The sequence below is a fragment of the Falco peregrinus genome, chromosome 5 (genome assembly GCF_023634155.1).
Source record: "Falco peregrinus isolate bFalPer1 chromosome 5, bFalPer1.pri, whole genome shotgun sequence".
NCBI classification, from domain to species: Eukaryota; Metazoa; Chordata; class Aves; order Falconiformes; family Falconidae; genus Falco; species Falco peregrinus.
Window position 1 is genome coordinate 1,164,094 of NC_073725.1, and position 70,636 is coordinate 1,234,729.

Sequence of the window (70,636 nt, forward strand, 5' to 3'; positions counted from 1 at the left end):
AACTCTTGTCTGGCACCTTCCCCGGTGGAGTTGTGCATAGGGTGTTTTTGGAAAATTTGTCACCAGGCGAGTCCAAAATTCAGCAGTTCCCCATCTCAGCCCAGAAAGCAGGAAGAACAACTTTTGCGGTGCCTTTCAGCTGCCTACCAGAGCACTGTAAAAAGGACCAACAGAACTCTTGTCTGGCACCTTCCCCGGTGGAGTTGTGCATGGGGTGTGTTTGGAACACTTTGTCACCGGCCGACTCCAAAATTCAGCGGTTCCCCATCTCAGCCCAGAAAGCAGGAAGAACAACTTTTGTGGTGCCTTTCAGCTGCCTACCGGAGCAATGTAAAAACAATGAAGAGAACTCTTGTCTGGCACCTTCCCCGGTGGAGTTGTGCATGGGGTGTGTTTGGAACATTTTGTCACCGGCCGAGTCCAAAATTCAGCAGTTCCCCATCTCAGCCCAGAAAGCAGGAAGAACAACTTTTGCGGTGCCTTTCAGCTGCCTACCAGAGCACTGTAAAAAGGACCAACAGAACTCTTGTCTGGCACCTTCCCCGGTGGAGTTGTGCATGGGGTGTGTTTGGAACATTTTGTCACCGGCCGACTCCAAAATTCAGCGGTTCCCCATCTCAGCCCAGAAAGCAGGAAGAACAACTTTTGTGGTGCCTTTCAGCTGCCTACCGGAGCAATGTAAAAACTACCAAGAGAACTCTTGTCTGGCACCTTCCCCGGTGGAGTTGTGCATGGGGTGTGTTTGGAACATATTGTCACCGGCCGAGTCCAAAATTCAGCCGTTCCCCATCTCAGCCCAGAAAGCAGGTAGAACAACATTTGTGGTGCCTTTCAGCTGCCTACCGGAGCAATGTAAAAACAATGAAGAGAACTCTTGTCTGGCACCTTCCCCGGTGGAGTTGTGCATGGGGTGTGTTTGGAACATTTTGTCACCGGCCGAGTCCAAAATTCAGCGGTTCCCCATCTCAGCCCGGAAAGCAGGTAGAACAAGTTTTCTCCTGCCTTTCAGCTGTTTACCAAAGCAATGTAAAAACTACCAACAGAACTCCTTTCTGACACCTTCCCCGGTGGAGTTGTGCATGGGGTGTGTTTGGAACATTTTGTCACCGGCCGAGTCCAAAATTCAGCGGTTCCCCATCTCAGCCCAGAAAGCAGGTAGAACAATTTTTTTTATGCCTTTCAGCTGCCTACCAAGGTAGTATAAAAACTACCAAAAGAACTCCTTTCTGGCACCTTCCCCGGTGGAGTTGTGCATGGGGTGTGTTTGGAACATTTTCTCACCGGCCGACTCCAAAATTCAGCCGTTCCCCATCTCAGCCCAGAAAGCAGGTAGAACAACTTTTTTTATGCTTTTCAGCTGCCTACCAAGGTAGTATAAAAACTACCAACAGAACTCCTTTCTGACACCTTCCCCGGTGGAGTTGTGCATGGGGTGTGTTTGGCACATTTTGTCACCGGCCGAGTCCAAAATTCAGAGGTTCCCCATCTCAGCCCAGAAAGCAGGAAGAACAACATTTGTGGTGCCTTTCAGCTGCCTACCAAAGCAATGTAAAAACTACCAACAGAACTCTTGTCTGGCACCTTCCCCGGTGGAGTTGTGCATGGGGTGTGTTTGGAACACTTTGTCACCGGCCGACTCCAAAATTCAGCGGTTCCCCATCTCAGCCCAGAAAGCAGGAAGAACAACATTTGTGGTGCCTTTCAGCTGCCTACAGGAGCAATGTAAAAACTACCAAGAGAACTCTTGTCTGGCACCTTCCCCGGTGGAGTTGTGCATGGGGTGTGTTTGGAACACTTTGTCACCATCCGAGTCCAAAATTCAGGGATTCCCCATCTCAGCCCAGAAAGCAGGAAGAACAACTTTTGTGGTGCCTTTCAGCTGCCTACCAAAGCAATGTAAAAACTACCAACAGAACTCTTGTCTGGCACCTTCCCCGGTGCAGTTGTGCATGGGGTGTGTTTGGAACATTTTGTCACCAGCCGACTCCAAAATTCAGCAGTTCCCCATCTCAACCCAGAAAGCAGGTAGAACAACTTTTGTGGTGCCTTTCAGCTGCCTACCGGAGCAATGTAAAAACTACCAACAGAACTCTTGTCTGGCACCTTCCCCGGTGGAGTTGTGCATGGGGTGTGTTTGGAACATATTGTCACCAGCCGACTCCAAAATTCAGCCGTTCCCCATCTCAGCCCAGAAAGCAGGTAGAACAACATTTGTGGTGCCTTTCAGCTGCCTACCGGAGCAATGTAAAAACAATGAAGAGAACTCTTGTCTGGCTCCTTCCCCGGTGGAGTTGTGCATGGGGTGTGTTTGGAACATTTTGTCACCGGCCGAGTCCAAAATTCAGAGGTTCCCCATCAGAGCCCAGAAAGCAGGTAGAACAACTATTGTGGTGCCTTTCAGCTGCCTACCGGAGCAATGTAAAAACAATGAAGAGAACTCTTGTCTGGCACCTTCCCCGGTGGAGTTGTGCATGGGGTGTGTTTGGAACATATTGTCACCGGCCGAGTCCAAAATTCAGCCGTTCCCCATCTCAGCCCAGAAAGCAGGTAGAACAACTTTTTTTGTGCTTTTCAGCTGCCTACCAAGGTAGTGTAAAAACTACCAACAGAACTCTTTTCTGGCACCTTCCCCGGTGGAGTTGTGCATGGGGTGTTTTTGGAAAATTTGTCACCAGGCGAGTCCAAAATTCAGCAGTTCCCCATCTCAGCCCAGAAAGCAGGAAGAACAACTTTTGTGGTGCCTTTCAGCTGCCTACCGGAGCATTGTAAAAACTACCAAGAGAACTCTTTTCTGGCACCTTCCCCGGTGGAGTTGTGCATGGGGTGTGTTTGGAATATTTTGTCACCAGCCGAGTCCAAAATTCAGCAGTACCCCATCTCAGCCCAGAAAGCAGGAAGAACAACATTTGTGGTGCCTTTCAGCTGCCTACCGGAGCAATGTAAAAACTACCAAGAGAACTCTTGTCTGGCACCTTCCCCGGTGGAGTTGTGCATGGGGTGTGTTTGGAACATATTGTCACCGGCCGACTCCAAAATTCAGCGGTTCCCCATCTCAGCCTAGAAAGCAGGTAGAACAACTTTTTTTGTGCTTTTCAGCTGCCTACCAAGGTAGTGTAAAAACTACCAACAGAACTCCTTTCTGGCACCTTCCCCGGTGGAGTTGTGCATGGGGTGTGTTTGGCACATTTTGTCACCGGCCGAGTCCAAAATTCAGCGGTTCCCCATCTCAGCCCAGAAAGCAGGAAGAACAACTTTTGTGGTGCCTTTCAGCTGCCTACCGGAGCAATGTAAAAACTACCAAGAGAACTCTTGTCTGGCACCTTCCCCGGTGGAGTTGTGCATGGGGTGTGTTTGGAACATTTTTTCACCGGCCGACTCCAAAATTCAGCGGTTCCCCATCTCAGCCCAGAAAGCAGGTAGAACAACATTTGTGGTGCCTTTCAGCTGCCTACCGGAGCAATGTAAAAACAATGAAGAGAACTCTTGTCTGGCACCTTCCCCGGTGGAGTTGTGCATGGGGTGTGTTTGGAACATTTTGTCACCGGCCGAGTCCAAAATTCAGCGGTTCCCCATCTCAGCCCGGAAAGCAGGTAGAACAAGTTTTCTCCTGCCTTTCAGCTGTTTACCAGAGCAATGTAAACAGTATCAAGAAAACTTCTTTCTGGCACCTTCCCTAGTGGAGTTGTGCATGGGGTGTGTTTGGAACATATTTTCTACCGGCCGAGTCCAAAATTCAGCAGTTCCCCATCTCAGCCCAGAAAGCAGGTAGAACAACTATTGTGGTGCCTTTCAGCTGCCTACCGGAGCAATGTAAAAACTACCAAGAGAACTCTTGTCTGGCACCTTCCCCGGTGGAGTTGTGCATGGGGTGTGTTTGGAACATTTTGTCACCGGCCGACTCCAAAATTCAGAGGTTCCCCATCACAGCCCAGAAAGCAGGTAGGACAAGTTTTGTGGTGCCTTTCAGCTGTCTACCGGAGCATTGTAAAAACTACCAACAGAACTCTTGTCTGGCACCTTCCCCGGTGGAGTTGTGCATAGGGTGTTTTTGGAAAATTTGTCACCAGGCGAGTCCAAAATTCAGCAGTTCCCCATCTCAGCCCAGAAAGCAGGAAGAACAACTTTTGCGGTGCCTTTCAGCTGCCTACCAGAGCACTGTAAAAAGGACCAACAGAACTCTTGTCTGGCACCTTCCCCGGTGGAGTTGTGCATGGGGTGTGTTTGGAACACTTTGTCACCGGCCGACTCCAAAATTCAGCGGTTCCCCATCTCAGCCCAGAAAGCAGGAAGAACAACTTTTGTGGTGCCTTTCAGCTGCCTACCGGAGCAATGTAAAAACAATGAAGAGAACTCTTGTCTGGCACCTTCCCCGGTGGAGTTGTGCATGGGGTGTGTTTGGAACATTTTGTCACCGGCCGAGTCCAAAATTCAGCAGTTCCCCATCTCAGCCCAGAAAGCAGGAAGAACAACTTTTGCGGTGCCTTTCAGCTGCCTACCAGAGCACTGTAAAAAGGACCAACAGAACTCTTGTCTGGCACCTTCCCCGGTGGAGTTGTGCATGGGGTGTGTTTGGAACATTTTGTCACCGGCCGACTCCAAAATTCAGCGGTTCCCCATCTCAGCCCAGAAAGCAGGAAGAACAACTTTTGTGGTGCCTTTCAGCTGCCTACCGGAGCAATGTAAAAACTACCAAGAGAACTCTTGTCTGGCACCTTCCCCGGTGGAGTTGTGCATGGGGTGTGTTTGGAACATATTGTCACCGGCCGAGTCCAAAATTCAGCCGTTCCCCATCTCAGCCCAGAAAGCAGGTAGAACAACATTTGTGGTGCCTTTCAGCTGCCTACCGGAGCAATGTAAAAACAATGAAGAGAACTCTTGTCTGGCACCTTCCCCGGTGGAGTTGTGCATGGGGTGTGTTTGGAACATTTTGTCACCGGCCGAGTCCAAAATTCAGCGGTTCCCCATCTCAGCCCGGAAAGCAGGTAGAACAAGTTTTCTCCTGCCTTTCAGCTGTTTACCAAAGCAATGTAAAAACTACCAACAGAACTCCTTTCTGACACCTTCCCCGGTGGAGTTGTGCATGGGGTGTGTTTGGAACATTTTGTCACCGGCCGAGTCCAAAATTCAGCGGTTCCCCATCTCAGCCCAGAAAGCAGGTAGAACAATTTTTTTTATGCCTTTCAGCTGCCTACCAAGGTAGTATAAAAACTACCAAAAGAACTCCTTTCTGGCACCTTCCCCGGTGGAGTTGTGCATGGGGTGTGTTTGGAACATTTTCTCACCGGCCGACTCCAAAATTCAGCCGTTCCCCATCTCAGCCCAGAAAGCAGGTAGAACAACTTTTTTTGTGCTTTTCAGCTGCCTACCAAGGTAGTGTAAAAACTACCAACAGAACTCCTTTCTGACACCTTCCCCGGTGGAGTTGTGCATGGGGTGTGTTTGGCACATTTTGTCACCGGCCGAGTCCAAAATTCAGAGGTTCCCCATCTCAGCCCAGAAAGCAGGAAGAACAACATTTGTGGTGCCTTTCAGCTGCCTACAGGAGCAATGTAAAAACTACCAACAGAACTCTTGTCTGGCACCTTCCCCGGTGGAGTTGTGCATGGGGTGTGTTTGGAACACTTTGTCACCGGCCGACTCCAAAATTCAGCGGTTCCCCATCTCAGCCCAGAAAGCAGGAAGAACAACATTTGTGGTGCCTTTCAGCTGCCTACAGGAGCAATGTAAAAACTACCAAGAGAACTCTTGTCTGGCACCTTCCCCGGTGGAGTTGTGCATGGGGTGTGTTTGGAACACTTTGTCACCATCCGAGTCCAAAATTCAGGGATTCCCCATCTCAGCCCAGAAAGCAGGAAGAACAACTTTTGTGGTGCCTTTCAGCTGCCTACCAAAGCAATGTAAAAACTACCAACAGAACTCTTGTCTGGCACCTTCCCCGGTGCAGTTGTGCATGGGGTGTGTTTGGAACATTTTGTCACCAGCCGACTCCAAAATTCAGCAGTTCCCCATCTCAACCCAGAAAGCAGGTAGAACAACTTTTGTGGTGCCTTTCAGCTGCCTACCGGAGCAATGTAAAAACTACCAACAGAACTCTTGTCTGGCACCTTCCCCGGTGGAGTTGTGCATGGGGTGTGTTTGGAACATATTGTCACCAGCCGACTCCAAAATTCAGCCGTTCCCCATCTCAGCCCAGAAAGCAGGTAGAACAACATTTGTGGTGCCTTTCAGCTGCCTACCGGAGCAATGTAAAAACAATGAAGAGAACTCTTGTCTGGCTCCTTCCCCGGTGGAGTTGTGCATGGGGTGTGTTTGGAACATTTTGTCACCGGCCGAGTCCAAAATTCAGAGGTTCCCCATCAGAGCCCAGAAAGCAGGTAGAACAACTATTGTGGTGCCTTTCAGCTGCCTACCGGAGCAATGTAAAAACAATGAAGAGAACTCTTGTCTGGCACCTTCCCCGGTGGAGTTGTGCATGGGGTGTGTTTGGAACATATTGTCACCGGCCGAGTCCAAAATTCAGCCGTTCCCCATCTCAGCCCAGAAAGCAGGAAGAACAACTTTTGTGGTGCCTTTCAGCTGCCTACCGGAGCAATGTAAACACTACCAACAGAACTCTTGTCTGGCACCTTCCCCGGTGGAGTTGTGCATGGGGTGTGTTTGGAACACTTTGTCACCGGCCGACTCCAAAATTCAGCGGTTCCCCATCTCAGCCCAGAAAGCAGGAAGAACAACATTTGTGGTGCCTTTCAGCTGCCTACAGGAGCAATGTAAAAACTACCAAGAGAACTCTTGTCTGGCACCTTCCCCGGTGGAGTTGTGCATGGGGTGTGTTTGGAACACTTTGTCACCATCTGAGTCCAAAATTCAGGGATTCCCCATCTCAGCCCAGAAAGCAGGAAGAACAACTTTTGTGGTGCCTTTCAGCTGCCTACCAAAGCAATGTAAAAACTACCAACAGAACTCTTGTCTGGCACCTTCCCCGGTGCAGTTGTGCATGGGGTGTGTTTGGAACATTTTGTCACCAGCCGACTCCAAAATTCAGCAGTTCCCCATCTCAACCCAGAAAGCAGGTAGAACAACTTTTGTGGTGCCTTTCAGCTGCCTACCGGAGCAATGTAAAAACTACCAAGAGAACTCTTGTCTGGCACCTTCCCCGGTGGAGTTGTGCATGGGGTGTGTTTGGAACATATTGTCACCGGCCGAGTCCAAAATTCAGCCGTTCCCCATCTCAGCCCAGAAAGCAGGTAGAACAACATTTGTGGTGCCTTTCAGCTGCCTACCGGAGCAATGTAAAAACAATGAAGAGAACTCTTGTCTGGCACCTTCCCCGGTGGAGTTGTGCATGGGGTGTGTTTGGAACATTTTGTCACCGGCCGAGTCCAAAATTCAGCGGTTCCCCATCTCAGCCCGGAAAGCAGGTAGAACAAGTTTTCTCCTGCCTTTCAGCTGTTTACCAGAGCAATGTAAACAGTATCAAGAAAACTTCTTTCTGGCACCTTCCCTAGTGGAGTTGTGCATGGGGTGTGTTTGGAACATATTGTCTACCGGCCGAGTCCAAAATTCAGCAGTTCCCCATCTCAGCCCAGAAAGCAGGTAGAACAACTATTGTGGTGCCTTTCAGCTGCCTACCGGAGCAATGTAAAAACTACCAAGAGAACTCTTGTCTGGCACCTTCCCCGGTGGAGTTGTGCATGGGGTGTGTTTGGAACATTTTGTCACCGGCCGACTCCAAAATTCAGAGGTTCCCCATCACAGCCCAGAAAGCAGGTAGGACAAGTTTTGTGGTGCCTTTCAGCTGTCTACCGGAGCATTGTAAAAACTACCAACAGAACTCTTGTCTGGCACCTTCCCCGGTGGAGTTGTGCATAGGGTGTTTTTGGAAAATTTGTCACCAGGCGAGTCCAAAATTCAGCAGTTCCCCATCTCAGCCCAGAAAGCAGGAAGAACAACTTTTGCGGTGCCTTTCAGCTGCCTACCAGAGCACTGTAAAAAGGACCAACAGAACTCTTGTCTGGCACCTTCCCCGGTGGAGTTGTGCATGGGGTGTGTTTGGAACACTTTGTCACCGGCCGACTCCAAAATTCAGCGGTTCCCCATCTCAGCCCAGAAAGCAGGTAGAACAACTTTTGTTGTGCCTTTCAGCTGCCTACCGGAGCAATGTAAAAACAATGAAGAGAACTCTTGTCTGGCACCTTCCCCGGTGGAGTTGTGCATGGGGTGTGTTTGGAACATTTTGTCACCGGCCGAGTCCAAAATTCAGCAGTTCCCCATCTCAGCCCAGAAAGCAGGAAGAACAACTTTTGCGGTGCCTTTCAGCTGCCTACCAGAGCACTGTAAAAAGGACCAACAGAACTCTTGTCTGGCACCTTCCCCGGTGGAGTTGTGCATGGGGTGTGTTTGGAACATTTTGTCACCGGCCGACTCCAAAATTCAGCGGTTCCCCATCTCAGCCCAGAAAGCAGGAAGAACAACTTTTGTGGTGCCTTTCAGCTGCCTACCGGAGCAATGTAAACACTACCAAGAGAACTCTTGTCTGGCACCTTCCCCGGTGGAGTTGTGCATGGGGTGTGTTTGGAACATATTGTCACCGGCCGAGTCCAAAATTCAGCCGTTCCCCATCTCAGCCCAGAAAGCAGGTAGAACAACATTTGTGGTGCCTTTCAGCTGCCTACCGGAGCAATGTAAAAACAATGAAGAGAACTCTTGTCTGGCACCTTCCCCGGTGGAGTTGTGCATGGGGTGTGTTTGGAACATTTTGTCACCGGCCGAGTCCAAAATTCAGCAGTTCCCCATCTCAGCCCAGAAAGCAGGAAGAACAACTTTTGCGGTGCCTTTCAGCTGCCTACCAGAGCACTGTAAAAAGGACCAACAGAACTCTTGTCTGGCACCTTCCCCGGTGGAGTTGTGCATGGGGTGTGTTTGGAACATTTTCTCACCGGCCGACTCCAAAATTCAGCGGTTCCCCATCTCAGCCCAGAAAGCAGGAAGAACAACTTTTGTGGTGCCTTTCAGCTGCCTACCGGAGCAATGTAAAAACTACCAAGAGAACTCTTGTCTGGCACCTTCCCCGGTGGAGTTGTGCATGGGGTGTGTTTGGAACATATTGTCACCGGCCGAGTCCAAAATTCAGCCGTTCCCCATCTCAGCCCAGAAAGCAGGTAGAACAACATTTGTGGTGCCTTTCAGCTGCCTACCGGAGCAATGTAAAAACAATGAAGAGAACTCTTGTCTGGCACCTTCCCCGGTGGAGTTGTGCATGGGGTGTGTTTGGAACATTTTGTCACCGGCCGAGTCCAAAATTCAGCGGTTCCCCATCTCAGCCCGGAAAGCAGGTAGAACAAGTTTTCTCCTGCCTTTCAGCTGTTTACCAGAGCAATGTAAACAGTATCAAGAAAACTTCTTTCTGGCACCTTCCCTAGTGGAGTTGTGCATGGGGTGTGTTTGGAACATATTTTCTACCGGCCGAGTCCAAAATTCAGCAGTTCCCCATCTCAGCCCAGAAAGCAGGTAGAACAACTATTGTGGTGCCTTTCAGCTGCCTACCGGAGCAATGTAAAAACTACCAAGAGAACTCTTGTCTGGCACCTTCCCCGGTGGAGTTGTGCATGGGGTGTGTTTGGAACATTTTGTCACCGGCCGACTCCAAAATTCAGAGGTTCCCCATCACAGCCCAGAAAGCAGGTAGGACAAGTTTTGTGGTGCCTTTCAGCTGTCTACCGGAGCATTGTAAAAACTACCAACAGAACTCTTGTCTGGCACCTTCCCCGGTGGAGTTGTGCATAGGGTGTTTTTGGAAAATTTGTCACCAGGCGAGTCCAAAATTCAGCAGTTCCCCATCTCAGCCCAGAAAGCAGGAAGAACAACTTTTGCGGTGCCTTTCAGCTGCCTACCAGAGCACTGTAAAAAGGACCAACAGAACTCTTGTCTGGCACCTTCCCCGGTGGAGTTGTGCATGGGGTGTGTTTGGAACACTTTGTCACCGGCCGACTCCAAAATTCAGCGGTTCCCCATCTCAGCCCAGAAAGCAGGAAGAACAACTTTTGTGGTGCCTTTCAGCTGCCTACCGGAGCAATGTAAAAACAATGAAGAGAACTCTTGTCTGGCACCTTCCCCGGTGGAGTTGTGCATGGGGTGTGTTTGGAACATTTTGTCACCGGCCGAGTCCAAAATTCAGCAGTTCCCCATCTCAGCCCAGAAAGCAGGAAGAACAACTTTTGCGGTGCCTTTCAGCTGCCTACCAGAGCACTGTAAAAAGGACCAACAGAACTCTTGTCTGGCACCTTCCCCGGTGGAGTTGTGCATGGGGTGTGTTTGGAACATTTTGTCACCGGCCGACTCCAAAATTCAGCGGTTCCCCATCTCAGCCCAGAAAGCAGGAAGAACAACTTTTGTGGTGCCTTTCAGCTGCCTACCGGAGCAATGTAAAAACTACCAAGAGAACTCTTGTCTGGCACCTTCCCCGGTGGAGTTGTGCATGGGGTGTGTTTGGAACATATTGTCACCGGCCGAGTCCAAAATTCAGCCGTTCCCCATCTCAGCCCAGAAAGCAGGTAGAACAACATTTGTGGTGCCTTTCAGCTGCCTACCGGAGCAATGTAAAAACAATGAAGAGAACTCTTGTCTGGCACCTTCCCCGGTGGAGTTGTGCATGGGGTGTGTTTGGAACATTTTGTCACCGGCCGAGTCCAAAATTCAGCGGTTCCCCATCTCAGCCCGGAAAGCAGGTAGAACAAGTTTTCTCCTGCCTTTCAGCTGTTTACCAAAGCAATGTAAAAACTACCAACAGAACTCCTTTCTGACACCTTCCCCGGTGGAGTTGTGCATGGGGTGTGTTTGGAACATTTTGTCACCGGCCGAGTCCAAAATTCAGCGGTTCCCCATCTCAGCCCAGAAAGCAGGTAGAACAATTTTTTTTATGCCTTTCAGCTGCCTACCAAGGTAGTATAAAAACTACCAAAAGAACTCCTTTCTGGCACCTTCCCCGGTGGAGTTGTGCATGGGGTGTGTTTGGAACATTTTCTCACCGGCCGACTCCAAAATTCAGCCGTTCCCCATCTCAGCCCAGAAAGCAGGTAGAACAACTTTTTTTGTGCTTTTCAGCTGCCTACCAAGGTAGTGTAAAAACTACCAACAGAACTCCTTTCTGACACCTTCCCCGGTGGAGTTGTGCATGGGGTGTGTTTGGCACATTTTGTCACCGGCCGAGTCCAAAATTCAGAGGTTCCCCATCTCAGCCCAGAAAGCAGGAAGAACAACTTTTGTGGTGCCTTTCAGCTGCCTACAGGAGCAATGTAAAAACTACCAACAGAACTCTTGTCTGGCACCTTCCCCGGTGGAGTTGTGCATGGGGTGTGTTTGGAACATATTGTCACCGGCCGAGTCCAAAATTCAGCCGTTCCCCATCTCAGCCCAGAAAGCAGGTAGAACAACATTTGTGGTGCCTTTCAGCTGCCTACCGGAGCAATGTAAAAACAATGAAGAGAACTCTTGTCTGGCACCTTCCCCGGTGGAGTTGTGCATGGGGTGTGTTTGGAACATTTTGTCACCGGCCGAGTCCAAAATTCAGCGGTTCCCCATCTCAGCCCGGAAAGCAGGTAGAACAAGTTTTCTCCTGCCTTTCAGCTGTTTACCAGAGCAATGTAAACAGTATCAAGAAAACTTCTTTCTGGCACCTTCCCTAGTGGAGTTGTGCATGGGGTGTGTTTGGAACATATTTTCTACCGGCCGAGTCCAAAATTCAGCAGTTCCCCATCTCAGCCCAGAAAGCAGGTAGAACAACTATTGTGGTGCCTTTCAGCTGCCTACCGGAGCAATGTAAAAACTACCAAGAGAACTCTTGTCTGGCACCTTCCCCGGTGGAGTTGTGCATGGGGTGTGTTTGGAACATTTTGTCACCGGCCGACTCCAAAATTCAGAGGTTCCCCATCACAGCCCAGAAAGCAGGTAGGACAAGTTTTGTGGTGCCTTTCAGCTGTCTACCGGAGCATTGTAAAAACTACCAACAGAACTCTTGTCTGGCACCTTCCCCGGTGGAGTTGTGCATAGGGTGTTTTTGGAAAATTTGTCACCAGGCGAGTCCAAAATTCAGCAGTTCCCCATCTCAGCCCAGAAAGCAGGAAGAACAACTTTTGCGGTGCCTTTCAGCTGCCTACCAGAGCACTGTAAAAAGGACCAACAGAACTCTTGTCTGGCACCTTCCCCGGTGGAGTTGTGCATGGGGTGTGTTTGGAACACTTTGTCACCGGCCGACTCCAAAATTCAGCGGTTCCCCATCTCAGCCCAGAAAGCAGGAAGAACAACTTTTGTGGTGCCTTTCAGCTGCCTACCGGAGCAATGTAAAAACAATGAAGAGAACTCTTGTCTGGCACCTTCCCCGGTGGAGTTGTGCATGGGGTGTGTTTGGAACATTTTGTCACCGGCCGAGTCCAAAATTCAGCAGTTCCCCATCTCAGCCCAGAAAGCAGGAAGAACAACTTTTGCGGTGCCTTTCAGCTGCCTACCAGAGCACTGTAAAAAGGACCAACAGAACTCTTGTCTGGCACCTTCCCCGGTGGAGTTGTGCATGGGGTGTGTTTGGAACATTTTGTCACCGGCCGACTCCAAAATTCAGCGGTTCCCCATCTCAGCCCAGAAAGCAGGAAGAACAACTTTTGTGGTGCCTTTCAGCTGCCTACCGGAGCAATGTAAAAACTACCAAGAGAACTCTTGTCTGGCACCTTCCCCGGTGGAGTTGTGCATGGGGTGTGTTTGGAACATTTTGTCACCGGCCGAGTCCAAAATTCAGCGGTTCCCCATCTCAGCCCGGAAAGCAGGTAGAACAAGTTTTCTCCTGCCTTTCAGCTGTTTACCAAAGCAATGTAAAAACTACCAACAGAACTCCTTTCTGACACCTTCCCCGGTGGAGTTGTGCATGGGGTGTGTTTGGAACATTTTGTCACCGGCCGAGTCCAAAATTCAGCGGTTCCCCATCTCAGCCCAGAAAGCAGGTAGAACAATTTTTTTTATGCCTTTCAGCTGCCTACCAAGGTAGTATAAAAACTACCAAAAGAACTCCTTTCTGGCACCTTCCCCGGTGGAGTTGTGCATGGGGTGTGTTTGGAACATTTTCTCACCGGCCGACTCCAAAATTCAGCCGTTCCCCATCTCAGCCCAGAAAGCAGGTAGAACAACTTTTTTTGTGCTTTTCAGCTGCCTACCAAGGTAGTGTAAAAACTACCAACAGAACTCCTTTCTGACACCTTCCCCGGTGGAGTTGTGCATGGGGTGTGTTTGGCACATTTTGTCACCGGCCGAGTCCAAAATTCAGAGGTTCCCCATCTCAGCCCAGAAAGCAGGAAGAACAACATTTGTGGTGCCTTTCAGCTGCCTACAGGAGCAATGTAAAAACTACCAACAGAACTCTTGTCTGGCACCTTCCCCGGTGGAGTTGTGCATGGGGTGTGTTTGGAACACTTTGTCACCGGCCGACTCCAAAATTCAGCGGTTCCCCATCTCAGCCCAGAAAGCAGGAAGAACAACATTTGTGGTGCCTTTCAGCTGCCTACAGGAGCAATGTAAAAACTACCAAGAGAACTCTTGTCTGGCACCTTCCCCGGTGGAGTTGTGCATGGGGTGTGTTTGGAACACTTTGTCACCATCCGAGTCCAAAATTCAGGGATTCCCCATCTCAGCCCAGAAAGCAGGAAGAACAACTTTTGTGGTGCCTTTCAGCTGCCTACCAAAGCAATGTAAAAACTACCAACAGAACTCTTGTCTGGCACCTTCCCCGGTGCAGTTGTGCATGGGGTGTGTTTGGAACATATTGTCACCGGCCGACTCCAAAATTCAGCAGTTCCCCATCTCAACCCAGAAAGCAGGTAGAACAACTTTTGTGGTGCCTTTCAGCTGCCTACCGGAGCAATGTAAAAACTACCAACAGAACTCTTGTCTGGCACCTTCCCCGGTGGAGTTGTGCATGGGGTGTGTTTGGAACATATTGTCACCAGCCGACTCCAAAATTCAGCCGTTCCCCATCTCAGCCCAGAAAGCAGGTAGAACAACATTTGTGGTGCCTTTCAGCTGCCTACCGGAGCAATGTAAAAACAATGAAGAGAACTCTTGTCTGGCTCCTTCCCCGGTGGAGTTGTGCATGGGGTGTGTTTGGAACATTTTGTCACCGGCCGAGTCCAAAATTCAGAGGTTCCCCATCAGAGCCCAGAAAGCAGGAAGAACAACTTTTGTGGTGCCTTTCAGCTGCCTACCGGAGCAATGTAAAAACAATGAAGAGAACTCTTGTCTGGCACCTTCCCCGGTGGAGTTGTGCATGGGGTGTGTTTGGAACATTTTGTCACCGGCCTAGTCCAAAATTCAGCAGTTCCCCATCTCAGCCCAGAAAGCAGGAAGAACAACTTTTGCGGTGCCTTTCAGCTGCCTACCAGAGCACTGTAAAAAGGACCAACAGAACTCTTGTCTGGCACCTTCCCCGGTGGAGTTGTGCATGGGGTGTGTTTGGAACATTTTGTCACCGGCCGAGTCCAAAATTCAGCCGTTCCCCATCTCAGCCCAGAAAGCAGGTAGAACAACATTTGTGGTGCCTTTCAGCTGCCTACCGGAGCAATGTAAAAACAATGAAGAGAACTCTTGTCTGGCACCTTCCCCGGTGGAGTTGTGCATGGGGTGTGTTTGGAACATTTTGTCACCGGCCGAGTCCAAAATTCAGCGGTTCCCCATCTCAGCCCGGAAAGCAGGTAGAACAAGTTTTCTCCTGCCTTTCAGCTGTTTACCAAAGCAATGTAAAAACTACCAACAGAACTCCTTTCTGACACCTTCCCCGGTGGAGTTGTGCATGGGGTGTGTTTGGAACATTTTGTCACCGGCCGAGTCCAAAATTCAGCGGTTCCCCATCTCAGCCCAGAAAGCAGGTAGAACAATTTTTTTTATGCCTTTCAGCTGCCTACCAAGGTAGTATAAAAACTACCAAAAGAACTCCTTTCTGGCACCTTCCCCGGTGGAGTTGTGCATGGGGTGTGTTTGGAACATTTTCTCACCGGCCGACTCCAAAATTCAGCCGTTCCCCATCTCAGCCCAGAAAGCAGGTAGAACAACTTTTTTTGTGCTTTTCAGCTGCCTACCAAGGTAGTGTAAAAACTACCAACAGAACTCCTTTCTGACACCTTCCCCGGTGGAGTTGTGCATGGGGTGTGTTTGGCACATTTTGTCACCGGCCGAGTCCAAAATTCAGAGGTTCCCCATCTCAGCCCAGAAAGCAGGAAGAACAACATTTGTGGTGCCTTTCAGCTGCCTACAGGAGCAATGTAAAAACTACCAACAGAACTCTTGTCTGGCACCTTCCCCGGTGGAGTTGTGCATGGGGTGTGTTTGGAACACTTTGTCACCGGCCGACTCCAAAATTCAGCGGTTCCCCATCTCAGCCCAGAAAGCAGGAAGAACAACATTTGTGGTGCCTTTCAGCTGCCTACAGGAGCAATGTAAAAACTACCAAGAGAACTCTTGTCTGGCACCTTCCCCGGTGGAGTTGTGCATGGGGTGTGTTTGGAACACTTTGTCACCATCCGAGTCCAAAATTCAGGGATTCCCCATCTCAGCCCAGAAAGCAGGAAGAACAACTTTTGTGGTGCCTTTCAGCTGCCTACCAAAGCAATGTAAAAACTACCAACAGAACTCTTGTCTGGCACCTTCCCCGGTGCAGTTGTGCATGGGGTGTGTTTGGAACATTTTGTCACCAGCCGACTCCAAAATTCAGCAGTTCCCCATCTCAACCCAGAAAGCAGGTAGAACAACTTTTGTGGTGCCTTTCAGCTGCCTACCGGAGCAATGTAAAAACTACCAACAGAACTCTTGTCTGGCACCTTCCCCGGTGGAGTTGTGCATGGGGTGTGTTTGGAACATATTGTCACCAGCCGACTCCAAAATTCAGCCGTTCCCCATCTCAGCCCAGAAAGCAGGTAGAACAACATTTGTGGTGCCTTTCAGCTGCCTACCGGAGCAATGTAAAAACAATGAAGAGAACTCTTGTCTGGCTCCTTCCCCGGTGGAGTTGTGCATGGGGTGTGTTTGGAACATTTTGTCACCGGCCGAGTCCAAAATTCAGAGGTTCCCCATCAGAGCCCAGAAAGCAGGAAGAACAACTTTTGTGGTGCCTTTCAGCTGCCTACCGGAGCAATGTAAAAACAATGAAGAGAACTCTTGTCTGGCACCTTCCCCGGTGGAGTTGTGCATGGGGTGTGTTTGGAACATTTTGTCACCGGCCTAGTCCAAAATTCAGCAGTTCCCCATCTCAGCCCAGAAAGCAGGAAGAACAACTTTTGCGGTGCCTTTCAGCTGCCTACCAGAGCACTGTAAAAAGGACCAACAGAACTCTTGTCTGGCACCTTCCCCGGTGGAGTTGTGCATGGGGTGTGTTTGGAACATTTTGTCACCGGCCGACTCCAAAATTCAGCGGTTCCCCATCTCAGCCCAGAAAGCAGGAAGAACAACTTTTGTGGTGCCTTTCAGCTGCCTACCGGAGCAATGTAAAAACTACCAAGAGAACTCTTGTCTGGCACCTTCCCCGGTGGAGTTGTGCATGGGGTGTGTTTGGAACATATTGTCACCGGCCGAGTCCAAAATTCAGCCGTTCCCCATCTCAGCCCAGAAAGCAGGTAGAACAACATTTGTGGTGCCTTTCAGCTGCCTACCGGAGCAATGTAAAAACTACCAAGAGAACTCTTGTCTGGCACCTTCCCCGGTGGAGTTGTGCATGGGGTGTGTTTGGAACATTTTGTCACCGGCCGAGTCCAAAATTCAGCGGTTCCCCATCTCAGCCCGGAAAGCAGGTAGAACAAGTTTTCTCCTGCCTTTCAGCTGTTTACCAAAGCAATGTAAAAACTACCAACAGAACTCCTTTCTGACACCTTCCCCGGTGGAGTTGTGCATGGGGTGTGTTTGGAACATTTTGTCACCGGCCGAGTCCAAAATTCAGCGGTTCCCCATCTCAGCCCAGAAAGCAGGTAGAACAATTTTTTTTATGCCTTTCAGCTGCCTACCAAGGTAGTATAAAAACTACCAAAAGAACTCCTTTCTGGCACCTTCCCCGGTGGAGTTGTGCATGGGGTGTGTTTGGAACATTTTTTCACCGGCCGACTCCAAAATTCAGCGGTTCCCCATCTCAGCCCAGAAAGCAGGTAGAACAACATTTGTGGTGCCTTTCAGCTGCCTACCGGAGCAATGTAAAAACAATGAAGAGAACTCTTGTCTGGCACCTTCCCCGGTGGAGTTGTGCATGGGGTGTGTTTGGAACATTTTGTCACCGGCCGAGTCCAAAATTCAGCGGTTCCCCATCTCAGCCCGGAAAGCAGGTAGAACAAGTTTTCTCCTGCCTTTCAGCTGTTTACCAGAGCAATGTAAACAGTATCAAGAAAACTTCTTTCTGGCACCTTCCCTAGTGGAGTTGTGCATGGGGTGTGTTTGGAACATATTTTCTACCGGCCGAGTCCAAAATTCAGCAGTTCCCCATCTCAGCCCAGAAAGCAGGTAGAACAACTATTGTGGTGCCTTTCAGCTGCCTACCGGAGCAATGTAAAAACTACCAAGAGAACTCTTGTCTGGCACCTTCCCCGGTGGAGTTGTGCATGGGGTGTGTTTGGAACATTTTGTCACCGGCCGACTCCAAAATTCAGAGGTTCCCCATCACAGCCCAGAAAGCAGGTAGGACAAGTTTTGTGGTGCCTTTCAGCTGTCTACCGGAGCATTGTAAAAACTACCAACAGAACTCTTGTCTGGCACCTTCCCCGGTGGAGTTGTGCATAGGGTGTTTTTGGAAAATTTGTCACCAGGTGAGTCCAAAATTCAGCAGTTCCCCATCTCAGCCCAGAAAGCAGGAAGAACAACTTTTGCGGTGCCTTTCAGCTGCCTACCAGAGCACTGTAAAAAGGACCAACAGAACTCTTGTCTGGCACCTTCCCCGGTGGAGTTGTGCATGGGGTGTGTTTGGAACACTTTGTCACCGGCCGACTCCAAAATTCAGCGGTTCCCCATCTCAGCCCAGAAAGCAGGAAGAACAACTTTTGTGGTGCCTTTCAGCTGCCTACCGGAGCAATGTAAAAACAATGAAGAGAACTCTTGTCTGGCACCTTCCCCGGTGGAGTTGTGCATGGGGTGTGTTTGGAACATTTTGTCACCGGCCGAGTCCAAAATTCAGCAGTTCCCCATCTCAGCCCAGAAAGCAGGAAGAACAACTTTTGCGGTGCCTTTCAGCTGCCTACCAGAGCACTGTAAAAAGGACCAACAGAACTCTTGTCTGGCACCTTCCCCGGTGGAGTTGTGCATGGGGTGTGTTTGGAACATTTTGTCACCGGCCGACTCCAAAATTCAGCGGTTCCCCATCTCAGCCCAGAAAGCAGGAAGAACAACTTTTGTGGTGCCTTTCAGCTGCCTACCGGAGCAATGTAAAAACTACCAAGAGAACTCTTGTCTGGCACCTTCCCCGGTGGAGTTGTGCATGGGGTGTGTTTGGAACATATTGTCACCGGCCGAGTCCAAAATTCAGCCGTTCCCCATCTCAGCCCAGAAAGCAGGTAGAACAACATTTGTGGTGCCTTTCAGCTGCCTACCGGAGCAATGTAAAAACAATGAAGAGAACTCTTGTCTGGCACCTTCCCCGGTGGAGTTGTGCATGGGGTGTGTTTGGAACATTTTGTCACCGGCCGAGTCCAAAATTCAGCGGTTCCCCATCTCAGCCCGGAAAGCAGGTAGAACAAGTTTTCTCCTGCCTTTCAGCTGTTTACCAAAGCAATGTAAAAACTACCAACAGAACTCCTTTCTGACACCTTCCCCGGTGGAGTTGTGCATGGGGTGTGTTTGGAACATTTTGTCACCGGCCGAGTCCAAAATTCAGCGGTTCCCCATCTCAGCCCAGAAAGCAGGTAGAACAATTTTTTTTATGCCTTTCAGCTGCCTACCAAGGTAGTATAAAAACTACCAAAAGAACTCCTTTCTGGCACCTTCCCCGGTGGAGTTGTGCATGGGGTGTGTTTGGAACATTTTCTCACCGGCCGACTCCAAAATTCAGCCGTTCCCCATCTCAGCCCAGAAAGCAGGTAGAACAACTTTTTTTGTGCTTTTCAGCTGCCTACCAAGGTAGTGTAAAAACTACCAACAGAACTCCTTTCTGACACCTTCCCCGGTGGAGTTGTGCATGGGGTGTGTTTGGCACATTTTGTCACCGGCCGAGTCCAAAATTCAGAGGTTCCCCATCTCAGCCCAGAAAGCAGGAAGAACAACATTTGTGGTGCCTTTCAGCTGCCTACAGGAGCAATGTAAAAACTACCAACAGAACTCTTGTCTGGCACCTTCCCCGGTGGAGTTGTGCATGGGGTGTGTTTGGAACACTTTGTCACCGGCCGACTCCAAAATTCAGCGGTTCCCCATCTCAGCCCAGAAAGCAGGAAGAACAACATTTGTGGTGCCTTTCAGCTGCCTACAGGAGCAATGTAAAAACTACCAAGAGAACTCTTGTCTGGCACCTTCCCCGGTGGAGTTGTGCATGGGGTGTGTTTGGAACACTTTGTCACCATCCGAGTCCAAAATTCAGGGATTCCCCATCTCAGCCCAGAAAGCAGGAAGAACAACTTTTGTGGTGCCTTTCAGCTGCCTACCAAAGCAATGTAAAAACTACCAACAGAACTCTTGTCTGGCACCTTCCCCGGTGCAGTTGTGCATGGGGTGTGTTTGGAACATTTTGTCACCAGCCGACTCCAAAATTCAGCAGTTCCCCATCTCAACCCAGAAAGCAGGTAGAACAACTTTTGTGGTGCCTTTCAGCTGCCTACCGGAGCAATGTAAAAACTACCAACAGAACTCTTGTCTGGCACCTTCCCCGGTGGAGTTGTGCATGGGGTGTGTTTGGAACATATTGTCACCAGCCGACTCCAAAATTCAGCGGTTCCCCATCTCAGCCCAGAAAGCAGGTAGAACAACATTTGTGGTGCCTTTCAGCTGCCTACCGGAGCAATGTAAAAACAATGAAGAGAACTCTTGTCTGGCTCCTTCCCCGGTGGAGTTGTGCATGGGGTGTGTTTGGAACATTTTGTCACCGGCCGAGTCCAAAATTCAGAGGTTCCCCATCAGAGCCCAGAAAGCAGGAAGAACAACTTTTGTGGTGCCTTTCAGCTGCCTACCGGAGCAATGTAAAAACAATGAAGAGAACTCTTGTCTGGCACCTTCCCCGGTGGAGTTGTGCATGGGGTGTGTTTGGAACATTTTGTCACCGGCCTAGTCCAAAATTCAGCAGTTCCCCATCTCAGCCCAGAAAGCAGGAAGAACAACTTTTGCGGTGCCTTTCAGCTGCCTACCAGAGCACTGTAAAAAGGACCAACAGAACTCTTGTCTGGCACCTTCCCCGGTGGAGTTGTGCATGGGGTGTGTTTGGAACATTTTGTCACCGGCCGACTCCAAAATTCAGCGGTTCCCCATCTCAGCCCAGAAAGCAGGAAGAACAACTTTTGTGGTGCCTTTCAGCTGCCTACCGGAGCAATGTAAAAACTACCAAGAGAACTCTTGTCTGGCACCTTCCCCGGTGGAGTTGTGCATGGGGTGTGTTTGGAACATATTGTCACCGGCCGAGTCCAAAATTCAGCCGTTCCCCATCTCAGCCCAGAAAGCAGGTAGAACAACATTTGTGGTGCCTTTCAGCTGCCTACCGGAGCAATGTAAAAACTACCAAGAGAACTCTTGTCTGGCACCTTCCCCGGTGGAGTTGTGCATGGGGTGTGTTTGGAACATTTTGTCACCGGCCGAGTCCAAAATTCAGCGGTTCCCCATCTCAGCCCGGAAAGCAGGTAGAACAAGTTTTCTCCTGCCTTTCAGCTGTTTACCAAAGCAATGTAAAAACTACCAACAGAACTCCTTTCTGACACCTTCCCCGGTGGAGTTGTGCATGGGGTGTGTTTGGAACATTTTGTCACCGGCCGAGTCCAAAATTCAGCGGTTCCCCATCTCAGCCCAGAAAGCAGGTAGAACAATTTTTTTTATGCCTTTCAGCTGCCTACCAAGGTAGTATAAAAACTACCAAAAGAACTCCTTTCTGGCACCTTCCCCGGTGGAGTTGTGCATGGGGTGTGTTTGGAACATTTTTTCACCGGCCGACTCCAAAATTCAGCGGTTCCCCATCTCAGCCCAGAAAGCAGGTAGAACAACATTTGTGGTGCCTTTCAGCTGCCTACCGGAGCAATGTAAAAACAATGAAGAGAACTCTTGTCTGGCACCTTCCCCGGTGGAGTTGTGCATGGGGTGTGTTTGGAACATTTTGTCACCGGCCGAGTCCAAAATTCAGCGGTTCCCCATCTCAGCCCGGAAAGCAGGTAGAACAAGTTTTCTCCTGCCTTTCAGCTGTTTACCAGAGCAATGTAAACAGTATCAAGAAAACTTCTTTCTGGCACCTTCCCTAGTGGAGTTGTGCATGGGGTGTGTTTGGAACATATTTTCTACCGGCCGAGTCCAAAATACAGCAGTTCCCCATCTCAGCCCAGAAAGCAGGTAGAACAACTATTGTGGTGCCTTTCAGCTGCCTACCGGAGCAATGTAAAAACTACCAAGAGAACTCTTGTCTGGCACCTTCCCCGGTGGAGTTGTGCATGGGGTGTGTTTGGAACATTTTGTCACCGGCCGACTCCAAAATTCAGAGGTTCCCCATCACAGCCCAGAAAGCAGGTAGGACAAGTTTTGTGGTGCCTTTCAGCTGTCTACCGGAGCATTGTAAAAACTACCAACAGAACTCTTGTCTGGCACCTTCCCCGGTGGAGTTGTGCATAGGGTGTTTTTGGAAAATTTGTCACCAGGTGAGTCCAAAATTCAGCAGTTCCCCATCTCAGCCCAGAAAGCAGGAAGAACAACTTTTGCGGTGCCTTTCAGCTGCCTACCAGAGCACTGTAAAAAGGACCAACAGAACTCTTGTCTGGCACCTTCCCCGGTGGAGTTGTGCATGGGGTGTGTTTGGAACACTTTGTCACCGGCCGACTCCAAAATTCAGCGGTTCCCCATCTCAGCCCAGAAAGCAGGAAGAACAACTTTTGTGGTGCCTTTCAGCTGCCTACCGGAGCAATGTAAAAACAATGAAGAGAACTCTTGTCTGGCTCCTTCCCCGGTGGAGTTGTGCATGGGGTGTGTTTGGAACATTTTGTCACCGGCCGAGTCCAAAATTCAGAGGTTCCCCATCAGAGCCCAGAAAGCAGGTAGAACAACTATTGTGGTGCCTTTCAGCTGCCTACCGGAGCAATGTAAAAACAATGAAGAGAACTCTTGTCTGGCACCTTCCCCGGTGGAGTTGTGCATGGGGTGTGTTTGGAACATATTGTCACCGGCCGAGTCCAAAATTCAGCCGTTCCCCATCTCAGCCCAGAAAGCAGGTAGAACAACTTTTTTTGTGCTTTTCAGCTGCCTACCAAGGTAGTGTAAAAACTACCAACAGAACTCTTTTCTGGCACCTTCCCCGGTGCAGTTGTGCATGGGGTGTTTTTGGAAAATTTGTCACCAGGCGAGTCCAAAATTCAGCAGTTCCCCATCTCAGCCCAGAAAGCAGGAAGAACAACTTTTGTGGTGCCTTTCAGCTGCCTACCGGAGCATTGTAAAAACTACCAAGAGAACTCTTTTCTGGCACCTTCCCCGGTGGAGTTGTGCATGGGGTGTGTTTGGAATATTTTGTCACCAGCCGAGTCCAAAATTCAGCAGTACCCCATCTCAGCCCAGAAAGCAGGAAGAACAACATTTGTGGTGCCTTTCAGCTGCCTACCGGAGCAATGTAAAAACTACCAAGAGAACTCTTGTCTGGCACCTTCCCCGGTGGAGTTGTGCATGGGGTGTGTTTGGAACATATTGTCACCGGCCGACTCCAAAATTCAGCGGTTCCCCATCTCAGCCCAGAAAGCAGGTAGAACAACTTTTTTTGTGCTTTTCAGCTGCCTACCAAGGTAGTGTAAAAACTACCAACAGAACTCCTTTCTGGCACCTTCCCCGGTGGAGTTGTGCATGGGGTGTGTTTGGCACATTTTGTCACCGGCCGAGTCCAAAATTCAGCGGTTCCCCATCTCAGCCCAGAAAGCAGGAAGAACAACTTTTGTGGTGCCTTTCAGCTGCCTACCGGAGCAATGTAAAAACTACCAAGAGAACTCTTGTCTGGCACCTTCCCCGGTGGAGTTGTGCATGGGGTGTGTTTGGAACATTTTTTCACCGGCCGACTCCAAAATTCAGCGGTTCCCCATCTCAGCCCAGAAAGCAGGTAGAACAACTATTGTGGTGCCTTTCAGCTGCCTACCGGAGCAATGTAAAAACTACCAAGAGAACTCTTGTCTGGCACCTTCCCCGGTGGAGTTGTGCATGGGGTGTGTTTGGAACATTTTGTCACCGGCCGACTCCAAAATTCAGAGGTTCCCCATCACAGCCCAGAAAGCAGGTAGGACAAGTTTTGTGGTGCCTTTTAGCTGCGTACCGGAGCAATGTCAAAACTACCAGGAGAACTCGTTCCTGGCACCTTTCCCGATGGAGTTGTGCTTGGGGTGTGTTTGGAACATTTTGTCACCAGCCGAGTCCAATATGCCGCGGTTCCCCATCTCAGCCCAGAAAGCAGGTCAAACAAGTTTTGTGGTGTCTTTCAGGTGCCTACCAGGTTAGTGTAAAAACTATCACCAGAACTCCTTTCTGGCACTTTCCCTAGTGGAGTTGTGCACGGGGTGTGTTTGGAATATTTAGTCACCGGCCGAGTCCAAAATTCAGCGGTTCCCCATCTCAGCCCAGAAAGCAGGAAGAACAACTTTTGTGGTGCCTTTCAGCTGCCTACCGGAGCAATGTAAAAACTACCAACAGAACTCTTGTCTGGCACCTTCCCCGGTGGAGTTGTGCATGGGGTGTGTTTGGAACATTTTGTCACCTGCCGAGTCCAAAATTCAGCGGTTCCCCATCTCAGCCCAGGAAGCAGGTAGAACAACTTTTGTGGTGCCTTTCAGCTGCCTACCGGAGCAATGTAAAAACTACCAAAAGAACTCTTGTCTGGCACCTTCCCCGGTGGAGTTGTGCATGGGGTGTGTTTGGAACATATTGTCACCGGCCGAGTCCAAAATTCAGCGGTTCCCCATCTCAGCCCAGAAAGCAGGAAGAACAACTTTTGTGGTGCCTTTCAGCTGCCTACCGGAGCAATGTAAAAACTACCAGGAGAACTCTTGTCTGGCACCTTCCCCGGTGGAGTTGTGCATGGGGTGTGTTTGGAACATTTTGTCACCGGCCGACTCCAAAATTCTGCGGTTCCCCATCTCAGCCCAGAAAGCAGGTAGAACAACTTTTGCGGTGTCTTTCAGGTGCCTACCAAGGTAGTGTAAAAACTACCAACAGAACTCTTTTCTGGCACGTTCCCCCGTGGAGTTGTGCATGGGGTGTGTTTGGAACATTTTGTCACCTGCTGAGTCCAAAATTCAGCGGTTCCCCATCTCAGCCCAGGAAGCAGGTAGAACAACTTTTGCGGTGTCTTTCAGGTGCCTACCAAGGTAGTGTAAAAATTATCAACAGAACTCCTTTCTGGCACCTTCCCCGGTGGAGTTGTGCATGGGGTGTGTTTGGAACATTTTGTCACCGGCCGAGTCCAAAATTCAGCAGTTCCCCATCTCAGCCCAGAAAGCAGGTAGAACAACTTTTTGTGGTGCCTTTCAGCTGCCTACCAAAGCAATGTAAAAACTACCAAAAGAACTCTTGTCTGGCACCTTCCCCGGTGGAGTTGTGCATGGGGTGTGTTTGGAACATATTGTCACCGGCCGACTCCAAAATTCAGCAGTTCCCCATCTCAGCCCAGAAAGCAGGAAGAACAACTTTTGTGGTGCCTTTCAGCTGCCTACCGGAGCAATGTAAAAACTACCAGGAGAACTCTTGTCTGGCACCTTCCCCGGTGGAGTTGTGCATGGGGTGTGTTTGGAACATTTTGTCATCGGCCGACTCCAAAATTCTGCTGTTCCCCATCTCAGCCCAGAAAGCAGGTAGAACAACTTTTGCGGTGTCTTTCAGGTGCCTACCAAGGTAGTGTAAAAACTACCAACAGAACTCTTTTCTGGCACGTTCCCCCGTGGAGTTGTGCATGGGGTGTGTTTGGAACATTTTGTCACCTGCTGAGTCCAAAATTCAGCGGTTCCCCATCTCAGCCCAGAAAGCAGGTAGAACAAGTTTTCTCCTGACTTTCAGCTGCCTACCAGAGCAATGTAAACACTATCAAGAAAACTTCTTTCTGGCACTTTCCCTAGTGGAGTTGTGCATGGGGTGTGTTTGGAATATTTAGTCACCGGCCGAGTCCAAAATTCAGCAGTTCCCCATCTCAGCCCAGAAAGCAGGTAGAACAACTATTGTGGTGCCTTTCAGCTGCCTACCGGAGCAATGTAAAAACTACCAAGAGAACTCTTGTCTGGCACCTTCCCCGGTGGAGTTGTGCATGGGGTGTGTTTGGAACATTTTGTCACCGGCCGAGTCCAAAATTCAGAGGTTCCCCATCACAGCCCAGAAAGCAGGTAGGAGAAGTTTTGTGGTGCCTTTCAGCTGTCTACCGGAGCATTGTAAAAACTACCAACAGAACTCTTGTCTGGCACCTTCCCCGGTGGAGTTGTGCATAGGGTGTTTTTGGAAAATTTGTCACCAGGCGAGTCCAAAATTCAGCAGTTCCCCATCTCAGCCCAGAAAGCAGGAAGAACAACTTTTGCGGTGCCTTTCAGCTGCCTACCAGAGCACTGTAAAAAGGACCAACAGAACTCTTGTCTGGCACCTTCCCCGGTGGAGTTGTGCATGGGGTGTGTTTGGAACACTTTGTCACCGGCCGACTCCAAAATTCAGCGGTTCCCCATCTCAGCCCAGAAAGCAGGAAGAACAACTTTTGTGGTGCCTTTCAGCTGCCTACCGGAGCAATGTAAAAACAATGAAGAGAACTCTTGTCTGGCACCTTCCCCGGTGGAGTTGTGCATGGGGTGTGTTTGGAACATTTTGTCACCGGCCGAGTCCAAAATTCAGCAGTTCCCCATCTCAGCCCAGAAAGCAGGAAGAACAACTTTTGCGGTGCCTTTCAGCTGCCTACCAGAGCACTGTAAAAAGGACCAACAGAACTCTTGTCTGGCACCTTCCCCGGTGGAGTTGTGCATGGGGTGTGTTTGGAACATTTTGTCACCGGCCGACTCCAAAATTCAGCGGTTCCCCATCTCAGCCCAGAAAGCAGGAAGAACAACTTTTGTGGTGCCTTTCAGCTGCCTACCGGAGCAATGTAAACACTACCAACAGAACTCTTGTCTGGCACCTTCCCCGGTGGAGTTGTGCATGGGGTGTGTTTGGAACACTTTGTCACCGGCCGACTCCAAAATTCAGCGGTTCCCCATCTCAGCCCAGAAAGCAGGAAGAACAACATTTGTGGTGCCTTTCAGCTGCCTACAGGAGCAATGTAAAAACTACCAAGAGAACTCTTGTCTGGCACCTTCCCCGGTGGAGTTGTGCATGGGGTGTGTTTGGAACACTTTGTCACCATCTGAGTCCAAAATTCAGGGATTCCCCATCTCAGCCCAGAAAGCAGGAAGAACAACTTTTGTGGTGCCTTTCAGCTGCCTACCAAAGCAATGTAAAAACTACCAACAGAACTCTTGTCTGGCACCTTCCCCGGTGCAGTTGTGCATGGGGTGTGTTTGGAACATTTTGTCACCAGCCGACTCCAAAATTCAGCAGTTCCCCATCTCAACCCAGAAAGCAGGTAGAACAACTTTTGTGGTGCCTTTCAGCTGCCTACCGGAGCAATGTAAAAACTACCAAGAGAACTCTTGTCTGGCACCTTCCCCGGTGGAGTTGTGCATGGGGTGTGTTTGGAACATATTGTCACCGGCCGAGTCCAAAATTCAGCCGTTCCCCATCTCAGCCCAGAAAGCAGGTAGAACAACATTTGTGGTGCCTTTCAGCTGCCTACCGGAGCAATGTAAAAACAATGAAGAGAACTCTTGTCTGGCACCTTCCCCGGTGGAGTTGTGCATGGGGTGTGTTTGGAACATTTTGTCACCGGCCGAGTCCAAAATTCAGCGGTTCCCCATCTCAGCCCGGAAAGCAGGTAGAACAAGTTTTCTCCTGCCTTTCAGCTGTTTACCAGAGCAATGTAAACAGTATCAAGAAAACTTCTTTCTGGCACCTTCCCTAGTGGAGTTGTGCATGGGGTGTGTTTGGAACATATTGTCTACCGGCCGAGTCCAAAATTCAGCAGTTCCCCATCTCAGCCCAGAAAGCAGGTAGAACAACTATTGTGGTGCCTTTCAGCTGCCTACCGGAGCAATGTAAAAACTACCAAGAGAACTCTTGTCTGGCACCTTCCCCGGTGGAGTTGTGCATGGGGTGTGTTTGGAACATTTTGTCACCGGCCGACTCCAAAATTCAGAGGTTCCCCATCACAGCCCAGAAAGCAGGTAGGACAAGTTTTGTGGTGCCTTTCAGCTGTCTACCGGAGCATTGTAAAAACTACCAACAGAACTCTTGTCTGGCACCTTCCCCGGTGGAGTTGTGCATAGGGTGTTTTTGGAAAATTTGTCACCAGGCGAGTCCAAAATTCAGCAGTTCCCCATCTCAGCCCAGAAAGCAGGAAGAACAACTTTTGCGGTGCCTTTCAGCTGCCTACCAGAGCACTGTAAAAAGGACCAACAGAACTCTTGTCTGGCACCTTCCCCGGTGGAGTTGTGCATGGGGTGTGTTTGGAACACTTTGTCACCGGCCGACTCCAAAATTCAGCGGTTCCCCATCTCAGCCCAGAAAGCAGGTAGAACAACTTTTGTGGTGCCTTTCAGCTGCCTACCGGAGCAATGTAAAAACAATGAAGAGAACTCTTGTCTGGCACCTTCCCCGGTGGAGTTGTGCATGGGGTGTGTTTGGAACATTTTGTCACCGGCCGAGTCCAAAATTCAGCAGTTCCCCATCTCAGCCCAGAAAGCAGGAAGAACAACTTTTGCGGTGCCTTTCAGCTGCCTACCAGAGCACTGTAAAAAGGACCAACAGAACTCTTGTCTGGCACCTTCCCCGGTGGAGTTGTGCATGGGGTGTGTTTGGAACATTTTGTCACCGGCCGACTCCAAAATTCAGCGGTTCCCCATCTCAGCCCAGAAAGCAGGAAGAACAACTTTTGTGGTGCCTTTCAGCTGCCTACCGGAGCAATGTAAACACTACCAAGAGAACTCTTGTCTGGCACCTTCCCCGGTGGAGTTGTGCATGGGGTGTGTTTGGAACATATTGTCACCGGCCGAGTCCAAAATTCAGCCGTTCCCCATCTCAGCCCAGAAAGCAGGTAGAACAACATTTGTGGTGCCTTTCAGCTGCCTACCGGAGCAATGTAAAAACAATGAAGAGAACTCTTGTCTGGCACCTTCCCCGGTGGAGTTGTGCATGGGGTGTGTTTGGAACATTTTGTCACCGGCCGAGTCCAAAATTCAGCAGTTCCCCATCTCAGCCCAGAAAGCAGGAAGAACAACTTTTGCGGTGCCTTTCAGCTGCCTACCAGAGCACTGTAAAAAGGACCAACAGAACTCTTGTCTGGCACCTTCCCCGGTGGAGTTGTGCATGGGGTGTGTTTGGAACATTTTCTCACCGGCCGACTCCAAAATTCAGCGGTTCCCCATCTCAGCCCAGAAAGCAGGAAGAACAACTTTTGTGGTGCCTTTCAGCTGCCTACCGGAGCAATGTAAAAACTACCAAGAGAACTCTTGTCTGGCACCTTCCCCGGTGGAGTTGTGCATGGGGTGTGTTTGGAACATATTGTCACCGGCCGAGTCCAAAATTCAGCCGTTCCCCATCTCAGCCCAGAAAGCAGGTAGAACAACATTTGTGGTGCCTTTCAGCTGCCTACCGGAGCAATGTAAAAACAATGAAGAGAACTCTTGTCTGGCACCTTCCCCGGTGGAGTTGTGCATGGGGTGTGTTTGGAACATTTTGTCACCGGCCGAGTCCAAAATTCAGCGGTTCCCCATCTCAGCCCGGAAAGCAGGTAGAACAAGTTTTCTCCTGCCTTTCAGCTGTTTACCAGAGCAATGTAAACAGTATCAAGAAAACTTCTTTCTGGCACCTTCCCTAGTGGAGTTGTGCATGGGGTGTGTTTGGAACATATTTTCTACCGGCCGAGTCCAAAATTCAGCAGTTCCCCATCTCAGCCCAGAAAGCAGGTAGAACAACTATTGTGGTGCCTTTCAGCTGCCTACCGGAGCAATGTAAAAACTACCAAGAGAACTCTTGTCTGGCACCTTCCCCGGTGGAGTTGTGCATGGGGTGTGTTTGGAACATTTTGTCACCGGCCGACTCCAAAATTCAGAGGTTCCCCATCACAGCCCAGAAAGCAGGTAGGACAAGTTTTGTGGTGCCTTTCAGCTGTCTACCGGAGCATTGTAAAAACTACCAACAGAACTCTTGTCTGGCACCTTCCCCGGTGGAGTTGTGCATAGGGTGTTTTTGGAAAATTTGTCACCAGGCGAGTCCAAAATTCAGCAGTTCCCCATCTCAGCCCAGAAAGCAGGAAGAACAACTTTTGCGGTGCCTTTCAGCTGCCTACCAGAGCACTGTAAAAAGGACCAACAGAACTCTTGTCTGGCACCTTCCCCGGTGGAGTTGTGCATGGGGTGTGTTTGGAACACTTTGTCACCGGCCGACTCCAAAATTCAGCGGTTCCCCATCTCAGCCCAGAAAGCAGGAAGAACAACTTTTGTGGTGCCTTTCAGCTGCCTACCGGAGCAATGTAAAAACAATGAAGAGAACTCTTGTCTGGCACCTTCCCCGGTGGAGTTGTGCATGGGGTGTGTTTGGAACATTTTGTCACCGGCCTAGTCCAAAATTCAGCAGTTCCCCATCTCAGCCCAGAAAGCAGGAAGAACAACTTTTGCGGTGCCTTTCAGCTGCCTACCAGAGCACTGTAAAAAGGACCAACAGAACTCTTGTCTGGCACCTTCCCCGGTGGAGTTGTGCATGGGGTGTGTTTGGAACATTTTGTCACCGGCCGACTCCAAAATTCAGCGGTTCCCCATCTCAGCCCAGAAAGCAGGTAGAACAACTTTTTTTGTGCTTTTCAGCTGCCTACCAAGGTAGTGTAAAAACTACCAACAGAACTCCTTTCTGACACCTTCCCCGGTGGAGTTGTGCATGGGGTGTGTTTGGCACATTTTGTCACCGGCCGAGTCCAAAATTCAGAGGTTCCCCATCTCAGCCCAGAAAGCAGGAAGAACAACATTTGTGGTGCCTTTCAGCTGCCTACAGGAGCAATGTAAAAACTACCAACAGAACTCTTGTCTGGCACCTTCCCCGGTGGAGTTGTGCATGGGGTGTGTTTGGAACACTTTGTCACCGGCCGACTCCAAAATTCAGCGGTTCCCCATCTCAGCCCAGAAAGCAGGAAGAACAACATTTGTGGTGCCTTTCAGCTGCCTACAGGAGCAATGTAAAAACTACCAAGAGAACTCTTGTCTGGCACCTTCCCCGGTGGAGTTGTGCATGGGGTGTGTTTGGAACACTTTGTCACCATCCGAGTCCAAAATTCAGGGATTCCCCATCTCAGCCCAGAAAGCAGGAAGAACAACTTTTGTGGTGCCTTTCAGCTGCCTACCAAAGCAATGTAAAAACTACCAACAGAACTCTTGTCTGGCACCTTCCCCGGTGCAGTTGTGCATGGGGTGTGTTTGGAACATTTTGTCACCAGCCGACTCCAAAATTCAGCAGTTCCCCATCTCAACCCAGAAAGCAGGTAGAACAACTTTTGTGGTGCCTTTCAGCTGCCTACCGGAGCAATGTAAAAACTACCAAGAGAACTCTTGTCTGGCACCTTCCCCGGTGGAGTTGTGCATGGGGTGTGTTTGGAACATATTGTCACCGGCCGAGTCCAAAATTCAGCCGTTCCCCATCTCAGCCCAGAAAGCAGGTAGAACAACATTTGTGGTGCCTTTCAGCTGCCTACCGGAGCAATGTAAAAACAATGAAGAGAACTCTTGTCTGGCACCTTCCCCGGTGGAGTTGTGCATGGGGTGTGTTTGGAACATTTTGTCACCGGCCGAGTCCAAAATTCAGCGGTTCCCCATCTCAGCCCGGAAAGCAGGTAGAACAAGTTTTCTCCTGCCTTTCAGCTGTTTACCAGAGCAATGTAAACAGTATCAAGAAAACTTCTTTCTGGCACCTTCCCTAGTGGAGTTGTGCATGGGGTGTGTTTGGAACATATTGTCTACCGGCCGAGTCCAAAATTCAGCAGTTCCCCATCTCAGCCCAGAAAGCAGGTAGAACAACTATTGTGGTGCCTTTCAGCTGCCTACCGGAGCAATGTAAAAACTACCAAGAGAACTCTTGTCTGGCACCTTCCCCGGTGGAGTTGTGCATGGGGTGTGTTTGGAACATTTTGTCACCGGCCGACTCCAAAATTCAGAGGTTCCCCATCACAGCCCAGAAAGCAGGTAGGACAAGTTTTGTGGTGCCTTTCAGCTGTCTACCGGAGCATTGTAAAAACTACCAACAGAACTCTTGTCTGGCACCTTCCCCGGTGGAGTTGTGCATAGGGTGTTTTTGGAAAATTTGTCACCAGGCGAGTCCAAAATTCAGCAGTTCCCCATCTCAGCCCAGAAAGCAGGAAGAACAACTTTTGCGGTGCCTTTCAGCTGCCTACCAGAGCACTGTAAAAAGGACCAACAGAACTCTTGTCTGGCACCTTCCCCGGTGGAGTTGTGCATGGGGTGTGTTTGGAACACTTTGTCACCGGCCGACTCCAAAATTCAGCGGTTCCCCATCTCAGCCCAGAAAGCAGGTAGAACAACTTTTGTGGTGCCTTTCAGCTGCCTACCGGAGCAATGTAAAAACAATGAAGAGAACTCTTGTCTGGCACCTTCCCCGGTGGAGTTGTGCATGGGGTGTGTTTGGAACATTTTGTCACCGGCCGAGTCCAAAATTCAGCGGTTCCCCATCTCAGCCCGGAAAGCAGGTAGAACAAGTTTTCTCCTGCCTTTCAGCTGTTTACCAGAGCAATGTAAACAGTATCAAGAAAACTTCTTTCTGGCACCTTCCCTAGTGGAGTTGTGCATGGGGTGTGTTTGGAACATATTGTCTACCGGCCGAGTCCAAAATTCAGCAGTTCCCCATCTCAGCCCAGAAAGCAGGTAGAACAACTATTGTGGTGCCTTTCAGCTGCCTACCGGAGCAATGTAAAAACTACCAAGAGAACTCTTGTCTGGCACCTTCCCCGGTGGAGTTGTGCATGGGGTGTGTTTGGAACATTTTGTCACCGGCCGACTCCAAAATTCAGAGGTTCCCCATCACAGCCCAGAAAGCAGGTAGGACAAGTTTTGTGGTGCCTTTCAGCTGTCTACCGGAGCATTGTAAAAACTACCAACAGAACTCTTGTCTGGCACCTTCCCCGGTGGAGTTGTGCATAGGGTGTTTTTGGAAAATTTGTCACCAGGCGAGTCCAAAATTCAGCAGTTCCCCATCTCAGCCCAGAAAGCAGGAAGAACAACTTTTGCGGTGCCTTTCAGCTGCCTACCAGAGCACTGTAAAAAGGACCAACAGAACTCTTGTCTGGCACCTTCCCCGGTGGAGTTGTGCATGGGGTGTGTTTGGAACACTTTGTCACCGGCCGACTCCAAAATTCAGCGGTTCCCCATCTCAGCCCAGAAAGCAGGTAGAACAACTTTTGTGGTGCCTTTCAGCTGCCTACCGGAGCAATGTAAAAACAATGAAGAGAACTCTTGTCTGGCACCTTCCCCGGTGGAGTTGTGCATGGGGTGTGTTTGGAACATTTTGTCACCGGCCGAGTCCAAAATTCAGCAGTTCCCCATCTCAGCCCAGAAAGCAGGAAGAACAACTTTTGCGGTGCCTTTCAGCTGCCTACCAGAGCACTGTAAAAAGGACCAACAGAACTCTTGTCTGGCACCTTCCCCGGTGGAGTTGTGCATGGGGTGTGTTTGGAACATTTTGTCACCGGCCGACTCCAAAATTCAGCGGTTCCCCATCTCAGCCCAGAAAGCAGGAAGAACAACTTTTGTGGTGCCTTTCAGCTGCCTACCGGAGCAATGTAAACACTACCAAGAGAACTCTTGTCTGGCACCTTCCCCGGTGGAGTTGTGCATGGGGTGTGTTTGGAACATATTGTCACCGGCCGAGTCCAAAATTCAGCCGTTCCCCATCTCAGCCCAGAAAGCAGGTAGAACAACATTTGTGGTGCCTTTCAGCTGCCTACCGGAGCAATGTAAAAACAATGAAGAGAACTCTTGTCTGGCACCTTCCCCGGTGGAGTTGTGCATGGGGTGTGTTTGGAACATTTTGTCACCGGCCGAGTCCAAAATTCAGCAGTTCCCCATCTCAGCCCAGAAAGCAGGAAGAACAACTTTTGCGGTGCCTTTCAGCTGCCTACCAGAGCACTGTAAAAAGGACCAACAGAACTCTTGTCTGGCACCTTCCCCGGTGGAGTTGTGCATGGGGTGTGTTTGGAACATTTTCTCACCGGCCGACTCCAAAATTCAGCGGTTCCCCATCTCAGCCCAGAAAGCAGGAAGAACAACTTTTGTGGTGCCTTTCAGCTGCCTACCGGAGCAATGTAAAAACTACCAAGAGAACTCTTGTCTGGCACCTTCCCCGGTGGAGTTGTGCATGGGGTGTGTTTGGAACATATTGTCACCGGCCGAGTCCAAAATTCAGCCGTTCCCCATCTCAGCCCAGAAAGCAGGTAGAACAACATTTGTGGTGCCTTTCAGCTGCCTACCGGAGCAATGTAAAAACAATGAAGAGAACTCTTGTCTGGCACCTTCCCCGGTGGAGTTGTGCATGGGGTGTGTTTGGAACATTTTGTCACCGGCCGAGTCCAAAATTCAGCGGTTCCCCATCTCAGCCCGGAAAGCAGGTAGAACAAGTTTTCTCCTGCCTTTCAGCTGTTTACCAGAGCAATGTAAACAGTATCAAGAAAACTTCTTTCTGGCACCTTCCCTAGTGGAGTTGTGCATGGGGTGTGTTTGGAACATATTTTCTACCGGCCGAGTCCAAAATTCAGCAGTTCCCCATCTCAGCCCAGAAAGCAGGTAGAACAACTATTGTGGTGCCTTTCAGCTGCCTACCGGAGCAATGTAAAAACTACCAAGAGAACTCTTGTCTGGCACCTTCCCCGGTGGAGTTGTGCATGGGGTGTGTTTGGAACATTTTGTCACCGGCCGACTCCAAAATTCAGAGGTTCCCCATCACAGCCCAGAAAGCAGGTAGGACAAGTTTTGTGGTGCCTTTCAGCTGTCTACCGGAGCATTGTAAAAACTACCAACAGAACTCTTGTCTGGCACCTTCCCCGGTGGAGTTGTGCATAGGGTGTTTTTGGAAAATTTGTCACCAGGCGAGTCCAAAATTCAGCAGTTCCCCATCTCAGCCCAGAAAGCAGGAAGAACAACTTTTGCGGTGCCTTTCAGCTGCCTACCAGAGCACTGTAAAAAGGACCAACAGAACTCTTGTCTGGCACCTTCCCCGGTGGAGTTGTGCATGGGGTGTGTTTGGAACACTTTGTCACCGGCCGACTCCAAAATTCAGCGGTTCCCCATCTCAGCCCAGAAAGCAGGAAGAACAACTTTTGTGGTGCCTTTCAGCTGCCTACCGGAGCAATGTAAAAACAATGAAGAGAACTCTTGTCTGGCACCTTCCCCGGTGGAGTTGTGCATGGGGTGTGTTTGGAACATTTTGTCACCGGCCGAGTCCAAAATTCAGCAGTTCCCCATCTCAGCCCAGAAAGCAGGAAGAACAACTTTTGCGGTGCCTTTCAGCTGCCTACCAGAGCACTGTAAAAAGGACCAACAGAACTCTTGTCTGGCACCTTCCCCGGTGGAGTTGTGCATGGGGTGTGTTTGGAACATTTTGTCACCGGCCGACTCCAAAATTCAGCGGTTCCCCATCTCAGCCCAGAAAGCAGGAAGAACAACTTTTGTGGTGCCTTTCAGCTGCCTACCGGAGCAATGTAAAAACTACCAAGAGAACTCTTGTCTGGCACCTTCCCCGGTGGAGTTGTGCATGGGGTGTGTTTGGAACATATTGTCACCGGCCGAGTCCAAAATTCAGCCGTTCCCCATCTCAGCCCAGAAAGCAGGTAGAACAACATTTGTGGTGCCTTTCAGCTGCCTACCGGAGCAATGTAAAAACAATGAAGAGAACTCTTGTCTGGCACCTTCCCCGGTGGAGTTGTGCATGGGGTGTGTTTGGAACATTTTGTCACCGGCCGAGTCCAAAATTCAGCGGTTCCCCATCTCAGCCCGGAAAGCAGGTAGAACAAGTTTTCTCCTGCCTTTCAGCTGTTTACCAAAGCAATGTAAAAACTACCAACAGAACTCCTTTCTGACACCTTCCCCGGTGGAGTTGTGCATGGGGTGTGTTTGGAACATTTTGTCACCGGCCGAGTCCAAAATTCAGCGGTTCCCCATCTCAGCCCAGAAAGCAGGTAGAACAATTTTTTTTATGCCTTTCAGCTGCCTACCAAGGTAGTATAAAAACTACCAAAAGAACTCCTTTCTGGCACCTTCCCCGGTGGAGTTGTGCATGGGGTGTGTTTGGAACATTTTCTCACCGGCCGACTCCAAAATTCAGCCGTTCCCCATCTCAGCCCAGAAAGCAGGTAGAACAACTTTTTTTGTGCTTTTCAGCTGCCTACCAAGGTAGTGTAAAAACTACCAACAGAACTCCTTTTTGACACCTTCCCCGGTGGAGTTGTGCATGGGGTGTGTTTGGCACATTTTGTCACCGGCCGAGTCCAAAATTCAGAGGTTCCCCATCTCAGCCCAGAAAGCAGGAAGAACAACATTTGTGGTGCCTTTCAGCTGCCTACAGGAGCAATGTAAAAACTACCAACAGAACTCTTGTCTGGCACCTTCCCCGGTGGAGTTGTGCATGGGGTGTGTTTGGAACACTTTGTCACCGGCCGACTCCAAAATTCAGCGGTTCCCCATCTCAGCCCAGAAAGCAGGAAGAACAACATTTGTGGTGCCTTTCAGCTGCCTACAGGAGCAATGTAAAAACTACCAAGAGAACTCTTGTCTGGCACCTTCCCCGGTGGAGTTGTGCATGGGGTGTGTTTGGAACACTTTGTCACCATCCGAGTCCAAAATTCAGGGATTCCCCATCTCAGCCCAGAAAGCAGGAAGAACAACTTTTGTGGTGCCTTTCAGCTGCCTACCAAAGCAATGTAAAAACTACCAACAGAACTCTTGTCTGGCACCTTCCCCGGTGCAGTTGTGCATGGGGTGTGTTTGGAACATTTTGTCACCAGCCGACTCCAAAATTCAGCAGTTCCCCATCTCAACCCAGAAAGCAGGTAGAACAACTTTTGTGGTGCCTTTCAGCTGCCTACCGGAGCAATGTAAAAACTACCAAGAGAACTCTTGTCTGGCACCTTCCCCGGTGGAGTTGTGCATGGGGTGTGTTTGGAACATATTGTCACCGGCCGAGTCCAAAATTCAGCCGTTCCCCATCTCAGCCCAGAAAGCAGGTAGAACAACATTTGTGGTGCCTTTCAGCTGCCTACCGGAGCAATGTAAAAACAATGAAGAGAACTCTTGTCTGGCACCTTCCCCGGTGGAGTTGTGCATGGGGTGTGTTTGGAACATTTTGTCACCGGCCGAGTCCAAAATTCAGCGGTTCCCCATCTCAGCCCGGAAAGCAGGTAGAACAAGTTTTCTCCTGCCTTTCAGCTGTTTACCAGAGCAATGTAAACAGTATCAAGAAAACTTCTTTCTGGCACCTTCCCTAGTGGAGTTGTGCATGGGGTGTGTTTGGAACATATTGTCTACCGGCCGAGTCCAAAATTCAGCAGTTCCCCATCTCAGCCCAGAAAGCAGGTAGAACAACTATTGTGGTGCCTTTCAGCTGCCTACCGGAGCAATGTAAAAACTACCAAGAGAACTCTTGTCTGGCACCTTCCCCGGTGGAGTTGTGCATGGGGTGTGTTTGGAACATTTTGTCACCGGCCGACTCCAAAATTCAGAGGTTCCCCATCACAGCCCAGAAAGCAGGTAGGACAAGTTTTGTGGTGCCTTTCAGCTGTCTACCGGAGCATTGTAAAAACTACCAACAGAACTCTTGTCTGGCACCTTCCCCGGTGGAGTTGTGCATAGGGTGTTTTTGGAAAATTTGTCACCAGGCGAGTCCAAAATTCAGCAGTTCCCCATCTCAGCCCAGAAAGCAGGAAGAACAACTTTTGCGGTGCCTTTCAGCTGCCTACCAGAGCACTGTAAAAAGGACCAACAGAACTCTTGTCTGGCACCTTCCCCGGTGGAGTTGTGCATGGGGTGTGTTTGGAACACTTTGTCACCGGCCGACTCCAAAATTCAGCGGTTCCCCATCTCAGCCCAGAAAGCAGGTAGAACAACTTTTGTGGTGCCTTTCAGCTGCCTACCGGAGCAATGTAAAAACAATGAAGAGAACTCTTGTCTGGCACCTTCCCCGGTGGAGTTGTGCATGGGGTGTGTTTGGAACATTTTGTCACCGGCCGAGTCCAAAATTCAGCAGTTCCCCATCTCAGCCCAGAAAGCAGGAAGAACAACTTTTGCGGTGCCTTTCAGCTGCCTACCAGAGCACTGTAAAAAGGATTAACAGAACTCTTGTCTGGCACCTTCCCCGGTGGAGTTGTGCATGGGGTGTGTTTGGAACATTTTGTCACCGGCCGACTCCAAAATTCAGCGGTTCCCCATCTCAGCCCAGAAAGCAGGAAGAACAACTTTTGTGGTGCCTTTCAGCTGCCTACCGGAGCAATGTAAACACTACCAAGAGAACTCTTGTCTGGCACCTTCCCCGGTGGAGTTGTGCATGGGGTGTGTTTGGAACATATTGTCACCGGCCGAGTCCAAAATTCAGCCGTTCCCCATCTCAGCCCAGAAAGCAGGTAGAACAACATTTGTGGTGCCTTTCAGCTGCCTACCGGAGCAATGTAAAAACAATGAAGAGAACTCTTGTCTGGCACCTTCCCCGGTGGAGTTGTGCATGGGGTGTGTTTGGAACATTTTGTCACCGGCCGAGTCCAAAATTCAGCAGTTCCCCATCTCAGCCCAGAAAGCAGGAAGAACAACTTTTGCGGTGCCTTTCAGCTGCCTACCAGAGCACTGTAAAAAGGACCAACAGAACTCTTGTCTGGCACCTTCCCCGGTGGAGTTGTGCATGGGGTGTGTTTGGAACATTTTCTCACCGGCCGACTCCAAAATTCAGCGGTTCCCCATCTCAGCCCAGAAAGCAGGAAGAACAACTTTTGTGGTGCCTTTCAGCTGCCTACCGGAGCAATGTAAAAACTACCAAGAGAACTCTTGTCTGGCACCTTCCCCGGTGGAGTTGTGCATGGGGTGTGTTTGGAACATATTGTCACCGGCCGAGTCCAAAATTCAGCCGTTCCCCATCTCAGCCCAGAAAGCAGGTAGAACAACATTTGTGGTGCCTTTCAGCTGCCTACCGGAGCAATGTAAAAACAATGAAGAGAACTCTTGTCTGGCACCTTCCCCGGTGGAGTTGTGCATGGGGTGTGTTTGGAACATTTTGTCACCGGCCGAGTCCAAAATTCAGCGGTTCCCCATCTCAGCCCGGAAAGCAGGTAGAACAAGTTTTCTCCTGCCTTTCAGCTGTTTACCAGAGCAATGTAAACAGTATCAAGAAAACTTCTTTCTGGCACCTTCCCTAGTGGAGTTGTGCATGGGGTGTGTTTGGAACATATTTTCTACCGGCCGAGTCCAAAATTCAGCAGTTCCCCATCTCAGCCCAGAAAGCAGGTAGAACAACTATTGTGGTGCCTTTCAGCTGCCTACCGGAGCAATGTAAAAACTACCAAGAGAACTCTTGTCTGGCACCTTCCCCGGTGGAGTTGTGCATGGGGTGTGTTTGGAACATTTTGTCACCGGCCGACTCCAAAATTCAGAGGTTCCCCATCACAGCCCAGAAAGCAGGTAGGACAAGTTTTGTGGTGCCTTTCAGCTGTCTACCGGAGCATTGTAAAAACTACCAACAGAACTCTTGTCTGGCACCTTCCCCGGTGGAGTTGTGCATAGGGTGTTTTTGGAAAATTTGTCACCAGGCGAGTCCAAAATTCAGCAGTTCCCCATCTCAGCCCAGAAAGCAGGAAGAACAACTTTTGCGGTGCCTTTCAGCTGCCTACCAGAGCACTGTAAAAAGGACCAACAGAACTCTTGTCTGGCACCTTCCCCGGTGGAGTTGTGCATGGGGTGTGTTTGGAACACTTTGTCACCGGCCGACTCCAAAATTCAGCGGTTCCCCATCTCAGCCCAGAAAGCAGGAAGAACAACTTTTGTGGTGCCTTTCAGCTGCCTACCGGAGCAATGTAAAAACAATGAAGAGAACTCTTGTCTGGCACCTTCCCCGGTGGAGTTGTGCATGGGGTGTGTTTGGAACATTTTGTCACCGGCCGAGTCCAAAATTCAGCAGTTCCCCATCTCAGCCCAGAAAGCAGGAAGAACAACTTTTGCGGTGCCTTTCAGCTGCCTACCAGAGCACTGTAAAAAGGACCAACAGAACTCTTGTCTGGCACCTTCCCCGGTGGAGTTGTGCATGGGGTGTGTTTGGAACATTTTCTCACCGGCCGACTCCAAAATTCAGCGGTTCCCCATCTCAGCCCAGAAAGCAGGAAGAACAACTTTTGTGGTGCCTTTCAGCTGCCTACCGGAGCAATGTAAACACTACCAACAGAACTCTTGTCTGGCACCTTCCCCGGTGGAGTTGTGCATGGGGTGTGTTTGGAACATATTGTCACCGGCCGAGTCCAAAATTCAGCCGTTCCCCATCTCAGCCCAGAAAGCAGGTAGAACAACATTTGTGGTGCCTTTCAGCTGCCTACCGGAGCAATGTAAAAACAATGAAGAGAACTCTTGTCTGGCACCTTCCCCGGTGGAGTTGTGCATGGGGTGTGTTTGGAACATTTTGTCACCGGCCGAGTCCAAAATTCAGCGGTTCCCCATCTCAGCCCGGAAAGCAGGTAGAACAAGTTTTCTCCTGCCTTTCAGCTGTTTACCAAAGCAATGTAAAAACTACCAACAGAACTCCTTTCTGACACCTTCCCCGGTGGAGTTGTGCATGGGGTGTGTTTGGAACATTTTGTCACCGGCCGAGTCCAAAATTCAGCGGTTCCCCATCTCAGCCCAGAAAGCAGGTAGAACAATTTTTTTTATGCCTTTCAGCTGCCTACCAAGGTAGTATAAAAACTACCAAAAGAACTCCTTTCTGGCACCTTCCCCGGTGGAGTTGTGCATGGGGTGTGTTTGGAACATTTTCTCACCGGCCGACTCCAAAATTCAGCCGTTCCCCATCTCAGCCCAGAAAGCAGGTAGAACAACTTTTTTTGTGCTTTTCAGCTGCCTACCAAGGTAGTGTAAAAACTACCAACAGAACTCCTTTCTGACACCTTCCCCGGTGGAGTTGTGCATGGGGTGTGTTTGGCACATTTTGTCACCGGCCGAGTCCAAAATTCAGAGGTTCCCCATCTCAGCCCAGAAAGCAGGAAGAACAACATTTGTGGTGCCTTTCAGCTGCCTACAGGAGCAATGTAAAAACTACCAACAGAACTCTTGTCTGGCACCTTCCCCGGTGGAGTTGTGCATGGGGTGTGTTTGGAACACTTTGTCACCGGCCGACTCCAAAATTCAGCGGTTCCCCATCTCAGCCCAGAAAGCAGGAAGAACAACATTTGTGGTGCCTTTCAGCTGCCTACAGGAGCAATGTAAAAACTACCAAGAGAACTCTTGTCTGGCACCTTCCCCGGTGGAGTTGTGCATGGGGTGTGTTTGGAACACTTTGTCACCATCCGAGTCCAAAATTCAGGGATTCCCCATCTCAGCCCAGAAAGCAGGAAGAACAACTTTTGTGGTGCCTTTCAGCTGCCTACCAAAGCAATGTAAAAACTACCAACAGAACTCTTGTCTGGCACCTTCCCCGGTGCAGTTGTGCATGGGGTGTGTTTGGAACATTTTGTCACCGGCCGACTCCAAAATTCAGCGGTTCCCCATCTCAGCCCAGAAAGCAGGAAGAACAACTTTTGTGGTGCCTTTCAGCTGCCTACCGGAGCAATGTAAAAACTACCAAGAGAACTCTTGTCTGGCACCTTCCCCGGTGGAGTTGTGCATGGGGTGTGTTTGGAACATATTGTCACCGGCCGAGTCCAAAATTCAGCCGTTCCCCATCTCAGCCCAGAAAGCAGGTAGAACAACATTTGTGGTGCCTTTCAGCTGCCTACCGGAGCAATGTAAAAACAATGAAGAGAACTCTTGTCTGGCACCTTCCCCGGTGGAGTTGTGCATGGGGTGTGTTTGGAACATTTTGTCACCGGCCGAGTCCAAAATTCAGCGGTTCCCCATCTCAGCCCGGAAAGCAGGTAGAACAAGTTTTCTCCTGCCTTTCAGCTGTTTACCAGAGCAATGTAAACAGTATCAAGAAAACTTCTTTCTGGCACCTTCCCTAGTGGAGTTGTGCATGGGGTGTGTTTGGAACATATTTTCTACCGGCCGAGTCCAAAATTCAGCAGTTCCCCATCTCAGCCCAGAAAGCAGGTAGAACAACTATTGTGGTGCCTTTCAGCTGCCTACCGGAGCAATGTAAAAACTACCAAGAGAACTCTTGTCTGGCACCTTCCCCGGTGGAGTTGTGCATGGGGTGTGTTTGGAACATTTTGTCACCGGCCGACTCCAAAATTCAGAGGTTCCCCATCACAGCCCAGAAAGCAGGTAGGACAAGTTTTGTGGTGCCTTTCAGCTGTCTACCGGAGCATTGTAAAAACTACCAACAGAACTCTTGTCTGGCACCTTCCCCGGTGGAGTTGTGCATGGGGTGTGTTTGGAACATTTTGTCACCGGCCGAGTCCAAAATTCAGCAGTTCCCCATCTCAGCCCAGAAAGCAGGAAGAACAACTTTTGCGGTGCCTTTCAGCTGCCTACCAGAGCACTGTAAAAAGGACCAACAGAACTCTTGTCTGGCACCTTCCCCGGTGGAGTTGTGCATGGGGTGTGTTTGGAACATTTTGTCACCGGCCGACTCCAAAATTCAGCGGTTCCCCATCTCAGCCCAGAAAGCAGGAAGAACAACTTTTGTGGTGCCTTTCAGCTGCCTACCGGAGCAATGTAAAAACTACCAAGAGAACTCTTGTCTGGCACCTTCCCCGGTGGAGTTGTGCATGGGGTGTGTTTGGAACATATTGTCACCGGCCGAGTCCAAAATTCAGCCGTTCCCCATCTCAGCCCAGAAAGCAGGTAGAACAACATTTGTGGTGCCTTTCAGCTGCCTACCGGAGCAATGTAAAAACAATGAAGAGAACTCTTGTCTGGCACCTTCCCCGGTGGAGTTGTGCATGGGGTGTGTTTGGAACATTTTGTCACCGGCCGAGTCCAAAATTCAGCGGTTCCCCATCTCAGCCCGGAAAGCAGGTAGAACAAGTTTTCTCCTGCCTTTCAGCTGTTTACCAAAGCAATGTAAAAACTACCAACAGAACTCCTTTCTGACACCTTCCCCGGTGGAGTTGTGCATGGGGTGTGTTTGGAACATTTTGTCACCGGCCGAGTCCAAAATTCAGCGGTTCCCCATCTCAGCCCAGAAAGCAGGTAGAACAATTTTTTTTATGCCTTTCAGCTGCCTACCAAGGTAGTATAAAAACTACCAAAAGAACTCCTTTCTGGCACCTTCCCCGGTGGAGTTGTGCATGGGGTGTGTTTGGAACATTTTCTCACCGGCCGACTCCAAAATTCAGCCGTTCCCCATCTCAGCCCAGAAAGCAGGTAGAACAACTTTTTTTGTGCTTTTCAGCTGCCTACCAAGGTAGTGTAAAAACTACCAACAGAACTCCTTTTTGACACCTTCCCCGGTGGAGTTGTGCATGGGGTGTGTTTGGCACATTTTGTCACCGGCCGAGTCCAAAATTCAGAGGTTCCCCATCTCAGCCCAGAAAGCAGGAAGAACAACATTTGTGGTGCCTTTCAGCTGCCTACAGGAGCAATGTAAAAACTACCAACAGAACTCTTGTCTGGCACCTTCCCCGGTGGAGTTGTGCATGGGGTGTGTTTGGAACACTTTGTCACCGGCCGACTCCAAAATTCAGCGGTTCCCCATCTCAGCCCAGAAAGCAGGAAGAACAACATTTGTGGTGCCTTTCAGCTGCCTACAGGAGCAATGTAAAAACTACCAAGAGAACTCTTGTCTGGCACCTTCCCCGGTGGAGTTGTGCATGGGGTGTGTTTGGAACACTTTGTCACCATCCGAGTCCAAAATTCAGGGATTCCCCATCTCAGCCCAGAAAGCAGGAAGAACAACTTTTGTGGTGCCTTTCAGCTGCCTACCAAAGCAATGTAAAAACTACCAACAGAACTCTTGTCTGGCACCTTCCCCGGTGCAGTTGTGCATGGGGTGTGTTTGGAACATTTTGTCACCAGCCGACTCCAAAATTCAGCAGTTCCCCATCTCAACCCAGAAAGCAGGTAGAACAACTTTTGTGGTGCCTTTCAGCTGCCTACCGGAGCAATGTAAAAACTACCAAGAGAACTCTTGTCTGGCACCTTCCCCGGTGGAGTTGTGCATGGGGTGTGTTTGGAACATATTGTCACCGGCCGAGTCCAAAATTCAGCCGTTCCCCATCTCAGCCCAGAAAGCAGGTAGAACAACATTTGTGGTGCCTTTCAGCTGCCTACCGGAGCAATGTAAAAACAATGAAGAGAACTCTTGTCTGGCACCTTCCCCGGTGGAGTTGTGCATGGGGTGTGTTTGGAACATTTTGTCACCGGCCGAGTCCAAAATTCAGCGGTTCCCCATCTCAGCCCGGAAAGCAGGTAGAACAAGTTTTCTCCTGCCTTTCAGCTGTTTACCAGAGCAATGTAAACAGTATCAAGAAAACTTCTTTCTGGCACCTTCCCTAGTGGAGTTGTGCATGGGGTGTGTTTGGAACATATTGTCTACCGGCCGAGTCCAAAATTCAGCAGTTCCCCATCTCAGCCCAGAAAGCAGGTAGAACAACTATTGTGGTGCCTTTCAGCTGCCTACCGGAGCAATGTAAAAACTACCAAGAGAACTCTTGTCTGGCACCTTCCCCGGTGGAGTTGTGCATGGGGTGTGTTTGGAACATTTTGTCACCGGCCGACTCCAAAATTCAGAGGTTCCCCATCACAGCCCAGAAAGCAGGTAGGACAAGTTTTGTGGTGCCTTTCAGCTGTCTACCGGAGCATTGTAAAAACTACCAACAGAACTCTTGTCTGGCACCTTCCCCGGTGGAGTTGTGCATAGGGTGTTTTTGGAAAATTTGTCACCAGGCGAGTCCAAAATTCAGCAGTTCCCCATCTCAGCCCAGAAAGCAGGAAGAACAACTTTTGCGGTGCCTTTCAGCTGCCTACCAGAGCACTGTAAAAAGGACCAACAGAACTCTTGTCTGGCACCTTCCCCGGTGGAGTTGTGCATGGGGTGTGTTTGGAACACTTTGTCACCGGCCGACTCCAAAATTCAGCGGTTCCCCATCTCAGCCCAGAAAGCAGGTAGAACAACTTTTGTGGTGCCTTTCAGCTGCCTACCGGAGCAATGTAAAAACAATGAAGAGAACTCTTGTCTGGCACCTTCCCCGGTGGAGTTGTGCATGGGGTGTGTTTGGAACATTTTGTCACCGGCCGAGTCCAAAATTCAGCAGTTCCCCATCTCAGCCCAGAAAGCAGGAAGAACAACTTTTGCGGTGCCTTTCAGCTGCCTACCAGAGCACTGTAAAAAGGATTAACAGAACTCTTGTCTGGCACCTTCCCCGGTGGAGTTGTGCATGGGGTGTGTTTGGAACATTTTGTCACCGGCCGACTCCAAAATTCAGCGGTTCCCCATCTCAGCCCAGAAAGCAGGAAGAACAACTTTTGTGGTGCCTTTCAGCTGCCTACCGGAGCAATGTAAACACTACCAAGAGAACTCTTGTCTGGCACCTTCCCCGGTGGAGTTGTGCATGGGGTGTGTTTGGAACATATTGTCACCGGCCGAGTCCAAAATTCAGCCGTTCCCCATCTCAGCCCAGAAAGCAGGTAGAACAACATTTGTGGTGCCTTTCAGCTGCCTACCGGAGCAATGTAAAAACAATGAAGAGAACTCTTGTCTGGCACCTTCCCCGGTGGAGTTGTGCATGGGGTGTGTTTGGAACATTTTGTCACCGGCCGAGTCCAAAATTCAGCAGTTCCCCATCTCAGCCCAGAAAGCAGGAAGAACAACTTTTGCGGTGCCTTTCAGCTGCCTACCAGAGCACTGTAAAAAGGACCAACAGAACTCTTGTCTGGCACCTTCCCCGGTGGAGTTGTGCATGGGGTGTGTTTGGAACATTTTCTCACCGGCCGACTCCAAAATTCAGCGGTTCCCCATCTCAGCCCAGAAAGCAGGAAGAACAACTTTTGTGGTGCCTTTCAGCTGCCTACCGGAGCAATGTAAAAACTACCAAGAGAACTCTTGTCTGGCACCTTCCCCGGTGGAGTTGTGCATGGGGTGTGTTTGGAACATATTGTCACCGGCCGAGTCCAAAATTCAGCCGTTCCCCATCTCAGCCCAGAAAGCAGGTAGAACAACATTTGTGGTGCCTTTCAGCTGCCTACCGGAGCAATGTAAAAACAATGAAGAGAACTCTTGTCTGGCACCTTCCCCGGTGGAGTTGTGCATGGGGTGTGTTTGGAACATTTTGTCACCGGCCGAGTCCAAAATTCAGCGGTTCCCCATCTCAGCCCGGAAAGCAGGTAGAACAAGTTTTCTCCTGCCTTTCAGCTGTTTACCAGAGCAATGTAAACAGTATCAAGAAAACTTCTTTCTGGCACCTTCCCTAGTGGAGTTGTGCATGGGGTGTGTTTGGAACATATTTTCTACCGGCCGAGTCCAAAATTCAGCAGTTCCCCATCTCAGCCCAGAAAGCAGGTAGAACAACTATTGTGGTGCCTTTCAGCTGCCTACCGGAGCAATGTAAAAACTACCAAGAGAACTCTTGTCTGGCACCTTCCCCGGTGGAGTTGTGCATGGGGTGTGTTTGGAACATTTTGTCACCGGCCGACTCCAAAATTCAGAGGTTCCCCATCACAGCCCAGAAAGCAGGTAGGACAAGTTTTGTGGTGCCTTTCAGCTGTCTACCGGAGCATTGTAAAAACTACCAACAGAACTCTTGTCTGGCACCTTCCCCGGTGGAGTTGTGCATAGGGTGTTTTTGGAAAATTTGTCACCAGGCGAGTCCAAAATTCAGCAGTTCCCCATCTCAGCCCAGAAAGCAGGAAGAACAACTTTTGCGGTGCCTTTCAGCTGCCTACCAGAGCACTGTAAAAAGGACCAACAGAACTCTTGTCTGGCACCTTCCCCGGTGGAGTTGTGCATGGGGTGTGTTTGGAACACTTTGTCACCGGCCGACTCCAAAATTCAGCGGTTCCCCATCTCAGCCCAGAAAGCAGGAAGAACAACTTTTGTGGTGCCTTTCAGCTGCCTACCGGAGCAATGTAAAAACAATGAAGAGAACTCTTGTCTGGCACCTTCCCCGGTGGAGTTGTGCATGGGGTGTGTTTGGAACATTTTGTCACCGGCCGAGTCCAAAATTCAGCAGTTCCCCATCTCAGCCCAGAAAGCAGGAAGAACAACTTTTGCGGTGCCTTTCAGCTGCCTACCAGAGCACTGTAAAAAGGACCAACAGAACTCTTGTCTGGCACCTTCCCCGGTGGAGTTGTGCATGGGGTGTGTTTGGAACATTTTGTCACCGGCCGACTCCAAAATTCAGCGGTTCCCCATCTCAGCCCAGAAAGCAGGAAGAACAACTTTTGTGGTGCCTTTCAGCTGCCTACCGGAGCAATGTAAAAACTACCAAGAGAACTCTTGTCTGGCACCTTCCCCGGTGGAGTTGTGCATGGGGTGTGTTTGGAACATATTGTCACCGGCCGAGTCCAAAATTCAGCCGTTCCCCATCTCAGCCCAGAAAGCAGGTAGAACAACATTTGTGGTGCCTTTCAGCTGCCTACCGGAGCAATGTAAAAACAATGAAGAGAACTCTTGTCTGGCACCTTCCCCGGTGGAGTTGTGCATGGGGTGTGTTTGGAACATTTTGTCACCGGCCGAGTCCAAAATTCAGCGGTTCCCCATCTCAGCCCGGAAAGCAGGTAGAACAAGTTTTCTCCTGCCTTTCAGCTGTTTACCAAAGCAATGTAAAAACTACCAACAGAACTCCTTTCTGACACCTTCCCCGGTGGAGTTGTGCATGGGGTGTGTTTGGAACATTTTGTCACCGGCCGAGTCCAAAATTCAGCGGTTCCCCATCTCAGCCCAGAAAGCAGGTAGAACAATTTTTTTTATGCCTTTCAGCTGCCTACCAAGGTAGTATAAAAACTACCAAAAGAACTCCTTTCTGGCACCTTCCCCGGTGGAGTTGTGCATGGGGTGTGTTTGGAACATTTTCTCACCGGCCGACTCCAAAATTCAGCCGTTCCCCATCTCAGCCCAGAAAGCAGGTAGAACAACTTTTTTTGTGCTTTTCAGCTGCCTACCAAGGTAGTGTAAAAACTACCAACAGAACTCCTTTCTGACACCTTCCCCGGTGGAGTTGTGCATGGGGTGTGTTTGGCACATTTTGTCACCGGCCGAGTCCAAAATTCAGAGGTTCCCCATCTCAGCCCAGAAAGCAGGAAGAACAACATTTGTGGTGCCTTTCAGCTGCCTACAGGAGCAATGTAAAAACTACCAACAGAACTCTTGTCTGGCACCTTCCCCGGTGGAGTTGTGCATGGGGTGTGTTTGGAACACTTTGTCACCGGCCGACTCCAAAATTCAGCGGTTCCCCATCTCAGCCCAGAAAGCAGGAAGAACAACATTTGTGGTGCCTTTCAGCTGCCTACAGGAGCAATGTAAAAACTACCAAGAGAACTCTTGTCTGGCACCTTCCCCGGTGGAGTTGTGCATGGGGTGTGTTTGGAACACTTTGTCACCATCCGAGTCCAAAATTCAGGGATTCCCCATCTCAGCCCAGAAAGCAGGAAGAACAACTTTTGTGGTGCCTTTCAGCTGCCTACCAAAGCAATGTAAAAACTACCAACAGAACTCTTGTCTGGCACCTTCCCCGGTGCAGTTGTGCATGGGGTGTGTTTGGAACATTTTGTCACCAGCCGACTCCAAAATTCAGCAGTTCCCCATCTCAACCCAGAAAGCAGGTAGAACAACTTTTGTGGTGCCTTTCAGCTGCCTACCGGAGCAATGTAAAAACTACCAACAGAACTCTTGTCTGGCACCTTCCCCGGTGGAGTTGTGCATGGGGTGTGTTTGGAACATATTGTCACCAGCCGACTCCAAAATTCAGCCGTTCCCCATCTCAGCCCAGAAAGCAGGTAGAACAACATTTGTGGTGCCTTTCAGCTGCCTACCGGAGCAATGTAAAAACAATGAAGAGAACTCTTGTCTGGCTCCTTCCCCGGTGGAGTTGTGCATGGGGTGTGTTTGGAACATTTTGTCACCGGCCGAGTCCAAAATTCAGAGGTTCCCCATCAGAGCCCAGAAAGCAGGAAGAACAACTTTTGTGGTGCCTTTCAGCTGCCTACCGGAGCAATGTAAAAACAATGAAGAGAACTCTTGTCTGGCACCTTCCCCGGTGGAGTTGTGCATGGGGTGTGTTTGGAACATTTTGTCACCGGCCGAGTCCAAAATTCAGCAGTTCCCCATCTCAGCCCAGAAAGCAGGAAGAACAACTTTTGCGGTGCCTTTCAGCTGCCTACCAGAGCACTGTAAAAAGGACCAACAGAACTCTTGTCTGGCACCTTCCCCGGTGGAGTTGTGCATGGGGTGTGTTTGGAACATTTTGTCACCGGCCGACTCCAAAATTCAGCGGTTCCCCATCTCAGCCCAGAAAGCAGGAAGAACAACTTTTGTGGTGCCTTTCAGCTGCCTACCGGAGCAATGTAAAAACTACCAAGAGAACTCTTGTCTGGCACCTTCCCCGGTGGAGTTGTGCATGGGGTGTGTTTGGAACATATTGTCACCGGCCGAGTCCAAAATTCAGCCGTTCCCCATCTCAGCCCAGAAAGCAGGTAGAACAACATTTGTGGTGCCTTTCAGCTGCCTACCGGAGCAATGTAAAAACTACCAAGAGAACTCTTGTCTGGCACCTTCCCCGGTGGAGTTGTGCATGGGGTGTGTTTGGAACATTTTGTCACCGGCCGAGTCCAAAATTCAGCGGTTCCCCATCTCAGCCCGGAAAGCAGGTAGAACAAGTTTTCTCCTGCCTTTCAGCTGTTTACCAAAGCAATGTAAAAACTACCAACAGAACTCCTTTCTGACACCTTCCCCGGTGGAGTTGTGCATGGGGTGTGTTTGGAACATTTTGTCACCGGCCGAGTCCAAAATTCAGCGGTTCCCCATCTCAGCCCAGAAAGCAGGTAGAACAATTTTTTTTATGCCTTTCAGCTGCCTACCAAGGTAGTATAAAAACTACCAAAAGAACTCCTTTCTGGCACCTTCCCCGGTGGAGTTGTGCATGGGGTGTGTTTGGAACATTTTTTCACCGGCCGACTCCAAAATTCAGCGGTTCCCCATCTCAGCCCAGAAAGCAGGTAGAACAACATTTGTGGTGCCTTTCAGCTGCCTACCGGAGCAATGTAAAAACAATGAAGAGAACTCTTGTCTGGCACCTTCCCCGGTGGAGTTGTGCATGGGGTGTGTTTGGAACATTTTGTCACCGGCCGAGTCCAAAATTCAGCGGTTCCCCATCTCAGCCCGGAAAGCAGGTAGAACAAGTTTTCTCCTGCCTTTCAGCTGTTTACCAGAGCAATGTAAACAGTATCAAGAAAACTTCTTTCTGGCACCTTCCCTAGTGGAGTTGTGCATGGGGTGTGTTTGGAACATATTTTCTACCGGCCGAGTCCAAAATTCAGCAGTTCCCCATCTCAGCCCAGAAAGCAGGTAGAACAACTATTGTGGTGCCTTTCAGCTGCCTACCGGAGCAATGTAAAAACTACCAAGAGAACTCTTGTCTGGCACCTTCCCCGGTGGAGTTGTGCATGGGGTGTGTTTGGAACATTTTGTCACCGGCCGACTCCAAAATTCAGAGGTTCCCCATCACAGCCCAGAAAGCAGGTAGGACAAGTTTTGTGGTGCCTTTCAGCTGTCTACCGGAGCATTGTAAAAACTACCAACAGAACTCTTGTCTGGCACCTTCCCCGGTGGAGTTGTGCATAGGGTGTTTTTGGAAAATTTGTCACCAGGCGAGTCCAAAATTCAGCAGTTCCCCATCTCAGCCCAGAAAGCAGGAAGAACAACTTTTGCGGTGCCTTTCAGCTGCCTACCAGAGCACTGTAAAAAGGACCAACAGAACTCTTGTCTGGCACCTTCCCCGGTGGAGTTGTGCATGGGGTGTGTTTGGAACACTTTGTCACCGGCCGACTCCAAAATTCAGCGGTTCCCCATCTCAGCCCAGAAAGCAGGAAGAACAACTTTTGTGGTGCCTTTCAGCTGCCTACCGGAGCAATGTAAAAACAATGAAGAGAACTCTTGTCTGGCACCTTCCCCGGTGGAGTTGTGCATGGGGTGTGTTTGGAACATTTTGTCACCGGCCGAGTCCAAAATTCAGCAGTTCCCCATCTCAGCCCAGAAAGCAGGAAGAACAACTTTTGCGGTGCCTTTCAGCTGCCTACCAGAGCACTGTAAAAAGGACCAACAGAACTCTTGTCTGGCACCTTCCCCGGTGGAGTTGTGCATGGGGTGTGTTTGGAACATTTTGTCACCGGCCGACTCCAAAATTCAGCGGTTCCCCATCTCAGCCCAGAAAGCAGGAAGAACAACTTTTGTGGTGCCTTTCAGCTGCCTACCGGAGCAATGTAAAAACTACCAAGAGAACTCTTGTCTGGCACCTTCCCCGGTGGAGTTGTGCATGGGGTGTGTTTGGAACATATTGTCACCGGCCGAGTCCAAAATTCAGCCGTTCCCCATCTCAGCCCAGAAAGCAGGTAGAACAACATTTGTGGTGCCTTTCAGCTGCCTACCGGAGCAATGTAAAAACAATGAAGAGAACTCTTGTCTGGCACCTTCCCCGGTGGAGTTGTGCATGGGGTGTGTTTGGAACATTTTGTCACCGGCCGAGTCCAAAATTCAGCGGTTCCCCATCTCAGCCCGGAAAGCAGGTAGAACAAGTTTTCTCCTGCCTTTCAGCTGTTTACCAAAGCAATGTAAAAACTACCAACAGAACTCCTTTCTGACACCTTCCCCGGTGGAGTTGTGCATGGGGTGTGTTTGGAACATTTTGTCACCGGCCGAGTCCAAAATTCAGCGGTTCCCCATCTCAGCCCAGAAAGCAGGTAGAACAATTTTTTTTATGCCTTTCAGCTGCCTACCAAGGTAGTATAAAAACTACCAAAAGAACTCCTTTCTGGCACCTTCCCCGGTGGAGTTGTGCATGGGGTGTGTTTGGAACATTTTCTCACCGGCCGACTCCAAAATTCAGCCGTTCCCCATCTCAGCCCAGAAAGCAGGTAGAACAACTTTTTTTGTGCTTTTCAGCTGCCTACCAAGGTAGTGTAAAAACTACCAACAGAACTCCTTTCTGACACCTTCCCCGGTGGAGTTGTGCATGGGGTGTGTTTGGCACATTTTGTCACCGGCCGAGTCCAAAATTCAGAGGTTCCCCATCTCAGCCCAGAAAGCAGGAAGAACAACATTTGTGGTGCCTTTCAGCTGCCTACAGGAGCAATGTAAAAACTACCAACAGAACTCTTGTCTGGCACCTTCCCCGGTGGAGTTGTGCATGGGGTGTGTTTGGAACACTTTGTCACCGGCCGACTCCAAAATTCAGCGGTTCCCCATCTCAGCCCAGAAAGCAGGAAGAACAACATTTGTGGTGCCTTTCAGCTGCCTACAGGAGCAATGTAAAAACTACCAAGAGAACTCTTGTCTGGCACCTTCCCCGGTGGAGTTGTGCATGGGGTGTGTTTGGAACATATTGTCACCGGCCGAGTCCAAAATTCAGCCGTTCCCCATCTCAGCCCAGAAAGCAGGTAGAACAACATTTGTGGTGCCTTTCAGCTGCCTACCGGAGCAATGTAAAAACAATGAAGAGAACTCTTGTCTGGCACCTTCCCCGGTGGAGTTGTGCATGGGGTGTGTTTGGAACATTTTGTCACCGGCCGAGTCCAAAATTCAGCGGTTCCCCATCTCAGCCCGGAAAGCAGGTAGAACAAGTTTTCTCCTGCCTTTCAGCTGTTTACCAAAGCAATGTAAAAACTACCAACAGAACTCCTTTCTGACACCTTCCCCGGTGGAGTTGTGCATGGGGTGTGTTTGGAACATTTTGTCACCGGCCGAGTCCAAAATTCAGCGGTTCCCCATCTCAGCCCAGAAAGCAGGTAGAACAATTTTTTTTATGCCTTTCAGCTGCCTACCAAGGTAGTATAAAAACTACCAAAAGAACTCCTTTCTGGCACCTTCCCCGGTGGAGTTGTGCATGGGGTGTGTTTGGAACATTTTCTCACCGGCCGACTCCAAAATTCAGCCGTTCCCCATCTCAGCCCAGAAAGCAGGTAGAACAACTTTTTTTGTGCTTTTCAGCTGCCTACCAAGGTAGTGTAAAAACTACCAACAGAACTCCTTTCTGACACCTTCCCCGGTGGAGTTGTGCATGGGGTGTGTTTGGCACATTTTGTCACCGGCCGAGTCCAAAATTCAGATGTTCCCCATCTCAGCCCAGAAAGCAGGAAGAACAACATTTGTGGTGCCTTTCAGCTGCCTACAGGAGCAATGTAAAAACTACCAACAGAACTCTTGTCTGGCACCTTCCCCGGTGGAGTTGTGCATGGGGTGTGTTTGGAACACTTTGTCACCGGCCGACTCCAAAATTCAGCGGTTCCCCATCTCAGCCCAGAAAGCAGGAAGAACAACATTTGTGGTGCCTTTCAGCTGCCTACAGGAGCAATGTAAAAACTACCAAGAGAACTCTTGTCTGGCACCTTCCCCGGTGGAGTTGTGCATGGGGTGTGTTTGGAACACTTTGTCACCATCCGAGTCCAAAATTCAGGGATTCCCCATCTCAGCCCAGAAAGCAGGAAGAACAACTTTTGTGGTGCCTTTCAGCTGCCTACCAAAGCAATGTAAAAACTACCAACAGAACTCTTGTCTGGCACCTTCCCCGGTGCAGTTGTGCATGGGGTGTGTTTGGAACATTTTGTCACCAGCCGACTCCAAAATTCAGCAGTTCCCCATCTCAACCCAGAAAGCAGGTAGAACAACTTTTGTAATGCCTTTCAGCTGCCTACCGGAGCAATGTAAAAACTACCAACAGAACTCTTGTCTGGCACCTTCCCCGGTGGAGTTGTGCATGGGGTGTGTTTGGAACATATTGTCACCAGCCGACTCCAAAATTCAGCCGTTCCCCATCTCAGCCCAGAAAGCAGGTAGAACAACATTTGTGGTGCCTTTCAGCTGCCTACCGGAGCAATGTAAAAACAATGAAGAGAACTCTTGTCTGGCTCCTTCCCCGGTGGAGTTGTGCATGGGGTGTGTTTGGAACATTTTGTCACCGGCCGAGTCCAAAATTCAGAGGTTCCCCATCAGAGCCCAGAAAGCAGGAAGAACAACTTTTGTGGTGCCTTTCAGCTGCCTACCGGAGCAATGTAAAAACAATGAAGAGAACTCTTGTCTGGCACCTTCCCCGGTGGAGTTGTGCATGGGGTGTGTTTGGAACATTTTGTCACCGGCCGAGTCCAAAATTCAGCAGTTCCCCATCTCAGCCCAGAAAGCAGGAAGAACAACTTTTGCGGTGCCTTTCAGCTGCCTACCAGAGCACTGTAAAAAGGACCAACAGAACTCTTGTCTGGCACCTTCCCCGGTGGAGTTGTGCATGGGGTGTGTTTGGAACATTTTGTCACCGGCCGACTCCAAAATTCAGCGGTTCCCCATCTCAGCCCAGAAAGCAGGAAGAACAACTTTTGTGGTGCCTTTCAGCTGCCTACCGGAGCAATGTAAAAACTACCAAGAGAACTCTTGTCTGGCACCTTCCCCGGTGGAGTTGTGCATGGGGTGTGTTTGGAACATATTGTCACCGGCCGAGTCCAAAATTCAGCCGTTCCCCATCTCAGCCCAGAAAGCAGGTAGAACAACATTTGTGGTGCCTTTCAGCTGCCTACCGGAGCAATGTAAAAACTACCAAGAGAACTCTTGTCTGGCACCTTCCCCGGTGGAGTTGTGCATGGGGTGTGTTTGGAACATTTTGTCACCGGCCGAGTCCAAAATTCAGCGGTTCCCCATCTCAGCCCGGAAAGCAGGTAGAACAAGTTTTCTCCTGCCTTTCAGCTGTTTACCAAAGCAATGTAAAAACTACCAAGAGAACTCTTGTCTGGCACCTTCCCCGGTGGAGTTGTGCATGGGGTGTGTTTGGAACATTTTTTCACCGGCCGACTCCAAAATTCAGCGGTTCCCCATCTCAGCCCAGAAAGCAGGTAGAACAACATTTGTGGTGCCTTTCAGCTGCCTACCGGAGCAATGTAAAAACAATGAAGAGAACTCTTGTCTGGCACCTTCCCCGGTGGAGTTGTGCATGGGGTGTGTTTGGAACATTTTGTCACCGGCCGAGTCCAAAATTCAGCGGTTCCCCATCTCAGCCCGGAAAGCAGGTAGAACAAGTTTTCTCCTGCCTTTCAGCTGTTTACCAGAGCAATGTAAACAGTATCAAGAAAACTTCTTTCTGGCACCTTCCCTAGTGGAGTTGTGCATGGGGTGTGTTTGGAACATATTTTCTACCGGCCGAGTCCAAAATTCAGCAGTTCCCCATCTCAGCCCAGAAAGCAGGTAGAACAACTATTGTGGTGCCTTTCAGCTGCCTACCGGAGCAATGTAAAAACTACCAAGAGAACTCTTGTCTGGCACCTTCCCCGGTGGAGTTGTGCATGGGGTGTGTTTGGAACATTTTGTCACCGGCCGACTCCAAAATTCAGAGGTTCCCCATCACAGCCCAGAAAGCAGGTAGGACAAGTTTTGTGGTGCCTTTCAGCTGTCTACCGGAGCATTGTAAAAACTACCAACAGAACTCTTGTCTGGCACCTTCCCCGGTGGAGTTGTGCATAGGGTGTTTTTGGAAAATTTGTCACCAGGTGAGTCCAAAATTCAGCAGTTCCCCATCTCAGCCCAGAAAGCAGGAAGAACAACTTTTGCGGTGCCTTTCAGCTGCCTACCAGAGCACTGTAAAAAGGACCAACAGAACTCTTGTCTGGCACCTTCCCCGGTGGAGTTGTGCATGGGGTGTGTTTGGAACACTTTGTCACCGGCCGACTCCAAAATTCAGCGGTTCCCCATCTCAGCCCAGAAAGCAGGTAGAACAACTTTTTTTGTGCTTTTCAGCTGCCTACCAAGGTAGTGTAAAAACTACCAACAGAACTCCTTTCTGACACCTTCCCCGGTGGAGTTGTGCATGGGGTGTGTTTGGCACATTTTGTCACCGGCCGAGTCCAAAATTCAGAGGTTCCCCATCTCAGCCCAGAAAGCAGGAAGAACAACATTTGTGGTGCCTTTCAGCTGCCTACAGGAGCAATGTAAAAACTACCAACAGAACTCTTGTCTGGCACCTTCCCCGGTGGAGTTGTGCATGGGGTGTGTTTGGAACACTTTGTCACCGGCCGACTCCAAAATTCAGCGGTTCCCCATCTCAGCCCAGAAAGCAGGAAGAACAACATTTGTGGTGCCTTTCAGCTGCCTACAGGAGCAATGTAAAAACTACCAAGAGAACTCTTGTCTGGCACCTTCCCCGGTGGAGTTGTGCATGGGGTGTGTTTGGAACATATTGTCACCGGCCGAGTCCAAAATTCAGCCGTTCCCCATCTCAGCCCAGAAAGCAGGTAGAACAACATTTGTGGTGCCTTTCAGCTGCCTACCGGAGCAATGTAAAAACAATGAAGAGAACTCTTGTCTGGCACCTTCCCCGGTGGAGTTGTGCATGGGGTGTGTTTGGAACATTTTGTCACCGGCCGAGTCCAAAATTCAGCGGTTCCCCATCTCAGCCCGGAAAGCAGGTAGAACAAGTTTTCTCCTGCCTTTCAGCTGTTTACCAAAGCAATGTAAAAACTACCAACAGAACTCCTTTCTGACACCTTCCCCGGTGGAGTTGTGCATGGGGTGTGTTTGGAACATTTTGTCACCGGCCGAGTCCAAAATTCAGCGGTTCCCCATCTCAGCCCAGAAAGCAGGTAGAACAATTTTTTTTATGCCTTTCAGCTGCCTACCAAGGTAGTATAAAAACTACCAAAAGAACTCCTTTCTGGCACCTTCCCCGGTGGAGTTGTGCATGGGGTGTGTTTGGAACATTTTCTCACCGGCCGACTCCAAAATTCAGCCGTTCCCCATCTCAGCCCAGAAAGCAGGTAGAACAACTTTTTTTGTGCTTTTCAGCTGCCTACCAAGGTAGTGTAAAAACTACCAACAGAACTCCTTTCTGACACCTTCCCCGGTGGAGTTGTGCATGGGGTGTGTTTGGCACATTTTGTCACCGGCCGAGTCCAAAATTCAGCAGTTCCCCATCTCAGCCCAGAAAGCAGGAAGAACAACATTTGTGGTGCCTTTCAGCTGCCTACAGGAGCAATGTAAAAACTACCAACAGAACTCTTGTCTGGCACCTTCCCCGGTGGAGTTGTGCATGGGGTGTGTTTGGAACACTTTGTCACCGGCCGACTCCAAAATTCAGCGGTTCCCCATCTCAGCCCAGAAAGCAGGAAGAACAACATTTGTGGTGCCTTTCAGCTGCCTACAGGAGCAATGTAAAAACTACCAAGAGAACTCTTGTCTGGCACCTTCCCCGGTGGAGTTGTGCATGGGGTGTGTTTGGAACACTTTGTCACCATCCGAGTCCAAAATTCAGGGATTCCCCATCTCAGCCCAGAAAGCAGGAAGAACAACTTTTGTGGTGCCTTTCAGCTGCCTACCAAAGCAATGTAAAAACTACCAACAGAACTCTTGTCTGGCACCTTCCCCGGTGCAGTTGTGCATGGGGTGTGTTTGGAACATTTTGTCACCAGCCGACTCCAAAATTCAGCAGTTCCCCATCTCAACCCAGAAAGCAGGTAGAACAACTTTTGTGGTGCCTTTCAGCTGCCTACCGGAGCAATGTAAAAACTACCAACAGAACTCTTGTCTGGCACCTTCCCCGGTGGAGTTGTGCATGGGGTGTGTTTGGAACATATTGTCACCAGCCGACTCCAAAATTCAGCCGTTCCCCATCTCAGCCCAGAAAGCAGGTAGAACAACATTTGTGGTGCCTTTCAGCTGCCTACCGGAGCAATGTAAAAACAATGAAGAGAACTCTTGTCTGGCTCCTTCCCCGGTGGAGTTGTGCATGGGGTGTGTTTGGAACATTTTGTCACCGGCCGAGTCCAAAATTCAGAGGTTCCCCATCAGAGCCCAGAAAGCAGGAAGAACAACTTTTGTGGTGCCTTTCAGCTGCCTACCGGAGCAATGTAAAAACAATGAAGAGAACTCTTGTCTGGCACCTTCCCCGGTGGAGTTGTGCATGGGGTGTGTTTGGAACATTTTGTCACCGGCCGAGTCCAAAATTCAGCAGTTCCCCATCTCAGCCCAGAAAGCAGGAAGAACAACTTTTGCGGTGCCTTTCAGCTGCCTACCAGAGCACTGTAAAAAGGACCAACAGAACTCTTGTCTGGCACCTTCCCCGGTGGAGTTGTGCATGGGGTGTGTTTGGAACATTTTGTCACCGGCCGACTCCAAAATTCAGCGGTTCCCCATCTCAGCCCAGAAAGCAGGAAGAACAACTTTTGTGGTGCCTTTCAGCTGCCTACCGGAGCAATGTAAAAACTACCAAGAGAACTCTTGTCTGGCACCTTCCCCGGTGGAGTTGTGCATGGGGTGTGTTTGGAACATATTGTCACCGGCCGAGTCCAAAATTCAGCCGTTCCCCATCTCAGCCCAGAAAGCAGGTAGAACAACATTTGTGGTGCCTTTCAGCTGCCTACCGGAGCAATGTAAAAACTACCAAGAGAACTCTTGTCTGGCACCTTCCCCGGTGGAGTTGTGCATGGGGTGTGTTTGGAACATTTTGTCACCGGCCGAGTCCAAAATTCAGCGGTTCCCCATCTCAGCCCGGAAAGCAGGTAGAACAAGTTTTCTCCTGCCTTTCAGCTGTTTACCAAAGCAATGTAAAAACTACCAAGAGAACTCTTGTCTGGCACCTTCCCCGGTGGAGTTGTGCATGGGGTGTGTTTGGAACATTTTTTCACCGGCCGACTCCAAAATTCAGCGGTTCCCCATCTCAGCCCAGAAAGCAGGTAGAACAACATTTGTGGTGCCTTTCAGCTGCCTACCGGAGCAATGTAAAAACAATGAAGAGAACTCTTGTCTGGCACCTTCCCCGGTGGAGTTGTGCATGGGGTGTGTTTGGAACATTTTGTCACCGGCCGAGTCCAAAATTCAGCGGTTCCCCATCTCAGCCCGGAAAGCAGGTAGAACAAGTTTTCTCCTGCCTTTCAGCTGTTTACCAGAGCAATGTAAACAGTATCAAGAAAACTTCTTTCTGGCACCTTCCCTAGTGGAGTTGTGCATGGGGTGTGTTTGGAACATATTTTCTACCGGCCGAGTCCAAAATTCAGCAGTTCCCCATCTCAGCCCAGAAAGCAGGTAGAACAACTATTGTGGTGCCTTTCAGCTGCCTACCGGAGCAATGTAAAAACTACCAAGAGAACTCTTGTCTGGCACCTTCCCCGGTGGAGTTGTGCATGGGGTGTGTTTGGAACATTTTGTCACCGGCCGACTCCAAAATTCAGAGGTTCCCCATCACAGCCCAGAAAGCAGGTAGGACAAGTTTTGTGGTGCCTTTCAGCTGTCTACCGGAGCATTGTAAAAACTACCAACAGAACTCTTGTCTGGCACCTTCCCCGGTGGAGTTGTGCATAGGGTGTTTTTGGAAAATTTGTCACCAGGTGAGTCCAAAATTCAGCAGTTCCCCATCTCAGCCCAGAAAGCAGGAAGAACAACTTTTGCGGTGCCTTTCAGCTGCCTACCAGAGCACTGTAAAAAGGACCAACAGAACTCTTGTCTGGCACCTTCCCCGGTGGAGTTGTGCATGGGGTGTGTTTGGAACACTTTGTCACCGGCCGACTCCAAAATTCAGCGGTTCCCCATCTCAGCCCAGAAAGCAGGAAGAACAACTTTTGTGGTGCCTTTCAGCTGCCTACCGGAGCAATGTAAAAACAATGAAGAGAACTCTTGTCTGGCACCTTCCCCGGTGGAGTTGTGCATGGGGTGTGTTTGGAACATTTTGTCACCGGCCGAGTCCAAAATTCAGCAGTTCCCCATCTCAGCCCAGAAAGCAGGAAGAACAACTTTTGCGGTGCCTTTCAGCTGCCTACCAGAGCACTGTAAAAAGGACCAACAGAACTCTTGTCTGGCACCTTCCCCGGTGGAGTTGTGCATGGGGTGTGTTTGGAACATTTTGTCACCGGCCGACTCCAAAATTCAGCGGTTCCCCATCTCAGCCCAGAAAGCAGGAAGAACAACTTTTGTGGTGCCTTTCAGCTGCCTACCGGAGCAATGTAAAAACTACCAAGAGAACTCTTGTCTGGCACCTTCCCCGGTGGAGTTGTGCATGGGGTGTGTTTGGAACATATTGTCACCGGCCGAGTCCAAAATTCAGCCGTTCCCCATCTCAGCCCAGAAAGCAGGTAGAACAACATTTGTGGTGCCTTTCAGCTGCCTACCGGAGCAATGTAAAAACAATGAAGAGAACTCTTGTCTGGCACCTTCCCCGGTGGAGTTGTGCATGGGGTGTGTTTGGAACATTTTGTCACCGGCCGAGTCCAAAATTCAGCGGTTCCCCATCTCAGCCCGGAAAGCAGGTAGAACAAGTTTTCTCCTGCCTTTCAGCTGTTTACCAAAGCAATGTAAAAACTACCAACAGAACTCTTTTCTGGCACCTTCCCCGGTGGAGTTGTGCATGGGGTGTTTTTGGAAAATTTGTCACCAGGCGAGTCCAAAATTCAGCAGTTCCCCATCTCAGCCCAGAAAGCAGGAAGAACAACTTTTGTGGTGCCTTTCAGCTGCCTACCGGAGCATTGTAAAAACTACCAAGAGAACTCTTTTCTGGCACCTTCCCCGGTGGAGTTGTGCATGGGGTGTGTTTGGAATATTTTGTCACCAGCCGAGTCCAAAATTCAGCAGTACCCCATCTCAGCCCAGAAAGCAGGAAGAACAACATTTGTGGTGCCTTTCAGCTGCCTACCGGAGCAATGTAAAAACTACCAAGAGAACTCTTGTCTGGCACCTTCCCCGGTGGAGTTGTGCATGGGGTGTGTTTGGAACATATTGTCACCGGCCGACTCCAAAATTCAGCGGTTCCCCATCTCAGCCCAGAAAGCAGGTAGAACAACTTTTTTTGTGCTTTTCAGCTGCCTACCAAGGTAGTGTAAAAACTACCAACAGAACTCCTTTCTGGCACCTTCCCCGGTGGAGTTGTGCATGGGGTGTGTTTGGCACATTTTGTCACCGGCCGAGTCCAAAATTCAGCGGTTCCCCATCTCAGCCCAGAAAGCAGGAAGAACAACTTTTGTGGTGCCTTTCAGCTGCCTACCGGAGCAATGTAAAAACTACCAAGAGAACTCTTGTCTGGCACCTTCCCCGGTGGAGTTGTGCATGGGGTGTGTTTGGAACATTTTTTCACCGGCCGACTCCAAAATTCAGCGGTTCCCCATCTCAGCCCAGAAAGCAGGTAGAACAACTATTGTGGTGCCTTTCAGCTGCCTACCGGAGCAATGTAAAAACTACCAAGAGAACTCTTGTCTGGCACCTTCCCCGGTGGAGTTGTGCATGGGGTGTGTTTGGAACATTTTGTCACCGGCCGACTCCAAAATTCAGAGGTTCCCCATCACAGCCCAGAAAGCAGGTAGGACAAGTTTTGTGGTGCCTTTTAGCTGCGTACCGGAGCAATGTCAAAACTACCAGGAGAACTCGTTCCTGGCACCTTTCCCGATGGAGTTGTGCTTGGGGTGTGTTTGGAACATTTTGTCACCAGCCGAGTCCAATATGCCGCGGTTCCCCATCTCAGCCCAGAAAGCAGGTCAAACAAGTTTTGTGGTGTCTTTCAGGTGCCTACCAGGTTAGTGTAAAAACTATCACCAGAACTCCTTTCTGGCACTTTCCCTAGTGGAGTTGTGCACGGGGTGTGTTTGGAATATTTAGTCACCGGCCGAGTCCAAAATTGAGCGGTTCCCCATCTCAGCCCAGAAAGCAGGAAGAACAACTTTTGTGGTGCCTTTCAGCTGCCTACCGGAGCAATGTAAAAACTACCAAGAGAACTCTTGTCTGGCACCTTCCCCGGTGGAGTTGTGCATGGGGTGTGTTTGGAACATTTTGTCACCTGCCGAGTCCAAAATTCAGCGGTTCCCCATCTCAGCCCAGGAAGCAGGTAGAACAACTTTTGTGGTGCCTTTCAGCTGCCTACCGGAGCAATGTAAAAACTACCAAAAGAACTCTTGTCTGGCACCTTCCCCGGTGGAGTTGTGCATGGGGTGTGTTTGGAACATATTGTCACCGGCCGAGTCCAAAATTCAGCGGTTCCCCATCTCAGCCCAGAAAGCAGGAAGAACAACTTTTGTGGTGCCTTTCAGCTGCCTACCGGAGCAATGTAAAAACTACCAGGAGAACTCTTGTCTGGCACCTTCCCCGGTGGAGTTGTGCATGGGGTGTGTTTGGAACATTTTGTCACCGGCCGACTCCAAAATTCAGCGGTTCCCCATCTCAGCCCAGAAAGCAGGAAGAACAACTTTTGTGGTGCCTTTCAGCTGCCTACCGGAGCAATGTAAAAACTACCAAGAGAACTCTTGTCTGGCACCTTCCCCGGTGGAGTTGTGCATGGGGTGTGTTTGGAACATATTGTCACCGGCCGAGTCCAAAATTCAGCCGTTCCCCATCTCAGCCCAGAAAGCAGGTAGAACAACATTTGTGGTGCCTTTCAGCTGCCTACCGGAGCAATGTAAAAACAATGAAGAGAACTCTTGTCTGGCACCTTCCCCGGTGGAGTTGTGCATGGGGTGTGTTTGGAACATTTTGTCACCGGCCGAGTCCAAAATTCAGCGGTTCCCCATCTCAGCCCGGAAAGCAGGTAGAACAAGTTTTCTCCTGCCTTTCAGCTGTTTACCAAAGCAATGTAAAAACTACCAACAGAACTCCTTTCTGACACCTTCCCCGGTGGAGTTGTGCATGGGGTGTGTTTGGAACATTTTGTCACCGGCCGAGTCCAAAATTCAGCGGTTCCCCATCTCAGCCCAGAAAGCAGGTAGAACAATTTTTTTTATGCCTTTCAGCTGCCTACCAAGGTAGTATAAAAACTACCAAAAGAACTCCTTTCTGGCACCTTCCCCGGTGGAGTTGTGCATGGGGTGTGTTTGGAACATTTTCTCACCGGCCGACTCCAAAATTCAGCCGTTCCCCATCTCAGCCCAGAAAGCAGGTAGAACAACTTTTTTTGTGCTTTTCAGCTGCCTACCAAGGTAGTGTAAAAACTACCAACAGAACTCCTTTCTGACACCTTCCCCGGTGGAGTTGTGCATGGGGTGTGTTTGGCACATTTTGTCACCGGCCGAGTCCAAAATTCAGAGGTTCCCCATCTCAGCCCAGAAAGCAGGAAGAACAACATTTGTGGTGCCTTTCAGCTGCCTACAGGAGCAATGTAAAAACTACCAACAGAACTCTTGTCTGGCACCTTCCCCGGTGGAGTTGTGCATGGGGTGTGTTTGGAACACTTTGTCACCGGCCGACTCCAAAATTCAGCGGTTCCCCATCTCAGCCCAGAAAGCAGGAAGAACAACATTTGTGGTGCCTTTCAGCTGCCTACAGGAGCAATGTAAAAACTACCAAGAGAACTCTTGTCTGGCACCTTCCCCGGTGGAGTTGTGCATGGGGTGTGTTTGGAACACTTTGTCACCATCCGAGTCCAAAATTCAGGGATTCCCCATCTCAGCCCAGAAAGCAGGAAGAACAACTTTTGTGGTGCCTTTCAGCTGCCTACCAAAGCAATGTAAAAACTACCAACAGAACTCTTGTCTGGCACCTTCCCCGGTGCAGTTGTGCATGGGGTGTGTTTGGAACATTTTGTCACCAGCCGACTCCAAAATTCAGCAGTTCCCCATCTCAACCCAGAAAGCAGGTAGAACAACTTTTGTGGTGCCTTTCAGCTGCCTACCGGAGCAATGTAAAAACTACCAACAGAACTCTTGTCTGGCACCTTCCCCGGTGGAGTTGTGCATGGGGTGTGTTTGGAACATATTGTCACCAGCCGACTCCAAAATTCAGCCGTTCCCCATCTCAGCCCAGAAAGCAGGTAGAACAACATTTGTGGTGCCTTTCAGCTGCCTACCGGAGCAATGTAAAAACAATGAAGAGAACTCTTGTCTGGCTCCTTCCCCGGTGGAGTTGTGCATGGGGTGTGTTTGGAACATTTTGTCACCGGCCGAGTCCAAAATTCAGAGGTTCCCCATCAGAGCCCAGAAAGCAGGTAGAACAACTATTGTGGTGCCTTTCAGCTGCCTACCGGAGCAATGTAAAAACAATGAAGAGAACTCTTGTCTGGCACCTTCCCCGGTGGAGTTGTGCATGGGGTGTGTTTGGAACATATTGTCACCGGCCGAGTCCAAAATTCAGCCGTTCCCCATCTCAGCCCAGAAAGCAGGTAGAACAACTTTTTTTGTGCTTTTCAGCTGCCTACCAAGGTAGTGTAAAAACTACCAACAGAACTCTTTTCTGGCACCTTCCCCGGTGGAGTTGTGCATGGGGTGTTTTTGGAAAATTTGTCACCAGGCGAGTCCAAAATTCAGCAGTTCCCCATCTCAGCCCAGAAAGCAGGAAGAACAACTTTTGTGGTGCCTTTCAGCTGCCTACCGGAGCATTGTAAAAACTACCAAGAGAACTCTTTTCTGGCACCTTCCCCGGTGGAGTTGTGCATGGGGTGTGTTTGGAATATTTTGTCACCAGCCGAGTCCAAAATTCAGCAGTACCCCATCTCAGCCCAGAAAGCAGGAAGAACAACATTTGTGGTGCCTTTCAGCTGCCTACCGGAGCAATGTAAAAACTACCAAGAGAACTCTTGTCTGGCACCTTCCCCGGTGGAGTTGTGCATGGGGTGTGTTTGGAACATATTGTCACCGGCCGACTCCAAAATTCAGCGGTTCCCCATCTCAGCCCAGAAAGCAGGTAGAACAACTTTTTTTGTGCTTTTCAGCTGCCTACCAAGGTAGTGTAAAAACTACCAACAGAACTCCTTTCTGGCACCTTCCCCGGTGGAGTTGTGCATGGGGTGTGTTTGGCACATTTTGTCACCGGCCGAGTCCAAAATTCAGCGGTTCCCCATCTCAGCCCAGAAAGCAGGAAGAACAACTTTTGTGGTGCCTTTCAGCTGCCTACCGGAGCAATGTAAAAACTACCAAGAGAACTCTTGTCTGGCACCTTCCCCGGTGGAGTTGTGCATGGGGTGTGTTTGGAACATTTTTTCACCGGCCGACTCCAAAATTCAGCGGTTCCCCATCTCAGCCCAGAAAGCAGGTAGAACAACTATTGTGGTGCCTTTCAGCTGCCTACCGGAGCAATGTAAAAACTACCAAGAGAACTCTTGTCTGGCACCTTCCCCGGTGGAGTTGTGCATGGGGTGTGTTTGGAACATTTTGTCACCGGCCGACTCCAAAATTCAGAGGTTCCCCATCACAGCCCAGAAAGCAGGTAGGACAAGTTTTGTGGTGCCTTTTAGCTGCGTACCGGAGCAATGTCAAAACTACCAGGAGAACTCGTTCCTGGCACCTTTCCCGATGGAGTTGTGCTTGGGGTGTGTTTGGAACATTTTGTCACCAGCCGAGTCCAATATGCCGCGGTTCCCCATCTCAGCCCAGAAAGCAGGTCAAACAAGTTTTGTGGTGTCTTTCAGGTGCCTACCAGGTTAGTGTAAAAACTATCACCAGAACTCCTTTCTGGCACTTTCCCTAGTGGAGTTGTGCACGGGGTGTGTTTGGAATATTTAGTCACCGGCCGAGTCCAAAATTGAGCGGTTCCCCATCTCAGCCCAGAAAGCAGGAAGAACAACTTTTGTGGTGCCTTTCAGCTGCCTACCGGAGCAATGTAAAAACTACCAAGAGAACTCTTGTCTGGCACCTTCCCCGGTGGAGTTGTGCATGGGGTGTGTTTGGAACATTTTGTCACCTGCCGAGTCCAAAATTCAGCGGTTCCCCATCTCAGCCCAGGAAGCAGGTAGAACAACTTTTGTGGTGCCTTTCAGCTGCCTACCGGAGCAATGTAAAAACTACCAAAAGAACTCTTGTCTGGCACCTTCCCCGGTGGAGTTGTGCATGGGGTGTGTTTGGAACATATTGTCACCGGCCGAGTCCAAAATTCAGCGGTTCCCCATCTCAGCCCAGAAAGCAGGAAGAACAACTTTTGTGGTGCCTTTCAGCTGCCTACCGGAGCAATGTAAAAACTACCAGGAGAACTCTTGTCTGGCACCTTCCCCGGTGGAGTTGTGCATGGGGTGTGTTTGGAACATTTTGTCACCGGCCGACTCCAAAATTCTGCGGTTCCCCATCTCAGCCCAGAAAGCAGGTAGAACAACTTTTGCGGTGTCTTTCAGGTGCCTACCAAGGTAGTGTAAAAACTACCAACAGAACTCTTTTCTGGCACGTTCCCCGGTGGAGTTGTGCATGGGGTGTGTTTGGAACATTTTGTCACCTGCTGAGTCCAAAATTCAGCGGTTCCCCATCTCAGCCCAGGAAGCAGGTAGAACAACTTTTGCGGTGTCTTTCAGGTGCCTACCAAGGTAGTGTAAAAATTATCAACAGAACTCCTTTCTGGCACCTTCCCCGGTGGAGTTGTGCATGGGGTGTGTTTGGAACATTTTGTCACCGGCCGAGTCCAAAATTCAGCAGTTCCCCATCTCAGCCCAGAAAGCAGGTAGAACAACTTTTGTGGTGCCTTTCAGCTGCCTACCAAAGCAATGTAAAAACTACCAAAAGAACTCTTGTCTGGCACCTTCCCCGGTGGAGTTGTGCATGGGGTGTGTTTGGAACATATTGTCACCGGCCGACTCCAAAATTCAGCAGTTCCCCATCTCAGCCCAGAAAGCAGGAAGAACAACTTTTGTGGTGCCTTTCAGCTGCCTACCGGAGCAATGTAAAAACTACCAGGAGAACTCTTGTCTGGCACCTTCCCCGGTGGAGTTGTGCATGGGGTGTGTTTGGAACATTTTGTCATCGGCCGACTCCAAAATTCTGCTGTTCCCCATCTCAGCCCAGAAAGCAGGTAGAACAACTTTTGCGGTGTCTTTCAGGTGCCTACCAAGGTAGTGTAAAAACTACCAACAGAACTCTTTTCTGGCACGTTCCCCCGTGGAGTTGTGCATGGGGTGTGTTTGGAACATTTTGTCACCTGCTGAGTCCAAAATTCAGCGGTTCCCCATCTCAGCCCAGAAAGCAGGAAGAACAACTTTTGTGGTGCCTTTCAGCTGCCTACCGGAGCAATGTAAAAACTACCAAGAGAACTCTTGTCTGGCACCTTCCCCGGTGGAGTTGTGCATGGGGTGTGTTTGGAACATTTTGTCACCTGCCGAGTCCAAAATTCAGCGGTTCCCCATCTCAGCCCAGGAAGCAGGTAGAACAACTTTTGTGGTGCCTTTCAGCTGCCTACCGGAGCAATGTAAAAACTACCAAAAGAACTCTTGTCTGGCACCTTCCCCGGTGGAGTTGTGCATGGGGTGTGTTTGGAACATATTGTCACCGGCCGAGTCCAAAATTCAGCGGTTCCCCATCTCAGCCCAGAAAGCAGGAAGAACAACTTTTGTGGTGCCTTTCAGCTGCCTACCGGAGCAATGTAAAAACTACCAGGAGAACTCTTGTCTGGCACCTTCCCCGGTGGAGTTGTGCATGGGGTGTGTTTGGAACATTTTGTCACCGGCCGACTCCAAAATTCAGCGGTTCCCCATCTCAGCCCAGAAAGCAGGAAGAACAACTTTTGTGGTGCCTTTCAGCTGCCTACCGGAGCAATGTAAAAACTACCAAGAGAACTCTTGTCTGGCACCTTCCCCGGTGGAGTTGTGCATGGGGTGTGTTTGGAACATATTGTCACCGGCCGAGTCCAAAATTCAGCCGTTCCCCATCTCAGCCCAGAAAGCAGGTAGAACAACATTTGTGGTGCCTTTCAGCTGCCTACCGGAGCAATGTAAAAACAATGAAGAGAACTCTTGTCTGGCACCTTCCCCGGTGGAGTTGTGCATGGGGTGTGTTTGGAACATTTTGTCACCGGCCGAGTCCAAAATTCAGCGGTTCCCCATCTCAGCCCGGAAAGCAGGTAGAACAAGTTTTCTCCTGCCTTTCAGCTGTTTACCAAAGCAATGTAAAAACTACCAACAGAACTCCTTTCTGACACCTTCCCCGGTGGAGTTGTGCATGGGGTGTGTTTGGAACATTTTGTCACCGGCCGAGTCCAAAATTCAGCGGTTCCCCATCTCAGCCCAGAAAGCAGGTAGAACAATTTTTTTTATGCCTTTCAGCTGCCTACCAAGGTAGTATAAAAACTACCAAAAGAACTCCTTTCTGGCACCTTCCCCGGTGGAGTTGTGCATGGGGTGTGTTTGGAACATTTTCTCACCGGCCGACTCCAAAATTCAGCCGTTCCCCATCTCAGCCCAGAAAGCAGGTAGAACAACTTTTTTTGTGCTTTTCAGCTGCCTACCAAGGTAGTGTAAAAACTACCAACAGAACTCCTTTCTGACACCTTCCCCGGTGGAGTTGTGCATGGGGTGTGTTTGGCACATTTTGTCACCGGCCGAGTCCAAAATTCAGAGGTTCCCCATCTCAGCCCAGAAAGCAGGAAGAACAACATTTGTGGTGCCTTTCAGCTGCCTACAGGAGCAATGTAAAAACTACCAACAGAACTCTTGTCTGGCACCTTCCCCGGTGGAGTTGTGCATGGGGTGTGTTTGGAACACTTTGTCACCGGCCGACTCCAAAATTCAGCGGTTCCCCATCTCAGCCCAGAAAGCAGGAAGAACAACATTTGTGGTGCCTTTCAGCTGCCTACAGGAGCAATGTAAAAACTACCAAGAGAACTCTTGTCTGGCACCTTCCCCGGTGGAGTTGTGCATGGGGTGTGTTTGGAACACTTTGTCACCATCCGAGTCCAAAATTCAGGGATTCCCCATCTCAGCCCAGAAAGCAGGAAGAACAACTTTTGTGGTGCCTTTCAGCTGCCTACCAAAGCAATGTAAAAACTACCAACAGAACTCTTGTCTGGCACCTTCCCCGGTGCAGTTGTGCATGGGGTGTGTTTGGAACATTTTGTCACCAGCCGACTCCAAAATTCAGCAGTTCCCCATCTCAACCCAGAAAGCAGGTAGAACAACTTTTGTGGTGCCTTTCAGCTGCCTACCGGAGCAATGTAAAAACTACCAACAGAACTCTTGTCTGGCACCTTCCCCGGTGGAGTTGTGCATGGGGTGTGTTTGGAACATATTGTCACCAGCCGACTCCAAAATTCAGCCGTTCCCCATCTCAGCCCAGAAAGCAGGTAGAACAACATTTGTGGTGCCTTTCAGCTGCCTACCGGAGCAATGTAAAAACAATGAAGAGAACTCTTGTCTGGCTCCTTCCCCGGTGGAGTTGTGCATGGGGTGTGTTTGGAACATTTTGTCACCGGCCGAGTCCAAAATTCAGAGGTTCCCCATCAGAGCCCAGAAAGCAGGTAGAACAACTATTGTGGTGCCTTTCAGCTGCCTACCGGAGCAATGTAAAAACAATGAAGAGAACTCTTGTCTGGCACCTTCCCCGGTGGAGTTGTGCATGGGGTGTGTTTGGAACATATTGTCACCGGCCGAGTCCAAAATTCAGCCGTTCCCCATCTCAGCCCAGAAAGCAGGTAGAACAACTTTTTTTGTGCTTTTCAGCTGCCTACCAAGGTAGTGTAAAAACTACCAACAGAACTCTTTTCTGGCACCTTCCCCGGTGGAGTTGTGCATGGGGTGTTTTTGGAAAATTTGTCACCAGGCGAGTCCAAAATTCAGCAGTTCCCCATCTCAGCCCAGAAAGCAGGAAGAACAACTTTTGTGGTGCCTTTCAGCTGCCTACCGGAGCATTGTAAAAACTACCAAGAGAACTCTTTTCTGGCACCTTCCCCGGTGGAGTTGTGCATGGGGTGTGTTTGGAATATTTTGTCACCAGCCGAGTCCAAAATTCAGCAGTACCCCATCTCAGCCCAGAAAGCAGGAAGAACAACATTTGTGGTGCCTTTCAGCTGCCTACCGGAGCAATGTAAAAACTACCAAGAGAACTCTTGTCTGGCACCTTCCCCGGTGGAGTTGTGCATGGGGTGTGTTTGGAACATATTGTCACCGGCCGACTCCAAAATTCAGCGGTTCCCCATCTCAGCCCAGAAAGCAGGTAGAACAACTTTTTTTGTGCTTTTCAGCTGCCTACCAAGGTAGTGTAAAAACTACCAACAGAACTCCTTTCTGGCACCTTCCCCGGTGGAGTTGTGCATGGGGTGTGTTTGGCACATTTTGTCACCGGCCGAGTCCAAAATTCAGCGGTTCCCCATCTCAGCCCAGAAAGCAGGAAGAACAACTTTTGTGGTGCCTTTCAGCTGCCTACCGGAGCAATGTAAAAACTACCAAGAGAACTCTTGTCTGGCACCTTCCCCGGTGGAGTTGTGCATGGGGTGTGTTTGGAACATTTTTTCACCGGCCGACTCCAAAATTCAGCGGTTCCCCATCTCAGCCCAGAAAGCAGGTAGAACAACTATTGTGGTGCCTTTCAGCTGCCTACCGGAGCAATGTAAAAACTACCAAGAGAACTCTTGTCTGGCACCTTCCCCGGTGGAGTTGTGCATGGGGTGTGTTTGGAACATTTTGTCACCGGCCGACTCCAAAATTCAGAGGTTCCCCATCACAGCCCAGAAAGCAGGTAGGACAAGTTTTGTGGTGCCTTTTAGCTGCGTACCGGAGCAATGTCAAAACTACCAGGAGAACTCGTTCCTGGCACCTTTCCCGATGGAGTTGTGCTTGGGGTGTGTTTGGAACATTTTGTCACCAGCCGAGTCCAATATGCCGCGGTTCCCCATCTCAGCCCAGAAAGCAGGTCAAACAAGTTTTGTGGTGTCTTTCAGGTGCCTACCAGGTTAGTGTAAAAACTATCACCAGAACTCCTTTCTGGCACTTTCCCTAGTGGAGTTGTGCACGGGGTGTGTTTGGAATATTTAGTCACCGGCCGAGTCCAAAATTGAGCGGTTCCCCATCTCAGCCCAGAAAGCAGGAAGAACAACTTTTGTGGTGCCTTTCAGCTGCCTACCGGAGCAATGTAAAAACTACCAAGAGAACTCTTGTCTGGCACCTTCCCCGGTGGAGTTGTGCATGGGGTGTGTTTGGAACATTTTGTCACCTGCCGAGTCCAAAATTCAGCGGTTCCCCATCTCAGCCCAGGAAGCAGGTAGAACAACTTTTGTGGTGCCTTTCAGCTGCCTACCGGAGCAATGTAAAAACTACCAAAAGAACTCTTGTCTGGCACCTTCCCCGGTGGAGTTGTGCATGGGGTGTGTTTGGAACATATTGTCACCGGCCGAGTCCAAAATTCAGCGGTTCCCCATCTCAGCCCAGAAAGCAGGAAGAACAACTTTTGTGGTGCCTTTCAGCTGCCTACCGGAGCAATGTAAAAACTACCAG